This window comes from Lipophrys pholis, assembly GCF_963383615.2.
Source record: "Lipophrys pholis genome assembly, chromosome: 19".
Taxonomy (NCBI): Eukaryota; Metazoa; Chordata; class Actinopteri; order Blenniiformes; family Blenniidae; genus Lipophrys; species Lipophrys pholis.
In genome coordinates this window covers 26,123,362-26,194,401 of record NC_137647.1, presented here as the reverse complement: position 1 = coordinate 26,194,401, position 71,040 = coordinate 26,123,362, and the positions used below count along the sequence as shown (strand labels likewise).

General features: G+C 44.3%; 2 protein-coding genes across 2 annotated transcripts in view; one reads left to right on the top strand and one right to left on the bottom strand.

Annotated features, from left to right (window-relative positions):
* Positions 1–6,714, bottom strand: part of smim22 (small integral membrane protein 22) — a 6,996-nt gene extending 282 nt beyond the window's left edge. The window contains exons 1-4 of the mRNA XM_080486977.1: positions 6,462–6,714; positions 3,387–3,518; positions 401–462; positions 1–18 (exon numbers count right to left, since the gene is read on the bottom strand). The exon at positions 1–18 is cut by the window's left edge and continues 282 nt beyond it. Coding sequence (XP_080343103.1) covers positions 1–18; positions 401–462; positions 3,387–3,516 — 210 coding nt within the window. The 5' untranslated portion in view covers positions 3,517–3,518; positions 6,462–6,714. The remainder of the gene's footprint in view (positions 19–400; positions 463–3,386; positions 3,519–6,461) is intronic.
* A 5,297-nt stretch (positions 6,715–12,011) lies between these two features.
* On the top strand, positions 12,012–54,074 carry scaf1 (SR-related CTD-associated factor 1). Its single transcript, XM_080488422.1, has 6 exons — positions 12,012–12,194; positions 23,694–27,269; positions 36,874–36,956; positions 41,436–41,714; positions 41,818–41,946; positions 53,519–54,074. The coding sequence occupies exons 2-6, from the start codon at positions 23,762–23,764 to the stop codon at positions 53,672–53,674; spliced, it is 4,155 nt and encodes a 1,384-aa protein (XP_080344548.1). The 5' UTR covers positions 12,012–12,194; positions 23,694–23,761; the 3' UTR covers positions 53,675–54,074.
* The last annotated feature ends 16,966 nt before the right edge of the window (positions 54,075–71,040 follow it).

Below are 71,040 nucleotides of genomic sequence, written 5' to 3'. Positions count from 1 at the left end.
GACCTTCCTCCTGCGAGGCTGCGGAGGAAACGTCCCACCATCAGCAACTTTCACTCTATTTTCAATTATATAACAACAAGAACCAGAGTTCAAATGAAAAACGTGTCACTTTTAGTACATTTTGATCCCAACAAGTCTCAACCAGTCGGATAGGAAATAAGAATGTTTGAATTCTAACACATTTTGGAAACATTTGGCCTCCAATAATCCTTCACTCTGTGTGTGTGTGTGTGTGTGTGTGTGTGTGTGTGTGTGTGTGTGTGTGTGTGTGTGTGTGTGTGTGTGTGTGTGTGTGTGTGTGTGTGTGTGTGTGTGTGTGTGTGTGTGTGTGTGTGTGTGTGTGTGTGTGTCTGTGTGTGTCTGTGTGTCTGTGTGTGTGTGCTTCATGGAGACTCCTCACCTTGTCATCGCAGCAGCAGCAGCAGCGGATGAGGACGAGGATGCTCAGCATCAGGACCATTCCTGCACACACACACACACACACACACACACACACACACACACACACACACACACACACACACACACACACACACACACACACACACACACACACACACACACACACACACACACACACACACACACACACACACACATTCATTACAGGAGAGAAACATGATCACAACCAGGTTCTGAGGAACAGTGTCTTCTCACCTAAAGCAGACCAGAGTGACGGAGCTGTGAGCTCACTAACGCCATCACTACAATAACGCAGAGTTACATTCGTAAATTACCATTTAGTAAAGTTGCATTAGTAAATTACCATTTATTAAAGTTACATTAGTAAAGTTACATTAGTAAAGTTACATTAGTAAATTACCATTTATTAGTTACATTAGTAAATTACCATTTATTAAAGTTACATTAGTAAAGTTACATTAGTAACGTTTCATTTATTAAAGTTACATTAGTAAAGTTACATTAGTAAATTACCATTTATTAAAGTTACATTAGTAAATTACCATTTATTAAAGTTACATTAGTAAAGTTACATTAGTAACGTTTCATTTAGTAAAGTTACATTAGTAAATTACCATTTATTAAAGTTACATTAGTAAAGTTACATTAGTAACGTTTCATTTAGTAAAGTTACATTAGTAAAGTTACATTAGTAACGTTTCATTTAGTAAAGTTACATTAGCAAAGTTACATTAGTAAAGTTACATTAGTAACGTTACATTATTAAAGTTTCATTTAGTAAAGTTACATTAGTAAAGTTACATTAGTCACGTTTCATTCAGTAAAGTTACATTAGTAACGTTTCATTTAGTAAAGTTACATTAGTAAAGTTACATTGGTAAAGTTACATTAGTAACGTTTCATTTAGTAAAGTTACATGAGTAAAGTTACATGAGTAAAGTTACATTAGTAACGTTTCATTTAGTAAAGTTACATTAGTAACGTTACATTTCGTAAAGTTACATTAGTAAAGTTACATTAGTAACGTTTCATTTAGTAAAGTTACATTAGTAAAGTTACATGAGTAAAGTTACATTAGTAACGTTTCATTTAGTAAAGTTACATTAGTAACGTTACATTTCGTAAAGTTACATGAGTCACGTTTCATTTAGTAAAGTTACATTAGTAACGTTTCATTTAGTAAAGTTACATTAGTAAAGTTACATTGGTAAAGTTACATTAGTAACGTTTCATTTAGTAAAGTTACATTAGTAACGTTTCATTTCGTAAAATTACATTAGCAAAGTTACATTAGTAAAGTTACATTAGTAACGTTTCATTTAGTAAAGTTACATTAGTAAAGTTACATGAGTAAAGTTACATTAGTAACGTTTCATTTAGTAAAGTTACATTAGTAAAGTTACATGAGTAAAGTTACATTAGTAACGTTTCATTTAGTAAAGTTACATTAGTAACGTTACATTTCGTAAAGTTACATGAGTAAAGTTACATTAGTAACGTTTCATTTAGTAAAGTTACATTAGTAAATTTACATGAGTAAAGTTACATGAGTAAAGTTACATTAGTAAAGTTACATTAGTAACGTTTCATTTAGCAAAGTTACATTAGTAAAGTTACATTAGTAACGTTTCATTTAGTAAAGTTACATTAGTAAAGTTACATGAGTAAAGTTACATTAGTAACGTTTCATTTAGTAAAGTTACATTAGTAAAGTTACATGAGTAAAGTTACATGAGTAAAGTTACATTAGTAAAGTTACATGAGTAAAGTTACATTAGTAACGTTTCATTAGTAAAGTTACACTAGTAACGTTACATTAGTAAAGTTACATTAGTAACGTTTCATTTAGTAAAGTTACATTAGTAAAGTTACATTGGTAAAGTTACATTAGTAAAGTTACATTTAGTAAAGTTACATTAGTAAAGTTACATGAGTAAAGTTACATGAGTAAAGTTACATTAGTAACGTTTCATTAGTAAAGTTACATTAGTAACGTTACATTAGTAAAGTTACATTAGTAACGTTTCATTTAGTAAAGTTACATTAGTAAAGTTACATTGGTAAAGTTACATTAGTAACGTTTCATTTAGTAAAGTTACATTAGTAAAGTTACATTAGTAACGTTTCATTTAGTAAAGTTACATTAGTAAAGTTACATTAGTAAAGTTACATTAGTAACGTTTCATTTCGTAAAGTTACATTAGCAAAGTTACATTAGTAAAGTTACATTAGTAACGTTTCATTTAGTAAAGTTACATTAGTAAAGTTACATTAGTAACGTTTCATTTCGTAAAGTTACATTAGCAAAGTTACATTAGTAAAGTTACATTAGTAACGTTTCATTTAGTAAAGTTACATTAGTAAAGTTACATTAGTAACGTTTCATTTAGTAAAGTTACATTAGTAAAGTTACATTAGTAAAGTTACATGAGTAAAGTTACATTAGTAACTCTGCTGATGAGTGTCATTAGTTTCTTCCCATCTGATTGAACTTCAGTAATACTGTGCATTAGCGCTGACATGTGACTTTCATTGAGCTCATGTATGAAGGACTAAAGGTCTAAAGAACCTTCCAGCAGCCGGTTCTACTCCTGACCCCCCTGAAGGGAAACTTTAGATTTAGTTCACAGAAGCTCCACAGTTAAGATAAGCTGGGGAATTAAGACTTCAGAAGAAAAGCTACGAAACCTTTTTATTGTGTTTCTATAAAGGAAACATGAGCATGAAGGCTGAAGCGGCTGGACAGAGTAAAGGACCTGGTTCTGGTTCTGTTGAATCAGAAGCTGCAGATAGAAGACTTGTTTTCTGGGTATTGGACAGAGTTTTGGACGCAGCTGGAAAATATTTAAATGTTATTTTTCTCTGATATACGAGCAGCAGAACGCTGAAGAAGAAAGACAAGCAGGAAAACGTCCTCCCTCTGCGTCTCTGAGGTCAAACCTGCAGTGGACCTGAGCGCTCACCCACAAAGATGAAGAAGACGGCGCAGGACGCAATGTCCCAGTCGGACTGGAAGAACTGTTTGGACTGCAGTCTGGAGACAACGTCATTGAACTGCTCCTCCAAATCCTGCTGGATGTCTCTGGGAGCCATGACTGGAGGACACAGGGCAGGACACACTCAAACACACAAATATACACTGAAACACAACAAATACACACTGAAACACAACAAACACACACTCAAACACACAAATACACACTCAAACACACAAATACACACTGAAACACAACAAATACACACTGAAACACACAAATACACACTGAAACACAACAAATACACACTGAAACACAACAAATACACACTCAAACACACAAATACACACTGAAACACAACAAATACACACTGAAACACAACAAATACACACTCAAACACACAAATACACACTGAAACACAACAAATACACACTCAAACACAACAAATACACACTGAAACACAACAAATACACACTGAAACACAACAAATACACACTCAAACACACAAATACACACTGAAACACAACAAATACACACTGAAACACACAAATACACACTCAAACACAACAAATACACACTGAAACACACAAATACACACTGAAACACAACAAATACACACTCAAACACAACAAATACACACTGAAACACACAAATACACACTCAAACACACAAATAGACACTGAAACACAACAAATACACACTCAGACACACAAATAGACACTGAAACACACAAATACACACTGAAACACAACAAATACACACTCAAACACAACAAATACACACTCAAACACACAAATACACACTGAAACACAACAAATACACACTCAAACACAACAAATACACACTGAAACGCACGAATACACACTCAAACACACAAATACACACTCAAACACAACAAAAACACACAAATACACACTCAAACACACAAATACACTCTGAAACACACTGAAACACACTGAAATACACTGAAATACACAAATACACTCTGAAACACACTGAAACACACAAATACACTCTGAAACACACAAATACACACTCAAACACAACAAATACACTCTGAAACACACAAATACACACTGAAAAACACAAATACACTCTGAAACACACAAATACACGCTGAAACACACAAATACACACTGAAACACACAAATACACGCTGAAACACACAAATACACTCTGAAATACACTGAAACACTCTGAAACACTCTGAAATACACTGAAATACACTGAAACACTCTGAAACACACTGAAACACACAATGAAACTGTAGAATGTGGGAAGTGAACTCCAGACCAGGAAGTGTTCCGACTAGTTGTATGAAAATAAACTTGTATGTTTGTTAGTTCGGATCTGATCTGATCGACTTGATCTGAACAGAACCAGATTCATTTACACGTTCAGACTCTGAAAGAAACTTGTTTTCTAGTCCTTTATACTGGGTACGAGGACAGACTCCTTGTTTTCTAGTCCTTTATACTGGGTACGAGGACAGACTCCTCGTTTTCTAGTCCTTTATACTGGGTACGAGGACAGACTCCTTGTTTTCTAGTCCTTTATACTGGGTACGAGGACAGACTCCTTGTTTTCTAGTCCTTTATACTGGGTACGAGGACAGACTCCTTGTTTTCTAGTCCTTTATACTGGGTACGAGGACAGACGCCTTGTTTTCCAGTCCTTTATACTGGGTACGAGGACAGACGCCTTGTTTTCCAGTCCTTTATACTGGGTACGAGGACAGACGCCTTGTTTTCCAGTCCTTTATACTGGGTACGAGGACAGACGCCTTGTTTTCCAGTCCTTTATACTGGGTACGAGGACAGACGCCTCGTTTTCCAGTCCTTTATACTGGGTACGAGGACAGACGCCTCGTTTTCTAGTCCTTTATACTGGGTACGAGGACAGACGCCTCGTTTTCTAGTCCTTTATACTGGGTACGAGGACAGACTCCTCGTTTTCTAGTCCTTTATACTGAGTACGAGGACAGACTCCTCGTTTTCTAGTCCTTTATACTGGGTACGAGGACAGACTCCTCGTTTTCTAGTCCTTTATACTGGGTACGAGGACAGACTCCTCGTTTTCTAGTCTTTTATACTGGGTACGAGGACAGACTCCTCGTTTTCTAGTCCTTTATACTGGGTACGAGGACAGACTCCTCGTTTTCTAGTCCTTTATCCTGGGTACGAGGACAGACTCCTCGTTTTCTAGTCCTTTATACTGGGTACGAGGACAGACTCCTCGTTTTCCAGTCCTTTATACTGGGTACGAGGACAGACTCCTCGTTTTCCAGTCCTTTATACTGGGTACGAGGACAGACTCCTCGTTTTCTAGTCCTTTATACTGGGTACGAGGACAGACTCCTCGTTTTCTAGTCCTTTATACTGGGTACGAGGACAGACTCCTCGTTTTCTAGTCCTTTATACTGGGTACGAGGACAGACTCCTCGTTTTCTAGTCCTTTATACTGGGTACGAGGACAGACTCCTCGTTTTCTAGTCCTTTATACTGGGTACGAGGACAGACTCCTCGTTTTCTAGTCCTTTATACTGGGTACGAGGACAGACTCCAGCTGTATGAGGTAAACAGGAAAATCTGTAAACTTCATATTCAAGCTGAATTTTTAAAGCAGAAAATGAAAAAATGAATTCCTGGAATGTTTCAGTTCAGTTGACAGTGACGTCACAACATCTCCGCTCTCTGCGGGGGAATCTGTATTTAACTACAGTTACTGTAGTTTACTGTCATGAATTGGTTTCATTTATAAGTAACAGGACATTTGTTGGGAAATACTCTAGTTGAGGTACTAGAGGAACTTTGTCTGTTGAGAGAATATACTTATACTAATACCAATCCTAAACAAATACTGTCATGTTCACTGTGGTCAGTAAGTAAAGAAGATACGGAGTCGATGAGATGGAAAATTACAGATTTGAAAACAAGTACTCATAAGACAACATCAACATCAGGGGATTTTTCAAGGAGGACAAATAAACACAACTGGTCATTTTTCAGAGTAAAATAATAAAAGTAGGAAGTTTTGGATCTCAGTCGGTCAACAGCTTCTTACCTGGAAACGGAGCCGCTTGATTTGCTCCTTTGTTCCGGGAACAAAGTCTCACCTGAGCGCGCGCCTGAACGCACCTGTGACGCGCCTGAACGCACGCGCCTGAACACACCTGTGACGCGCCTGAACGCACCTCTGACGCGCCTGAACGCACCTGAGCGCGCGCCTGAGAGCACCTGTTACGCGCCTGAACGCACCTGTTACGCGCCTGACGCACGGGAATATGCGTGCTGCGCTGCTCGGGAGTAGTGGTACCCACCCTACGCAAAACGAGGAGGAGGAGGAGGGGTGGAAGGGGGAGGAGGAGGAAGAGGAGGAGGAGGAGGGGGAAGCGGGAGGAGAGGAGGAGGAGGAGGAGGGGGAAGGGGGAGGAGAGGAGGAGGAGGAGGGGGGGAGGGGTTTATTTAATTACCTTCAGCAGAACCTACAACAGTAAAAACACAAGTTAGAAACATTATGTACATAGAAATATTACATTGTTTTAAAAAGTTCTAAAGTTCTTTCTTAAATTTCCCAGGAACCCCTGCAGTGATACACAGGTCAGTAATGTTCCTACCCTGGAACCTTTCTCTCCTGGAGGTGTCGTGACTCCAGCTTCAGGGTTTCCAGGAGCATCGTTATGTTGATACTGATGCTCCTGCTGGTCATCAGGTATTCTGCTGTACTGCTGGTTGATGGTGTCACCTTCTAATTCTTCCTCCTGCTGGTCATCAGGTATTCTGCTGTACTGCTGGTTGATGGTGTCACCTTCTAATTCTTCCTCCTGCTGGTCATCAGGTATTCTGCTGTACTGCTGGTTGATGGTGTCACCTTCTAATTCTTCCTCCTGCTGGTCATCAGGTATTCTGCTGTACTGCTGGTTGATGGTGTCACCTTCTAATTCTTCCTCCTGCTGGTCATCAGGTATTCTGCTGTACTGCTGGTTGATGGTGTCACCTTCTAATTCTTCCTCCTGCTGGTCATCAGGTATTCTGCTGTACTGCTGGTTGATGGTGTCACCTTCTAATTCTTCCTCCTGCTGTACTGCTGGTTGATGGTGTCACCTTCTAATTCTTCCTCCTGCTGTACTGCTGGTTGATGGTGTCACCTTCTAATTCTTCCTCCTGCTGGTCATCAGGCATTCTGCTGTATTGCTGGTTGATGGTGTCACCTTATAATTCTTCCTCCTGCTGTACTGCTGATTGATGGTGTCACCTTATAATTCTTCCTCCTGCTGTACTGCTGATTGATGGTGTCACCTTCTAATTCTTCCTCCTGCTGTATTGCTGGTTGATGGTGTCACCTTCTAATTCTTCCTCCTGCAGAGCCCAACACATGTTACCTAAACAGAAACCTTTCCCCTCTATCATAGAGGAGTTATTTGTGATGCCAAAGGAGGTTTATTGAGAGTTGAATTGTTCATTTTGTCCTTCTAAACATGGATATTACAGACTGGTTTTTAACCACAGGTAGATGCAGGGAAGATTCTACCTTGCTGACATGTTTCAGCTTCATCTGTAGTCTTCCTCAGAGGGTCATCTGGCCGGTCACCTGATAAAGACCAACTCTTCATCACAACCAGAGGCAAAAGAGGTTGCGGTGGATGTGAGTTGAGTGAGGGGGGTTGCGACCTTGCTGTAGTTTCTGATGAACCTCCAGTAAAAGTTGGCGAACCCAAGGAACCGCTGCAACTACTTACGGGTCATCGGTCTGGGCCAGTCCACCACCGCATGAACCTTGTCCGGATCCGCCTTCACCTGCCCCCGTTCAATGATGTACCCCAAAAAACTCACAGAGGTCGCATGGAAGACACACCTCTCTGCTTTGACGAACAACCGGTTCTCCAGAAGACGCTGTAGAACTGCTCGAACGTGTAGAACATGCTCCTCCTGGTTGCGAGAGAAGATCAAGATGTCATCTAAATACACAAATATGAATCTGTTCAGAATGTCCCGCAACACGTCATTGACCAAGTGCTGGAACACTGCAGGTGCGTTGGTGAGTCCAAATGGCATTACTAAGTACTCGAAGTGCCCGAGGGGAGTCTTAAATGCCGTCTTCCACTCATCACCTTCACGGACACGAATGAGGTGATAAGCATTCCGGAGGTCCAGTTTGGAAAACATTGTAGCTCCATGGAGCGGCTGAAAGGCGGAGTCCATCAGAGGCAGGGGGTACTTGTTCTTCACCGTAATATTGTTGAGACCTCGGAAGTCAATGCATGGCCGTAAGGTACCGTCCTTTTTAGCCACAAAAAAGAACCCGGCTCCCAAGGGTGAAGATGACGGACGGATCAGACCCGCGGCGAGGGACTCGTGAATGTACTTCTCCATGGCTTCTCTCTCTGGACAGGACACATTATACAAACGGCTAGAGGGAAGAGGCGCCCCTGGAAGAAGCTCAATGGCACAGTCATATGGTCTGTGGGGGGGAAGGGAGGTAGCCTGCTGCTTACTGAACACCTCTCTCAGATGGTGATATTCAGTAGGGACGGAACCCAGGTCGATCTCCTCCTGGTCTGTGGAGGGGGGTGTCAGGGAGCGCCACGGAGCTGATTGGAGACAGTGAGTGTGACAAAAGGTACCCCAACTGGAAATGGTGCTCAAGTTCAAGTTAATGTGGGGGTTATGTCTCTTTAGCCAGGGAAGACCCAGGATCAGTGGGACGTGGGGTGATGACAGAACCAGGAACCTAATCTCCTCACTGTGGTTCCCAGAGACCAGAAGACGGAGAGGAGCGGTGCGATGGGTGAGGTTAGCCAACCTCCTGCCGTCCAGGGCACTCACGGTCCAGTGGTTCGGAAGAGCTCCAAGGTGAGAACCAGCCTTAACAGCAAACTCCCGGTCCAAAAAGTTGAATCCCCTGAATCTACCAAGGCCTGCAGGGGGAAACTGCCCTTGTCACCAACAAGGGAGGCTTGGAGTTGGAGGCGTGAGGGAGCCGAAGGCTGAGGGCTGGGGCTATGGCTCATCAGGACCACCTCCAATCCTGATGAGCCTAGGCTTTTGGCTGATGGGGACAGGTGTCTCATTGGTGTCCCACCTCCCCACAGTACAGGCAGAGACGGGCATTGAACCTGCGCTTCCTCTCTGCGGGAGACAGGCGGGCTCTCCCGAGCTGCATGGGTTCCCCAGGACCCTCCGGAGCCGGAAGAGCTGGATGGGAGAGAATGGAGTTACCAGGGGTGGCCATAATGGTTCCAGGACGATGAGGGAGCTGACGGCTCCTCTGGTTCTTGCGACGGTACCGGAGTTGATTATCTATCCGGACCGCCAAGGAGATGAGCTCCTCCAAATTGGTCGTGTCGTCCCGGGCTGCCACTTCATCATGGACCTCGTCGGCAAGCCCCCGTAGGAACACTCCTTGGAGCGATAGATCATTCCAGCCACTCTCCGCTGCGTAGATCCAAAAATCTACAGCATATTCAGCAACCGACCGCGATTTCTGGGAGAGAGACATCAGACGTCGAGCTGCCTCCTTGCCCTGGAGAGGATGATCGAAGACCTGCCTCATCTCCTCCATCAACCGAGTGCATGATCTACATATGGGTGATCCCCGTTCCCACAATGCAGTCACCCATTTGGCCGCTTTACCAGACAGTAATCCAATTACATAAGCAACCCGGGTGGGAGTCATCGGTGGAGTAAGTGGCCGGCTGCTGCTTGAACACCAGCTCACACTGAAGGAGGAAACGGCCACAACCTCCCAGTTCCCCAGAATATCGTTCCGGGGTGGGCATATGCGGCTCCCTGGTGGCGGTCGGTGGTATTGTCCTGGGAGGAGGAGCCGCGGCCGCGTCACCGGGATGTTGCTGACCGGCGGCGAGTCCGTCCAGGCGGCTGGTGAGGTGTGACATCTTGGCGGTCAGTTCATTTAACGTTGTCCCAATCTCTGGTGTTGGGACAAGAGATTACCGTGCGAGGATATTGCGCGCGGGAGGGCTTCCGGGTCGGCTGAATCCATCGTGGCCAGATCGTTCTGTCATGTAAGGTGTGTGGAGGATTCAGGCGCCGACAGGACGAGGAAGTTAAGTTTTAGAAAAACGAGTTTATTTAGGTAATCTCTCCAGCGGGCGGGCAATCCTCGGAGAGTGACGTGGAGGCGGATGTTGACGTCACCGGGCAGCGATCTCCCGAGCAGGACAGAGCGGAGCACACCAGGACTGCACAGGAGAGTAGAAAACAGATAACTCCAAGTACCGTAGTACACGAAAAACAAACGGTCATACAAAAAGGCTTGAGGGGCCGAGTCAAAGTACCGCGGGGGTAAACGTGACGATCTGGCGATGAGAGCCTGGAAACCTGGTTCCTAAATACTGGCCTCAATCATCTGTTTCAGGTGAGCATCCTCCTCCATCCGCTCCACCTACACACACACGCCCACACACACACAAACAAAAACAAACCCAGCAGTATACACCTGCGAAATGTGACACCATACACATAGACAAATAGTTTTGCTACAATAATACCCCCACAACAACACGCAGGCGCAGCTTCAGAAATAAAAGCAGCTGTGGCCAGACGAACATTTGGACTCTGTTTGGCTTCATACCCGTGGAGAGACGGAGGAGACATGCTGGCCTGGCCAGAGCTGTTTTTTATACGTTTATATTTCATACATACATGAAATATAATACACGTATCCCCCCAAAAATTTAACTAAACTCATATTACCTTGATGACTTATTTAATACTGAAAAAATCCTACTCATATTATCAAATGAACCCATAACTTTTTCATAACCAATAAAACTCTTATGGATTTCCATGTGGAAATTTGAGGTCCGAACAAGTAATACTTTTTCAGCATCACTCTGAGTCAACATTTCCGTAGTTTTAGAAATATTACGCAGGTGAAAAAAGGCAGTCTTGCATACCTGTTTAATTTGGGAGTAGAAGGCTGAGTCCTGGTCAAAAACAATTCCTAGGTTCCTCAGAGTGGCACTGGAGGCCAAAGTAAAACCATCCAGTGTGAATAGTTTAGATAATTTCTCTCTCAGGTGTTTTGGCCCAAATATAATAACTTCTGTTTTATCTTGAGTTCAGAAGCAGAAAATTACAGCTCATTTAGGCTTTTATGCCTTTAAGCCACAATATCCTATGAACACATAAAAACAATACTGTGGAGGAAAATTTTACTCCAATTTTTCAGACATTTACATACATTATTGTTAATGAGGCAAAGACAACAGCTATGCATTTACCTGTTGGTTAACAGATAAATATGTTGGTTTTTGAAAGGTTTCAATGAATAATGACACTCAAGCACAGAATCTGAAATAAAACAACTGGTTAAAACCTTCTTTTGTCAAGCGTTGCAATGCAACTCTGGGTTTTTCTGCTGTGGATTGATTTTGAGTTTAAAAATAGTCCTTATATAACAATTGTTTTTATTTTTTATAAAAATCAGTAATAAGATTACACATTTTTCACTGTGCTGTAACAGATTATATTTATATTTCTTTTGTATTCAAATTACGTAACGCTGTTACAAGTCCTCTGTTACTCCCTAAACCTGAAACCTGTTTGAAGTGAAGGGACCAGGATTGAACTCAGCTTCCCAGAAGGCTTTGCGGTCCGGCTTCAGGAAAAGGAAGATGGCGGCCACTGATGGAGCTCGGCACGAGCAGCGCTTTTAAAACGTGCAAAATAATCTGATGCCTCGTGTAATCTACGGTCGGACGCGTGAAAAAGGAGTCTTCAGTTCATGCGTGCTTCCGGCTTTGATTTCACACGGAAGATTCCCTGAGCGAAGGTACATCGTCAGTACACTGCTCTTCTCACTGGAAGCTATTAGCAGGCTAGCTAGCTGCTCTCCTGCTCCCGGTTGTATTTTTGCAGTTAAAACGTCGGTCGGATTATCAGAGATCACCGCCAGCGGTGCTGAAAGCGGAGTGACTGCAGCCCGGTTGACGAACACCGTGATAGCAGCGCGGGGGAGGCCGAGGCGTCCGCGGGATGCCAGCGCAGACCCGGGGAGCCTGGTTCAGTCTGGAGCTGGTGACACGGCTCCGGAGCAGGAGACAGGCTCAGATAGAAACAGGGTCACAACGTCAGATAAACCTTCTCCCCCACGGAGCTAATCACAGACCTGCACTGATTTCTACCTTCCGACATGATGATGATGATGATTATTATGAGGAGGAGCTCCATAGGGTCACACTGAGGGTGGGGGGGGGGGGGGGGGGGTACTATGGACACTTTCACACCAGCACTGTTTGAGCCAGACCAGAGGTGGTTTCAGGGAAAGTTCACTTCGTTAAGGTCAGTCTGAAAACTCCACGGACTCTGATCCGGATTAAACAAGGGAATTCTGGTCCCCTTGAAAACTGAGGGTCTCGGCTCGCTTGCAAGTGAACTGAGGTCTGGTCCGCGGCTACGTTAAAGCAGTAACATTAGTGGTGTACCTTATAGTAAACATGTCCTGTCGGTTTGCTCATGGGTCACAATGACATTTAAAATGTGACAGACCCCTGGTCAGCTCCAGATGCATACAAATCAAATGTAAACATAAAAAGGCATTATGTTGTTAATACTTGCATTCACTATTAGTGGGAACAGTGTTGTTGATCACCCTTTTCACCAGTGCATTGAAGTCTGATGTTTTGTCGTGGCAATTTTCCAAACAGATCGGAGGTGTTCATCACTCGTCCTCATTTAATTTATTTTGCGTGAATACAGTTGTGAGAAAAAGTATGTGAACCCTTTGGGATTACTTGGAGTACAATTTATTGAAATCCACCCCCTGTCCATAAATATATGTATGTGCATGTATACATACAGTGTATTATCGGTGGCGGCTGGTGAGAAATTTCTTAGGTTGGCTCTTTATTATTATTAAATTTCAGCCTATGTTAACTTCATTGCAATACAGTTGTTGGGATTTATGGTTGGGTTATTAGCATTAAATTACTGTAAGTAATAGATTACTGAAATAAATCACTGGAAGTAATTTTTGTGAAAATCGAAATTATTAATGGAGCATTTACTCATTAGCAACTGAATTGATTAATTCCTTAAAGTTACTAAATTATCAAAAGTTATTTATTAATGAAAAATTTGTAACTTGAATACATTTGTTATTTATCTATTAATAATAAATTGGGGCACCACCAGATAATCTGGAAATAGTTAATTACCAAAATATCAGTCTCGTTTGGAAAAAGGTTTATTTAAGTTAGTTAATATTTCTGTGTAAAATATAACAATCTTTTTTTTTTTTTAAATGTTTATTGATTTTTAATAATACAATACAATCAACAATCTGGTTACATCAACCTGTACCAGAGGACATGAGCAAAACAACACGAGACGCACATTCATACATCCATCCACACACACACACTTAAACAATTTTAAATAGACCGTTGTACAGTACAACATAATGGTTTGGATACAGAAATATTAATGAGGAAGAACAAGAAACATCAACAAAAACAACAACAACAAAAAATCAAAAATAACTAATTTGTTATGATGGTCATGTAAGGTTCCCATAACCTCTCAAAGTCTCTTTGTTTTCCTTTTGCAATATAAGTTAGTCTTTCTAGTCCAATGCATTCTGACAGTTCTTTGATCCATTGTTGTGTTGAAGGAGCCTCCATCCTCTTCCAGTTTAACGCTCTAGCTCTCCTGGCATGTAGCAGCCCAAAATCCAGTAGTTTCTTTTGCTTCCTTGTTCTTGAAAAGTTTTCTGAGTATATACCCAATATACAAAGTTTGGCAGAAAGGGGAATCTTCACTTCAAAAATTTCTGATAAGCATTTAAGCACATCCTTCCAAAATTGTAATATATCTGTACACTCCCACATACAATGTATTAGTGTCCCTTTGTGATCACGACATTTGGTGCATGTGTCTGGATTATTGCTGGATATATGATGAAGTATTTCAGGTGTTATATATGTCCTTGTCAGCCACTTGTATTGAAGTAACTTCAGTCGTGTATTAATTGTTTCTTTTTGAGCTCGCAAACAAGCGTCATTCCAATCTGCTTCATCTATATGTTCATGTATGTCATTTCTCCAAGCATTTAATTTATCTATCGTAGAATCCGGTGAATTCGACCTGAATAGATTATAATATTTTGACATCAAACCTTTTTGGTCCCGCTTTTTGAGAGAGATTTCTTCTACTAGTGATAAACTAGGAATGTGTATCATGTCTTCATACTTTGATGAAAGAAAACTTTTTAGTTGTAGGTATTTGAAGAAATGCTTTGTAGGGATTTGGAATTTATGGCACAGTTCACTAAATGTAAGTAATATCCCATCTTCATATAAATCTTTGACTGTTTGGACCCCCCTTTCTTTCCATAGTTTAAATCCTCCATCCTGTTTTCCAGGTGTGAAGTGTTCATTATTACACAGGGGAGTGAATTGGGATAAAGATAAAGGATTACCAATTTGTTAATGTGCACTGTGCCACACGATGATAGTGTTTTTTAGAAAGGGGTTCTTAGTCTGTTTTTTAAGAGTTTTTAAATTGGCTGAGTAGATATAACTATTAAGGGGCAAATTTGGACTAGATTGTTGTTCAATAGTCACCCAAGTAGGGGGTGGGTTTGTGCAAAAATAGTGTGAAGCTGATGTTAATTGGGCAGCCATGTAATACCATCTAAGGTTTGGGAGTTGGAGGCCCCCTCTTTCATAGGGCAAGTGTAGTAATTTAAAACGAAGCCTTGCTTTCCTATTGTTCCATACAAAATGACTGAATGTTTTATTGAGTTTATTAAAGAAGGATTGTGTTAAGGGCATGGGAAGTGTCTGGAAGTAGTACAAGAATGTGGGTAAGATTGACATCTTCAGGATATTTATTCGTCCTATCATGGAGATGGGTAAGTTTGTCCAACGATTTAAAGATTCTGTAACCTGATCCACTAGGGGGTCGTAATTAGTACCAACTATTTTGTTCAAATCTGGAGTGATTTTGATGCCCAAGTAGTTAAATCCGTCTGTGGCAATTGTAAAGTTTGTTTGTATGGTTGGATTTTTTCTGTCCTCTTCATTAAGAAACATAAGTATTGATTTACTGTTGTTAATTTTATATCCAGAGAACAGTCCAAATTTTTCAATAAGGTTCACCAGGTTGGGAATGGTATTTTTTAAATCTGTCAGAAAAAATATTATATCATCAGCAAATAATGATATAAGATGATTTATCCCCCCAATGCATACCCCTGACAGTCCTGCCTGAGTTAAGGTTCCAAAGCAAGAGTGAATAGAATTGGAGACAGCGGGCATCCTTGTCGTGTGGAACGTTGTAAATTGAAAGGTTCTGAAATGTTGTTGTTAGTTAAAACTTGGGCAGTAGGGTTTGTATATAGCAATTCAATCCATTTGATAAATTCCTCTCCTAGTCCGTATCTTGGAAGCAGTTTCAGAATGTCGGCCCACTCAATTCTATCAAATGCTTGGCATGCGTCTACAGCCAGCATTGCTGTATCCTTTGCATTTTTTTTTTCATACAGTATATTTAGAACACGTCTAATATTATGATAACCTTGTCTTTTTTGAACGAAACCTTGTTGATCATCTATTATTAGTTTTGGTACGAGTCTTTCTAAGCGTTTTGCCAGGATTTTACATAATATTTTCATATCACATCCCATAAGACTGATCCCCCGATATGATGAGCACTCGGTTTGAGGTTTATTAGGTTTTAATATTAGAGTGATTGTAGCTAATCTTAAGGATTCTGGGAGACTTCTGGTTTCACATGATTCTTTAAACATGTTAAGCAGTGGTTGGGCTAACTTGTTTTTAAACACCTTGTAAAATTCAATAGGTAGCCCATCAGGGCCTGGGGCTTTGCCGCTATTTATATTTCCTATAGCTTCCAATATATCCTTTGTTGTTAGTGGGTTATCCAGAGCTTCTTTATCCTCATCAGATAATGTTTGGAACGGTAATTTATCCAGAAATGCATTTTGAACTGCTTCGTCCACATAACACTCTGATTCACATAGTTTTTTATAGAATTCTCTAAAACCTTTATTTATCTCTAATGGGTCGGAAGTCAGTTTATCAACATCTGATTTTATGCTGGGGATTGTTCTATCTGCCTGCATTTTTTTAATTCTCCAGGCTAATAATTTTCCTGCCTTCTCTCCTTGATCATAAAATGTTTGTTTTGTCCACAACAAACTTTTTGCCACTTTGTCATATTTATCATATTTAGCTCTCAAAATAGTTCGATTTTTAATTTTTCCTAAGTTGTTATTACTATAAATTTCATTTTCCAGTGTCTTAATTTGTTGTTCCATTAATATAATTTCTTGGTTATATTTTTTATTTTTAGCACTCGTGTAACTGATAATTTCTCCTCTTATATAAGCTTTAAAAGCTTCCCATCTGACACTGGCTGACGTTTCATCTTTATTAAATTCAAAATAATTGTCTATGCATTTTTCCATAACTTTAATGAAGACATTATCTTTTAATAAAAAGGCCTGTAATCTCCATCGTTTTTGGCCCTGTTCAACTTTATCCAAATGAACTTTAATTGAGACTGGAGCATGGTCGCTCATAACATTGCTACTGTACAAACATTCTTCCACTCTTAATTCTATGGATGTTAGAAAATAGTCTATTCGTGAGTGGCTTTTGTGACTACTTGAAAAACATGAATACTGTTTGTTAGTTGGATTTTTAACCCTCCATATGTCATGTAACCTAAGGTCTTTTATATAGTTATGTATTATTTTCCTGGTTTTTGTATGTGTATTGTCAGTTTGAGAGGACCTATCGAGGGTTGGATCAAGGGTGCAATTAAAGTCACCTCCCATGGTATATATGCCATCTAGGGCAGATAGTGTCAGAAAGAGTTTGTCAAAGAAGGATGGGGAATCATCATTGGGGCCATATACATTAACCAAATTAAATTTCTGTGACATAATAATACCTTGTACAATAATGTATCTCCCACCTGGGTCTAAAATAAGTTTAGTTTTTTGAAATGGTACAGATTTGTGGATCAAAGTTACAACCCCTCTGGCATGACCAGTGAAAGGGGCATGAAATATCTGACCTGGCCATCTTTTAACTAGGATTTGACTATCTGGTGTTGTCATGTGTGATTCTTGTATAAAAACAATCTTTGAATTTAGGAGTTTTATTCTACTCAATACTTTTTTAACTTTTACCAATTTTCTCATTCCCCTGACATTCCAACTAGTAATAGTAATGTTAAAGTTACTTCCCTGCTGTGTCCTTTCCATATATTTTTATAATGAACTTAAGGAGCATTAGAGCCAATAAGGTAAATAATAAAATAGTTAAATAGTAATAGATAAAGTGCAAACTTACACAGGCACACACACACATTCATACCTACACATATAAACAGTACTGAACTTTTGAACCTTCCCTTGAACCCGTGCACTTCATCCTGTGAAATGCACACCCACCCCCCCAGGACGTAGTTATTAGGGATGCTGATCCACAAATCTGAGGAGCAGCTGGTCAACATGACCCCAACTCTTCTAAAACCCCTAACCATACACCATGCTACTTCACAGTTGTATTTACTTACCCTTATGAAATAGAACTAGAACACATTTACACAAATGTGAATTTAAATTTAACTGCCAACATTAACATTTAGAACAAATGATTATCAAGTGTCTTTTACCACCAGCCTCATATTACAGCACGTGATGGAGCTTGTTCATGAGGAGCGAGTGTCCCCCGCTGTAGATGGGAGCTGTTTGTAGAAGTCCTCAGCTTCTTGTGGTGTGGAAAACAGGTGCATCTTGTCTCCATGTAGGATCCTGAGTTTACAGGGATTGTACTGAAATCCACGGAAAGCATTGATGTCGATGAAGCCTTTTATGACGGGGTGAAATCCTCTCCTCACGCGAACTGTTTCAGCTGAAAGGTCCTGTGCGAAAGTGATTTTTTGCCCATCGTGAAGTATTTGCTGTTTTTTAGCTTCACAGAAAAGGAGTTCCTTTTCTTGGAATCTCAGGAACCGGACCAGAACCGCTCTATTTTGTCCGGGCCTTCCTGTGGCCAGTGTACGATGGGCACGCTGGAGAGTGAACACTTTTTGTGGTGGGAGACCGAGCCATGATGGTAGCATCTCAGTTTCAATGAGCGGCCGTCTCCCCTCTACCCCTTCACGTAGACCAAAGATGCGCAGATTCTTCCTCCTGCCCCGGTTTTCAAGATCTTCTGTTTTCCCCTCCAGGAAAGCAATTCTCTTTAAGGCGGATTGTAGGGCTGTATCGGCAGTCTGCTGTGACTCCTCAGTCATAACAATGCGGGTCTCCGCTAGCTCAATCCGGCTAGTATTAGCCGTAACTTCCTGGTTAGTGGCAGTTAGCTTACCCTCTAAAGTTGTTAGAGTGGTTGACATGCACGTTAGTCTCTGGTCGATACCATCGAGTCTTCCTCCAAAGTCCGACCGCATTGCCCGGAGCTCTGATAGCACTTCTCCAATGCCCTCCGTGTTAGCAATGTCCATGCTGTTAGCAGTCTGAGTGCTAGCTTTGACATGGCCTTTTTTAACTCGACTGTTGGCAGTTGGATAGGGTATTTCTAAGAAAAGTGTAGCATGGTGTCGGAGCTTCTCGGCTAGACCTCCATCTTGGTCACGCTTCTCCCCGGAAAACCCAAATATAACAATCTTAAATAAAAGGGAAGGTGTGAGATCCGAGCACAGACTGTTACAAACCAGTGAATTGTCAACAATAAATACACAATAATCACCAAGAATCATTCGATTCAGCTAACAGGCGATTATTAACAAAAATACTTTAATAATTCATAAATAATTCTGGAATCATCTCATGAATCAACACATCTAAGTATCAAACATCCTCTAACACGGAGATCTAATCTACTGAGCTGTAGTTTACTTACCTTAGTACTTGAAGCATTTGGGCAGCAACCAGTGCTTGTCAAATATGTTTTTTTTTTTTATTTCTATACAATCATAAAATCAAGTAAATATAAAATAAAAACAAATTAATGGAGCAAAAAAGAAAAAGGGTTTAGCCCTACCACAAACACCCCAAAATAATATTTTTTTTAAAGAAAACCTTAAATGGAGCATTCGCATGCATTGTGGACGACTAAATACTACATTGTGACATGTCAAATTGTAGGACGAGTTGATATTCAGCGAACCAAATAATATGTTATGGAAGAAACATACTTATTTAAAAGCACATAACTGAACCAATATAAAGATGTATACACTATATATACATGTGTATAATATATACAAAGAGGTATACAAAATAAATACTACATGAAATTTGACTTCAGGAGCCACATACAGTCCAGTTTCATCTTGTGTAAAATATTTCTGTAATAACCTTTAAATTTACACTTTAAAGTTTTGCTTTGTGGCGCACAGTATACGTGATGAAATTGTCTATAATTTTGCAAGATCACACAATTACTACTGAAAATGACTATAATGTAAATAATGTAAATTTTAATGAAACATGCTGCTGCAAAATACAGTGAAATGTAAAAAAACCTCCTATAAATCCTGTATAACCGCCTTGCTTGGTGGTTCGTGGGGCTGGATTGGAGCCTTTTGCGGCTGGTTTGGGCCCACGGGCCTGATGTTTGACACCTGGTGTGAAGTGAAAGTGAAACTTAAGAGGAGTCACAGCAGCACCGAGCTGCTGGAGGCTGTCTGCTCATTAGTGCGTTACCAGTTAAAACCTTTGTGCCCGGCAACATTTCCGCTCTTATCGGGTCCCCTAGTCCAAGGTTCCACTGTACACATATTTTAGACGGCCTTAGCGAGCTGTGCACTCCTCACTGCCTGCCTGCGCCTTGCAGTGGACTGCCGTAAACCGCGTGCTGCCGTAAAGTGTTATTGCTGGCATGAGTACGAGTACTCATGCCTGGTATCGAACCGATACTGGTATTATCGGAGCATCCCTAGTTTTAATTCAAATACATGCATGAATATCTAATATAAAAAAAATAAGTACAATTTCAACATCATGCCAATTTTAAACGATATATATATATATATATATATATATATATATATATACTAGGGACGTCCCGATCACACATTTTTGCCCCCGATACCGATCCAATTTTTCAGAATTGAGTATCGGCCGATACCGATACTTTCCCGATCCGATACTCACATTGTTATTGCAAATATACTCAATAGTGTATTTTTGGATCAACTAAGATGTCTGAAGCTAAAAGCACTATTGGCAGAAGCTTCGTTTACCTAGAACTTATTGTAAAACTCACTTATTGAATCAAAATTCTTCTCTTTTTCTTTAGTTGTTGTTGTAAACTGAGGAACATCCACATGACGAAAAAACAAACTTTGTCCTCCCTGGCCTTCTCCCAAAAAACCGTCCACACCTCACTATGAACACGACTCAACACCAGGCTTCAGGACATGTAGTACACATGCCAGGCCTTTAGGGGCGCTGTGACTCACCAAACACAACAAAAACGTAGAAGAAGACAGACCACATAGAAATTTTGCACATAAACACATAACCCACTATATATCACTCTAGTTTTATAGGTCTATGGGGGCCATGCTTCTAGCTTCTGCAGCTCCACCCGAGCTTCTAGTCCCTGATTGTTCTGGTTATTAGGTGACGTTGCGGACCGCCTTCTTTTTTTTTTTTTTTTAGATCGGCGGGGTGATCGGCTGGATTTGCCGATTCCCGATCACTCACAAATTACTAATATCGGCCCCGATCCGATATCTACCGATCGGATCGGTAGATATTATCCCTAATATATATATATATATATATAGTACTTAATACAGTGAAATATCTCTTTTGAAACTGCTGAAACTGGGGAAACTAAAAATGCAGCAATTACTCAATTATCTTCAGGCCGGTCCGGACCATCCTGCGTTTGGCCCATGGACCATGCATATGACCAAACTTTACACGAGGGCTGAACGATTAATTGCATTTGCGATAATATCGCGATAAAATAAAACGGGATTTTCTAATTGCAAGGGCTGCGATTTGACTGCTCACGTGATCTGGTCACGTGACAACTTGCGCGTGTCATGCGCCCACATATACGTGGTGAGCGAGCGGAGCAGAGCAGCAGTATTACTCCTTATGAACATAATTCGAAACAGCAGGAGGAAATAACTCCGACCATAACGGAGTTCATAGCGAAAGATATGATGCCCATTTAATGGGCTGGACATTAAGGACTGTCCCTCCGTCCAGGGCTGGTAAAAGTTTTGCTCAGGCAAGTGAATCATCTGCCCACCTTGCCTGAACGGGCTCGTGGTTTTTAGGGACGGAGCCGATCCGATCCGGGATCGGGTTCCGATATCAACGGAATTCATGGATCAGAGGTTCCTGATCCATGATCCTGGTCTGCTTCATGGTACTGAAATGATCCCCAGTGTTTCCCTGCTGCTGCTCTGCTCGCTGGCTGCAAACTGTGGACTGGATTTCCTGAAGGGAGGCGGGTCTCAATGAGACCAGGAGGAATGAGTCAGCAAATCCAGTCCACAGTTTGCAGCCAGCGAGCAGGCTAGGGAAGTAGCACTGTGCTATCCAACTTTTCATGCCAACATGTTGCTGTTTGGACGGATTTTAATCTCACAACACCACAAAGCAACACAGCAACGTGGATGTTAGCGGAGCAACACAGCAATGTGGATGTGAGCAAAGCAACACAGCAACATGGATGTTAGCAAAGCAACACAGCAACATGGATGTTAGCGGAGCAACACAGCAACGTGGATGTTAGCAAAGCAACACAGCAACGTGGATGTTAGCAAAGCAACAAAGCAATGTGGATGTTAGCAAAGCAGTTGTCCAGCGAGGCGGTCGCTTTGTAAACAGACATCACCGTTTTAAAACTCCAGCTCTCCGAGGAGAACGGCGCTGACCGCGGCATCAAAACAATGACCAGCAGCTCCTCCAGGCTGTCAGCAGGCGATTCACACCTCCGTGAAGCTGCGTCCTACTCCACGCTAAACTCCCTGAAAATAGTCCCAATCATTTGTGTTGTTCGAGCTGGAAGCACTGCTGTTGCTGCTGCCTTGCTAAATAATTTCCCCAACGATTAATAAAGTGATTCTGAGGTTCTGAAGATAGAACTAGTTTATTTTGAGATGATGACGTCACGCAGACCCCCACATTGTCCAAATGGAACAAAAATACTTTGATCCTTAATGTCCAGCGCAGCATTAGTATAGTGACCCAGCCTGGTTTAGGGCTTTGATCCTTAATGTCCAGGGCAGCATTAGTATAGTGACCCAGCCTGGTTTAGGGCTTTGATCCTTAATGTCCAGGGCAGCATTAGTATAGTGACCCAGCCTGGTTTAGGGCTTTGATCCTTAATGTCCAGCGCAGCATTAGTATAGTGACCCAGCCTGGTTTAGGGCTTTGATCCTTAATGTCCAGCGCAGCATTAGTATAGTGACCCAGCCTGGTTTAGGGCTTTGATCAGCACAATGGACAAGCGGTTGGCTTGTTGTGGTGAACGCTTACAAAACTGCTAGTAACAGTACTTAGTAAGTTTACTACTGTAATTGTCTTTCATATTAATACATGCTCCATTTGACTTTATCTTTACATAAGCCTCGCCTATAAGAAAGAACAATTTATGTAGAATAAATCTGATAGTTTATTATAATACACATTGATTTATTACTTGTGTTTGTTGAAAACTACATGAGAAGAGGACCTTGAAAAAATAATCACATATTAAATCACAATCGCATTATTGAGGGGAAAAAATCACAATTAGATTATTTTCCAAAATCGTTCAGCCCTACTTTACGCTCATTTGACATGACCGGAAAGGATCAACATATCTAAAAAAAAATTCAGGGATCTCACTGAGCCAGATTAAACTTTATGGCACTGTGTGTCATGAAAATCAATGGAAAGCTATTATGAGATTCTGCATTAATGTGTAGGAATTTACTCCTATTATAAATACCTATATCATTAAAGCACGGCCTGTGTTTAATATTCACCCGTGTGTCTCACTGCTTATTCAAAATGTTTGCAACTAGGTCATCAAATACACGTACCATATAACTATTTATAAAAGAGAACATAAATATTGAGCAGAATCTACAGCATTCTCAGCACCTTATTATGTAGTCCCTATGAGAAATATTATTCCCCGCTACTGGGCTAGCCAATGTGGTTCGCTAGCTATAAAAACCAGCAGTATTTTGCTTGTTTTCAATGTGATGTAATCCAAACTGAGATGATCACTGGGACCAAAATACTCATATTCATTCATGTACATTTTCTTTCTCCCAGGTCTTCTCCTGGACCCCCTGTTTTCTGGTGAACCACTCTCCACCTCCAGCCGTCAGCTTTCCTGGCCAATGGACTTGACCCAGGCACCAGGCTTCAAACGGAGGCCTGCTGCCTCCTGCTCTCCGAGAAGACCTGGAGAAGCTGCCAGGAGCACCCCTCCTCGCTCACCCTCCTCGTCCGTGTCGTCGCCATCATCCGGACTGTCGTCACCGCTGTCCACTTCGTCCTCGGTCTGTGCCAACGCAGCCGGCTATCAGAAACATGTGAACAGTAAGAACAAACGTGTTGAGGTGTCGTCCACTTCTGCCACTCTTAACACACAGCCCAATACTACACGCACATCAAACACCCCCCCCTCAGACTGCTACCCTCACACCTCCATGCAGCCAAGCACAGACTATGAAGAGGATGACAGGAAAAGAGACATGTATGATCCTTTTAATCCCACAGATGGAGATAGGGATGGTCGGGGGAAGGAGGAGGAGGTTGAAGGGGAAAAGTATGACCCCTTTGACCCCACTGGTTCGCCTGCATCAGATGTAGATGATGAGTGTAACACAGTGGAAGTGTCAATGAAAAATGCTTCAAGAGAAGATGATGATGATGATGATGATAATGATGATAATGAAAAAGCAGAGGAACCTCCTGACTCCACTGATACCTTGACTGAAGCCCTAGCCCCATGTCTGCCCACCCAGCTGCCTCTGAGGAGGAGAATGGACTGTAGCTCAACCAAAGCTGGAGGGAAGAGGGAGAATGATTCCGATCACTCGGAGATAGAGGAGGGAGAGATAGTCGGGGCTGCTGACAGAGACTTAAACAAAAAGAGATCTGGTGAGGAGGTTCTCTCCTTGAATTCTCCTAGTGTCACCTTCTTTGGTTCAAAACCCGAGCGCATCCTTCGTGTGCTGGACGGAGATGGTTTTGTGTCCGTGTGCACTGAGGGTAACTGGGAGGTGGACCGGGAGCTGGAGGATGAGCCTGTGGTCGGAGTGAAGGATCTGAGGAGAAAGCTGGTCAGCAGGAGGAAGGAAAGATACCTCTCCTTCCCTGCTTCATCTCCACTCTCTCCTCAGCAACCACCACCACCACCACCACCACCACCTCCCCCTCATCCTCCAGTTTCCACTTCCTCCCCCCCCCCCACAGCTACTGTAGTGCAAGGCAGCAAGAGCCACAAGTCATCCAAGAGCTCCAAAGACCGGGACCAGCAGAAGAGCAAAGAAAGGAAAGCTGGAGACAAGGAGACCCGAAGGAAAAAGAGGAGGAAGGGCAAAGAGGGGCTTCAGGAGAAGAGCAAAGAGAAAGAGCGAGGCCACAAAGCTGCAAAGGACACTAAAGAAAGGAGGAGCAGTAGGAGCAGCAGCCGAAAGAGGAAGAAAAGACGGCACAGCAGCCCCGAAGCCTCCCGTTCCTGCAACTCGTCGGGAAGAGGAGCCCAAACAAGAAGGTCTTTTTCAAGCTTATCGGAAGAAAGACACAGAGAAAGGGATAGAGAGACAGACAGAGAGAGGGACAGAGATAAGGACAGAGATAAACACAGAGACAGACGCAGAGACAGAGAGAGAGACAGAGATAGAGAGAAGGAGCAAAGTCTCCCAAGCAGCCATCGAACGGATGACAGAGATCGAGATTCCAGCTCCAGAAAGAGGGAGAGGGAAACGAGGGGGAGACTGTGCTCCAGCAGCAGAGAGCAAGGACCTCCAAAGAGGTCCAAAAGGAGCCAAGAGAAGAGGGACAGCAACAGGGAGAGGCCCCATGAGAGGGACCGAAGGAGGGACGGTCGTCCTGTCGTCCCTCCATCTATTCAAGACCTCAACGGCTCCGACCTCTTTGCTATCAAGCGAACCATCACAGTCACAACCACCACAACCACCACCACGATGCCTGGCTCCCCAAGACTCACCCCGTCGTCACCGTGCCGGCCCACACAGGACTCTGACAAGCCCCACAAGAGAAAGAAGAAGCGAAAATGGCACTCAGCTGGAGAGGAAGAGGAGGAGGAGCGGAGAAGTTGTCACAGCAGATCACAGTCCCTCTCACCTTCAAGGTATCACAACTACGAGTCCGACCGCTACTCTGACAAACTGGAAATTGACGTGTTGTCTTTGGATGGAGAGGCTTTGGACTCAGACTACCCGTCCCTAGAGGACACGCCTCCTGCTGTTCTGCCCCCTGTACCAGCCGTCCCCAGCCCCAAAAATAAAGCTTCCTCAAAGACTGGACAGCATCATCCAAAAAAGAAGTCCCGCATGGTAAAGAAAATTGGACCATCTGAATCATCCTCTTCTTCAAATCGGACTAAAGGCAAATGCCTCTCCTCACTGACAGTAACTTCAGGCTCTTCCACAGTCTCACCTGGCCACCAGTCCACAAAAAGAACTAGGAAAATGGGTAAAGAGAAGGAGCGTAACAAAGGTAGTAGAAAGGAGATGAACCGGACTGGCAAGTCCAAGAAGGAGAGTGGAGGAGGTAGGAAAGGTAAGCTACAGTCCAAAGTGTCAGTGCTGGTACGTGAGGGTGTGAGCAGTACTACAGGAGCTTCAGTCGGGTCTGGAAAGCTGGGGATGGACCTGCTAGGACCAGGAGGCACAGGAGCTGGTGCTGGGAGCTCAGTGGTTGGCGGGTCGATTGCAGTAGTGTTCTGCAGAGACAACGAAAGCAGGTCTCCTTTCCTCAAGCCATGTTCAGAGCCGCTGTCTCTCGGCGGCCGCAGTAAAGATGTCGCCGTGATGGGAAAACGAAGCAGCCTGGCCGCACCGCCTTCGTCCTTAGCCAGTCCAGGACTGAAGTCCAAGAAAGCCAAACCCAGCTCCATCACATCCACTTCCTCCTCTGCCTCCTCCCCCTCCTCATCCCTCCCCACCAAGCATCGTCGTCGCATGGTGAAAAAGACGAGGGAAAAGGGCGCAACCACGGGGATGACTGCAGGAGACAACAGCCAATTAAAGACTACGTCTGAAGGCTGGACCGGGCCCTCCATAGATGTTCAGTTAGGAGTCGGAGATGGTGGAAAGTCCGTTAGTCCTCATACTGACCAAGTTGGACCTGCCTTCCAGGTCCAACCCTGTCCTTCCTCTTCCTCCTCTACATCGTCCTCCACCAGTGTGCTTCCCCCTTCCTCGTCACCACCGCACACTCCTCCACCATCCACCACTCCTCTTCGGGACACCAGAGAGTCCTCACCAGACTCTCAGACTGTAGACAGCAGCTGTAAGACCCCGGACCCCTCTTTCCTAGCGGAAGACTGTCCCACTCAGACCAGTCCCACCCTCCCTACATCCAGTCCATCCAGCCTGTCTACTCCACAGGGAGCAGGACTCAGCAATGCCTTGTCCACACCCACTGCTAAGCCCCTACCTCCAGACGATGCCCCCAAATCTCTGGCGTCACCCCCCTGCTCGTCCTCGTCAGCCCTTTCTTTGCCTTTGTCTTCATCGGACCCCTCTTCATCATCTTCTGTCTCCTCCTCATCTGCTGCAAAGCCCCTGCCTCCTCCACCCCCCCCAACAGCTACCGCCCTCCCCTGGAGTCTGCAGACAGGAGTGGATTGCACGACTGGAGGCGTCCTGGCATGTGAGTACCTGTGGAAAACCGACCTTTCCAAGGCATTGAAATCTCTCCAGTAGTTCAGGGGCTATGTTTATGGAAGACAGCAATATGTAAATATAAATGGGGTACATTCTACAATGGAAAACATAGAATTTAGTTTAACCCAGGGATCTATTTTGGGCTTCTTTTGTTTCTAGTTTATGTTAATGACTTTGTGCATTGTCCTCGCGATATTCATATAATACCCTTCGCAGATGACACAAATTTGTTTGTGTCACATAGGCACATGGATCAGCTTGAAAAGCTCCTGAATGAGCAATTAGATAAGGTAAATACTTGGTTTAAATGTAATAAATTAATAGCTCATTAAATATTACTAAGACCTTTTTATATTGTTTTCTGCTCAAATAATCAAAAGTACAGTGTTCAGATCATGAATATATAAATGTATTAAAAAAGTTGAATCCATCTAGATGAATGCATACAATTTAAAAAGTGTGTTGAAGAGCCAATTAAAAAACAGTCAAAATTTGTATGCCGTTTTTTTTTTTAAAATGCGACAGTTGGTCCCAATAGATGCACTGTTATCACTGTACAGATTTCTGTTTGAGCCTCACTTGAATTATTGGAACTTTATCTGGAACAATACATACTCTACATACACTGAAAAACTTCTGACACTACAAAAGAAAGCTATAAGAGTCACTTCATGGTCGATGCCAAACTCTCCAGCGAATGCTCTCTTTCATAAATATGGTCTCCTAAAGCTTCCTGAAGTGAATCTTTATCACAATGCATGTACTATGTATAATATTCTTAAATATTGGTCAAATATTGATTGTGCCAACTCATTTCATTATACTCACCTTCTCACGAACATAATACTAGGAATAAGCTGCTTCTAAAAGGGAAATATAGAAAACTAAAGTGTACTACTTTCAGTATATGTCATACAGGTCCAAACTTATGGAATGAGCCGGAAAGCAACTTAAAACAATCGGCCACATTATCCATATTTAAAAGAAAACTACAGAATCAACTACTGGATGTAATGTAACTTGGTTTACATGCAGATTAGTACTCCCAGGGACCTAAGTGAAGCTCAGTGAAACTAGTCCCAATCGTTTGTGCCGAAAAAAATTGTTTGTGCATCTTTTGTTTTTCTGATATTGAACAATATTGTAAAGGTCAAGCTAAGTTCATGTAGCCCCCCACAATGTCCAAATTGAACAGAAATGATCTCCATCGTTAGTGCTGGTCTGTGCTGAAAAATGTATAGTTTGTGCTCCTTTGGTTTTTAAGGTATTAAATAAATAATATTTGAAAGGGCCGGCGTGCATGCGCATGCCTGAGCATGAGGCGCCGGTGCAGCAGCAACAGTGCAAATTCTAAGTTCACGCAGCTCCCCCACTACATCCAAATGGAACAAACATGGTCTCAATCATTAATGCTGCGTTAGTCCTGGTTTGTGCTGAAAGAATTATTGTTTGTGCTGCTTTGGTTGAGATATAACAAGTTTATTGATGATGACGATGATAATGATGTCACTCATCCCCCCACATTCTTCAAATTAAACAAAAATGGTCTCAATGGTTTGTGCTGCTTTGGTTTTTAAGAAGACCACAAACAAGTACAAACTAAAACAGAAACTACAAAAACACACAGACAAGACTAGAGGCGTGTTTCCACCGCACAAAAAGTGCAGGAATGGACTGGTATGGTCCGGTACGGTTCAGGTTTCCACCTCCAAAATTTAGGATTTTCCATGAAAAATCCCGCTCCAAAGGTGGAGGCTTTTCTGCTACTCCTCCGTCGAGGTACTCAGGACCAGGGAACGGTCCGGTTTTGAGGAGCCGTTTGCTGATTGGTCAGTGAGTTACTACACGCCCTCAATATTTTAATATGTGGCTGTATGAATCCTCTGTTCACATATTCAGCTTTGTACTTTTTTTTTATTTAGTTTTTTGCTGCTCAACTTTCATGTTGGTCCCTAAAGAGCAAACGTGAGGCAGCTGCAGCTCCGTGGCTGCAAAAAATAAAAATATAATAACTAAACAACTCGTGCAAAGTGGAGGATGTAAACAACAACAGAGGATTCATAAGGTCCAGGTCTGTCGCCCAGCTGAGGTCACTGTTGTGACATCACAGATCTGCGGAGCTCTACACCCCGCCCTCATTTTAACCCTCTCCTCTGCGGTGGAAACACCACCCAAATTTCGGTCGGGGCCTGCTTTGCTGTACCGCTCTGAACCGCTCCGTTCCTTCCCTGCACTTTCTGTGCGGTGGAAACGTGGCTTAAGACACACCAGGAGTCCTGACAGTTATAACTTAAAACCAAAGCAGCACAAACGCTTGGGACTATTTTTGTTCAATTTGGAGAATGTGGGGCGCTGAGTGACGCCATTGTCTTATAATAAACTAGAAAAAGCTCCACAAACACAAATGTTTTCGGCACAAACCGGCTAAACTGCTTTCTCTGTGTATGGAGATCAATTCAAGATAGAAGATATTAATACAGTAGAATCTCTGACAAGCGGACCCAGTAAGAGCGACACCCTGTACTGGGTGGACGCGTCACTGTGCATGTCACACATATTTACCTGTTAACTCACTTTAATGAGGACAACCTGCCTGACGAGGACAACGGACTGGTTTTCCTGGCAAATTTCAAGCTCAGCAACACTAAAACAGCCAAAATACTTGGGCTGGACCCGATTATTAGAATATTCAGACGTTGTGTCAGGAGATTAATTTTGAGATCTGAATCATGCTGCTTCCCTGCAGCACAGAGCTGCAGTGAAGCTCCTCTCCTTTAGTTTCACTTTCCCTTTACAGCAGAGAACATAAACCCACCAAGAGGCTCCAGTCTGGTCGGACAAACCCACCAAGCAAGGAGCTTATATTGGATTTATACAAGGGTTTTTTTGACATTTCATTGTATTTTGCACAAGAATATTTTATTGAAATTGACTTTATGTTGAGATTAGAATCATTTTCAGTAATAACTGTTTGATCTTGCAAAAATATAGACAATTTCATTCCATCCACACTGTGACCATGACAAAGAAAAACTTTGAAGCGTATATTTAAAGGTTATTATAGTAATAATTTACCTGGAGGATTGGAGTGGACTGTATGTGGTCCCTGAAGTTAATTAAATCTTATTTAATGATTATGTTGCATACATCTTATATACATGTGTATATATTGTATACATCTTTTTCTTTTCTTTTTTTTTTTCAATCATTGTATTAATTAGGGATGTCCCGATCAGATCGGTGGATGTCGGTGATTTGTGAGTGATCGGGAATCGGCAAATCCAGTCGATCACCCTGCCGATCTTTTAAAAAAAGAAAAGAAAAGAAAAACTTTTCCCCGTCAGCTGCCGTAAAGCGAGCCCCGTGTACGACCTGCCGTAAAGCGAGCCCCGTGTGCGACCTGCCGTAAAGCGAGCCCCGTGTGCCACCTGCCGTAAAGCGAGCCCCGTGTGCGACCTGCCGTAAAGCGAGCCCCGTGTGCGACCTGCCGTAAAGCGAGCCCCGTGTGCCACCTGCCGTAAAGTGAGCCCCGTGTGCGACCTGCCGTAAAGCGAGGTGAGCAGCCTGAAGCCACTGAGAGGATCAACCAGCAGTCTGGAGGGAGTTTAAGGTGGATAACCAAACCAGTCCTGAGAGGTGGAGCACCAGAGCTTCACCACAGTCCTGAGAGGTGGAGCACCAGAGCTTCACCACAGTCCTGAGAGGTGGAGCACCAGAGCTTCGTTTAACACAACTAATCTGATAAGACATCTAAAAAGTAAACATGCGGTGGAGTACGCTCAGCAAAGTTGGCAAAGACCATCATCCGTGGAAAAAATATGACGTAATGGCCCCCCTCCTCCCTCCACCACGGTCCACTACGTCCCCTAATAACCAGAACAATCAGGGACTAGAAGCTCCGGTGGAGCTGCAGAAGCTAGAAGCAGGCGGAGCGGGGCCATAGACCTATAAAACTAGAGTTATATATAGTGGTTTAGGTGCAGAAGTCTACTACTACATTTCTATGTGGTCTGTCTCCTTCTGCGTTTTTGTTGTGTTTGGTGAGTCACAGCGCCCCTAAAGGCCTGGCATGTGTACTACATGTCCTGAAGCCTCGTGTAGAGTCGTGTTCATAGTGAGGTGTGGACGGTTTGTTGGGAGAAGGACAGGGAGGACAAAGATCATATTCTGAATAAGTTTTTGAGAGTACTATGTTCAGAGTACTTTTGTCAAACAGGTTGAAGTGTTTATAATTCACATTGAAATGTAAATGTTTAGTGACATTCAGGTCAAACCTCTCATACTGCTTTAAGGTAAACTGGAATTTAATACACAAAGAAGTTAGATTGGAGCCTCAGAGTATTTATGTTTAAGATTTATTTATTTATTTGTATTATTATATTTGCACTTTTTTAGGACTTATTTTCACCCCAACCAGCCAAAGACACTTTGAAGTGGAACTGGGTTCTTCTGATTGGTTTTACTGAATACTGTTTATGTTGTAGTTTTTTATACTTTATATGTTAGTCAAACTGATTCACTGGGTTTCATTTAAAAAAAGTTTTATTTGCCACAAAATGCAGGTGAAGTAGTTTAAGTTAAGATAAATAAGAGAAACAAGACTGCAGAGTGTAACTGGGTTTTTGTTCTTCTGACTGAATAAAGTTTAAATAAGTTCTTAAGTCGTTCTGAGAAGTATTTTGATTCAATAAGTGAGTTTTACAATAAGTTCTAGGTAAACAAAGCTTCTGCCAATAGTGCTTTTAACTCCAGACGTCTTAGTTGCTCCAAAAATACACTATTGAGTATCTTTGCAATAGTAATGTGAGTATCGGATCGGGAAAGTATCGGTATAAAAATCAGAAGCAGAGCAGCGCTCAGGAGGGACACCCAGCGCTCGGTCCTGGGCTCAGGGACACCCAGTGCATGTTTTTTGGGAATGTGGGAGGAAACTGGAGAACCCGGAGGAAACCCACGCACACACAGCGAGAACATGCAAACTCCACACAGAAAGGCCCCGGGCATATTTGAACCCACGACCTTCTTGCTGTGAGGCAAGAGCACGAACCACTGCGCCACCATGCGACTGTATTGGTTCAGTTATTTGCTTTTAAATAACGATAACATATTTGACGTTTGGTTCGTTCAATATCGCCTGGTCCTACAATTTGTCCTTGTGATCAGTCCCTCCGAAGAGAGGACACCTGTCTGCCCTTAGTTTTTAGGGCGTCCCTACATCAGAGGTTACATACATGTAAGTGTTGTGTCATTTATTGTGTTGTATTGTGTTAAGGACTACACTTGTAGGCAATTGTTTGTTTAATAATTTTTTATTGTCTTATTGTAGATGCAGGCACTGTAAAGGCCCCTGCATCCTCCCTTTTGAACCCATAAGAACAAGGAGAACATTCAGCAGTGACGTCAGCCAGCAGCAGAAAAAAAAAGCTTTTTCAGCAGGACAGTTCATACTCCGATAAGAAGCTGCAGAACTCGCAGGCCACGGCCCCTCGCAGCAGGCCACGCCCCCTCGCAGCAGGCACAAGTCTGTGAAGCGGCGTTTAAACTTTTCAACGGCACAGTTTATTTCTGGCCTCCAGTGCTTTCAGAAACACATTCCTCTGAACTTTTTCATTTATAAAAAAGTTTTTGTCCGAGCGCGATGTTAGTCCAGTTTTAACTCCAGGAGCTGACAGCTGTTCGTGATGCGTTCAGGTGCATCACGTCAGCCTACACTCCGACATTTTAACGAGCTGCGGCGCTCGTACAGTAGCGCTGTTACAAGCTAAATATGATTAAAATATTATCGATAGTCATGAGCGAACTAGAACACGCATGAGCAGCACACGGCAGAGCAGAAGTTTCAGCAGTGCGGCTCCTACATAGTTCATCCAGGGCGGTTGGCACAGCCAAACAAATTTGTTCGGCCAGAGGGAGCTGGCCGAAGGAAATGACCTCATTTTGTTCGACAGGACCTGCACTGCTGAACTTTCGTCTTTTTCTTATGGAGGATGAAGAAGCCTTTAGTTAGTCCACTAAGATCACTCTCCTCACTAATGATGTAGAGGGACCTCGTTGTGGTTGAGCCATTCTTGGTTAAAGTTACTCTACCAGAAAAAAAACTTAAAAATATACTTCCTATTAAAGGAGACATATCATGCTTTTAAATCCTTCCTTTTTACATATAAATCACACAGTTGTGGTCTATATAAAGCGGAACTGCAATGCTTGGGTCTGAATTCCTCATTATTAGAGCTCCACAGGCCCCTTTTCTACCCCTTTTCTGATGTGCTTCTGAGAGCAACTCGTTTTGGGGCGGTCTCTTCATACCCCGCCTCCTCTCCAGTTTGCAGAGGTGATACTCGGTTCAACTCCACCCTGTTCGGCCATCTTTGTAGTTTGATAGAACAGATACAATTATCTAGCGGCGCAGAAACTTTATATTCACACATTATTTACAAAATGTCAACAAGGGAAGATTTGTCCATCCAGCCATACATGTTGGAGCCAGAGTCGGACCCGGCGGAGCGAGATGAAAATGACCATGATGCACCTGAAGAACAACGTCTTCATATGGATGTAACGCAATGGTGTGTTACTATATTTACACTAACTTCTCCATCCATGCCCACTACTACAATACTGCCTGTATTACAACGACTATTTAACACAGAAGTTACATTATAATCTAAAACGAGCACACAGCGCTAACATATGAAGACGGTGCAACTGCTAATGCTAACAAAACAATGACAGGGACGTCTTATCATCACACTTTTTAGCGTTATATACAGCTTACCGAAGTGCTCTGTTCGTCGTCTCCATAGATAGAAGGAACTGACCGCTCAATCAGACCAAGTCTTTCGGCAAATCCTTCTTTATACTGGCGGAGGTTGCTGAAGCAGTCGTCCTTAAAGTGCTTCGCGCACACAAAAATGACCTTACCCACAGATGTGGGTACATTTCTGTGAAAAATAAAACTCAACCAGGCACTTGGAAAAGGTTCTGATGCTGGGAGACGGTGTAACGAAGCTTGTGGGTTACTACATCCAACAACCGAACATTTCGACTTATCCTCTCGTAACTTCGGTTGGACTACAAAATCGCAGCGAGAAACAAAAATGGCGGATTGCTCGAAATGTCGATGTCCTAATTTGGCAGTTCCGCTGAGAATACTGTGACGTCATTGTTCAAAAAACGTAATAGAGAATAGAAAAATCGAAACCGATCGCAAAATATGAGCAAAACAGAATATAAAGATATCAACGGAGCACCTGAAGAGAGTACTTTGAACTTTTCTGTACTTCTAAACACTCTAAATATACAACAACATGCATTTAAGGGCTAAAAAAGTGGATTTTGCATGATATGTCCCCTTTAAAAGTATCACTTCTGCACAGAGAATAAACCAATACATGAAAACAAGACCATTAACTCTCATTTCCACAAATTTCCAAACCCACAGGTGCCCAAATCGAAACAAAGTCGCTGTTTCCAAACAAACTGGAATTTCTTGCCATCAAACTGTGTTTATGTTTCGCCTCCTGGTAAACCTGTGCTCATAGGTTTCTGGGATATCAAAGATTAAGTCACGGCAGCAAAAGTGAAAATATCAACATGTGACCGATTCAGCTGTAGGAAAAAAACTGACTTTCTCAAAGAAAGAGTATTGAAACTACAATAATAGTCTTAAAGGGGCCATAATATGCAGCGCTACAGCGCGTTCACATGGTCTTGTTGGTCACAAATGTTATATTTAAAGTTTATTGTCCCAAATCCAGCTTTTCCCAGATTTTCAGCCATTTGAATATTGGATCATATGAGCTGCATTCAGAATCTGTTGTTTCTGTGTCTCCATCTTGGGAAGAGGAGGAAGTACTTCCTCTGGTGGTGCCATGTGCCAGAGCAGAGCTGCCTAATTGTGGGAGAGTCAAAGGGAGGGCCTATCTTGATTGGGATTGGCTGAACCCCCGAAGACACTATATAGCAGGGCTATTCAATTAATGTGGAATCGGGGCCAGTTCATGAAACTGGTAAAGTAAGGGGCCAGACAATATGTTCACAAGTAACAATATAATCACAGTAACAAATAAAGAAAAAACTACAACAACATATTGAACAAATCAACATATTGTGTTTTGCAAATACTTAACAATGCACATTGTGCTACACTGACACACGGGCCTAAGCAGTTGTTATCACTTTATTAAACATAACTGTACCAACACAACTTTACAGGTCGCTATCCTCAATATTTAAGATTGCAGTCATTTGAGTAACAGGCAACATCAAATTTATCTTCACCAAAATCAACAACAAATATAGCAAAGTGCAAAATATGATCAAGAAGAGAATTGCAACAACATAGCAGTGCATGGTATTTAATCCCGTCAATGTATTTCAAACTGAAGCACTCAGTTCAGGTGAGTCGTTTAGAATGTAATTAATACAACACCTCCCTTGTGCACCAACAAATACAAAAGTGCATAGTATGTCTCAGAATATAATTATAACAAAAATAAAAATGCAAGGTACTTTATCAAGACTAAATGCTTCCAAGCACATATAACTATCATCACGTCATCTGTTTTAAGAGCGAATAATCACTGTGACCATCCTTTACTTGGCTTATCTACAGTGCCAGTGTTCAGCTCTTCCTCAGTCCTTGGTGCTTAGAGAGGGACATTTTGCTGGTTACCGGCGCACAGCTTCATAGAAACGAGTCGGAAGGTCAGTGCACAGCACCGGGGCACAGATGGGCAACGCTGATTGGTGTTGTCCCTCATCATATAAGTCTGGCTAAAACAGGTCGTCATTATACTTGTTTTGCAGTTTGATTAAAAGACACAAATGCTTTGGCCAGTCTGGCTCTTGAAAGGACACACCACAATATCAACGTTACATTCTGAGGGCCGGTAGAAATGATCTCGGGGGCCGGATCTGACCGGGGGGCCACCAATTAAAGAGGCCTGCTTTATAGGGTTTGATTTCTGATTGGCTGCTTGGAGCAACACACTTTTTAAAAACTGAAACAAGCCAGGGACAGAGAGGACAGACTGTCTTCACTTCTGGGCCATGCCCAGGTATGGTGACACATATTAAGAAAATACGAAAACCGTTAGAAAGTGAATTTTGAATAATAGGACCACTTTAAATGTTGTGAGACGGATCGTTGATGGTGGTGGTGGTGTCTTGGACCCCTGCATGATGAGCTCGAAACTTTTTGGGTGTTCATTTTTTCACAGTATTCACATATTCATGTACAAGTCACAATCCCTGATTGACTGTGTGAAAATATGGAGGAATATCAGCTGCTTGAAACAGTAGAGAACAGTCGTGAGCAGGAAGTTGTTTTAAAAAATTGTGATGAACTCCATATCAATGTCAAATATTCCTCCAATATTATAAAAATAAGAACGATCAAATCCTTTCATTTCTTTGGGGTAAATTAGTTGCTACCATTCTGATACAGAGTTAGATATCAACAACAATTTCATCTGGGTCAAGAAACTGGACCACAGGTCCCGTCCAAGAGGTCTACAACCTGCAGACAGACGTCTCAAACGCTGGTATGTGTCTTTTTAAATCTAACGTTTTTGAATTGTTTCTCTCAGTGACCGCTCTGCTCTTCAAAATGGAAGAAGCCAACATTGCCAGTAGAGCCAAAGCACAAGAGTTCATCCAAGCTACGAGCCAGGTGAGCGAATGATGGAGAGCTGCTGGCTTTCAGGAGGTTTCACCCTCCAGGCGCCAACACTGGCTACACCTCACAGGAATTCATGTTTCATGAGCTCAACACTGCTGTCACTCACTCCCTGACCGTGGTGCACAGACCTGAACAAGTCACATGTACAAAGAAAAATAAGAACCTTTTTATTAGGGCTGGGGTAATCCATTACGAGAATACATTGATGCGAAAAATGTGCGTTGATGCGTCGGAAAGAAACAAAAGATTTCGGCGGCGTGTGGCGGCGGCGTGTGGCGGCTGCGTTAGTTTGAACAGCTAAAGAAACCTTCACCAAATTGTCTGTTTCACAGCCGCGGTCAAGCCATGCACTGATACTTTCGGACGGCACGTTACTACAGTCCTAACTTGATCTGCGCCCTGCATCATGTGATAACAGGTGTGGTTCAGGTGCGCCCGGACGCGGTCCCAGATTTTCTCCTGGAGGTGTTGGAGAGCAGAGCTGCCCGATCGTTTCTGCACCACAGACGGGTTTAAAAAACATGTTTCCGCGAACCATCAGGACGGTATATGTAACGGCCTGAACGAAGCTTAACGATGTATGAATAAAAACAAAAAACTGATGGAGTTAAATGTGGGAACGAAGCGCTGACGGAACACATTTTCATCTAATTCAAAGTTTACAAGGAAAAACACCCTGAGGTTGAACATGCTGTACATGTGGTAATTGATAATGTCACAACACATAAGTTTAGACTTACTACACACTGTGTTGTCATCATTCTTATTATCTAGACAATTTGGGTTCTCCAGACACATGAGAAAGGGCGTCTGTCCAACACTGTCTGGATTATCCAGGTAGGACTGAATATTAAATACTTACTAGGTGTTTTAAAGTGGCATGTAGTTGTTTATGATAATTATTATTATTATTATTTAGCACAGCTTATTTCTTACTTGAATTTTATTTTGGAATTTGGAGAGAATTTAGGGGCAATACAATATTGCAAATGTATTTTTTATATATATATATATATATATATATTTATGAATGAAATGTTACAAGAGTAGTATTTTATATTCACAATCTGTAAATTGCTATATTAATCAAATACTAGGATAATATATTAGGTTAATAATAATTAGATTAATCATTTGAAAAGAAATGGTTCTGCCCTGCCCTAGTTGTTATTGACACCTCCGGGTGCAAAATACTTTGAAATGTCTAAAACCTAGTTCTGTTTTTTCTCTTTGAATTTTGTCGCAACTGAAAATGCACCGAAGTTTTCCTTAATCTGCAGAAAGATGTGAAATCCTTCCTGAGTATTTAATATTGACATGACTTCTGCAGCCTTCAGCGTGTTCACAGATTCACAGTGCTACAATGCTACGCTGTTAGCATTAGTGAAATTGTTAAATGTCAAAGACTCACAGACTCTCATTCTGTAAAAAAGAGACAAAAAGGTTTTTCATTTCAGTTTGAGCATGAAGTCTGTAAACTTTGTGTTAGTGGCAAACTGTTCAGGCTAATTCATACTTCAGAAGAAGGACAAAGACTCGGGAGTCTGAGCAAACAAATGAAGTCCTTTCTTCACTCAGCTCCGTCTGCCAGAAGAAACTCCACCCAGCTGTGCCCCTCGTCCAGGGTGGAGTTTGTTCTGCAAACTCTTGTGTGATTGGTCCGATTAGTCTTGTTTACTTCCAGCTCGCAAACCAAAATGGAGGCCATCTCTGTCGCCTTTTCTTCTTCAATTGCTTGGCTATTGCATGTGTCAATGCCAAATCTTCCTCCTCCCCAGCTTCAAACATCTGTTTTTCTACCTCCTCATCCTCTTCCATCCATTCATATACACTGCTCAAATAAATACAGGGAACACTCAAATATCTCAGTTGAAAGTCTTTATTCAATATATAGTAGAGTGCGTTGAGAACAAAATAACATAAGAATGATCATTGTAAATCAAACTATTATCCCCTGGAGGTCTGGATTTGGAATCCTATCAAAATAAAAGTGGAGAATCACGTTGCAGGCTGATCCAACGTCAGGTAGAACTCCTCCAGACAAGATGAGGCTCAGTAGAGTGTGTGAGGTTCCACCTGCCTGGAGGACCTCCCTACAATGCCTGGGCATGCTTCTGATGAGGTGGTGGATGTCCTCCTGAGGGACGTTCTCCTGAGAGATGTTCTCCAGAGGGACGTTCTCCTGAGGGACGTTCTCCTGAGAGATGTTCTCCTGAGGGATGTTCTCCTCAGGGACGTTCTCCTGAGAGATGTTCTCCAGAGGGACGTTCTCCTGAGGGATGTTCTCCTCAGGGATGTTCTCAGGGACGTTCTCCTGAGGGATGTTCTCTTGAGGGATGTTCTCTTGAGGGATGTTCTCCTGAGAGATGTTCTCCTGAGGGACACTCTCCTGAGAGATGTTCTCCAGAGGGATGTTCTCCAGAGGGATGTTCTCTTGAGGGATGTTCTCCTGAGGGACGTTCTCCTGAGGGACGGCCTCCCAGACTTGGATCAAAGCATCAGTCACCTCCTGGACCGTATGTGGTCAAGGTGTGGTTGGTGGATGGAACCAGACATGATGTCCAGATGAGCTCAGTTGGATTGAGGTCTGGGGAACCGGCAGGCCAGTCCAGAGCATCAAGACCTTCATCATGGAAGAACTGTTGACACACTTCAGCCACATGAGGCCTGGCATTGTCCTGCATCAGAAGGAACCCAGGAACCACTGCACCAGCATCTGGGCTCACAATGGGTCTGAGGATCTCATCCTGGTACCTGATGGCAGTCGGGGTACCTCTGGCTGGAACATGGAGGGCTGTGGGCCATCCAAAGAAATGCCTCCCCACACCTTTACTGACCCTCCACCAAACCGCTCATGCTGGAGGATGTTGCTGCAGCAGAACGTTCTCCACGTTCTCCAGACTGTCAGGTCTGTCACATGTGCTCAGTGTGAAGCTGCTCTCATCGGTGAAGAGCACAGGGCGCCACTGGCCAATCTGCCAGTGTTGCTGTTCTCTGGCTAATGCCAATGGCCCTGCAGGGTGTTGGGCTGTAAGAATAGCCCCCCCTGGTGGACGTGGGCCTTCATAGCACCCTGGTGAAATCTGTTTCTGACCGTTTGAGCAGAAAGATCACATTAGTGGCCTGATGGAGGTCATGTTGCAGAGCTCCTGCAGGGCTCCTCCTGTTCTTTCTTGCTCAAAGGAGGAGGTAGAGGTCCTGCTGCTGGCTTGTTGCCCTCCTACACCCCCTCCACGTCTCCTGGTGTCCTGGCCTGTCTCCTGGTGTCTCCTCCATGCTCTGGACACTGAGCTGGGAGACACAGCAGACCTTATCACAGCTCACATTGATGTCCCACCTTGGATGAGTTGCTCAACCTGAGCAACTTGTGTTGGTTGTAGACTCACCTCCTGCTGCCTCCAGGACGGAGAACACTAACAACATTCACAAGAGAGCAGAGCATCAGCCAGGAACCAGGAGAACAGCGTCATGGTTTGTGCAGAACCTCCTTTATAGGAGTTGTCTTGATAATCACCTCAAATTTCCTCATGTTGTCTGTTTCATTTGCACAACAGGTGGAATTTGTTCACAGTTAGTGTTGCTTCCCACCTAGAGAGGTTGATAAGATAAGATATCCCTTTATTTATCTCGCATGTGGAGAAATTTGATGTGGTACAACAGGATAGTACAGAGAAAGAAGTACACATAGCAGGAACTAATAAAAAAAGCAGATAAAAATACAATATAATAGAAACAATATGCACACGGTGCCTATAAGTGTGGACATGTACAGAGTATAGGGGTGGATGTATTTTACATAGTAAATACGTTCTTATAGATATTAAACACATGTGATATACTTGGAGTTACATCGTGTTGTTTTGATTTTTGAGCAGTGTACTTCTTTCCCCGCCACTCTCAAGGCAGCTTTCCACTTGAGTGTTTTTTCCTGCATGCTTGGTGGAAATGTCACTTGTGGGCCCCTGTAGTCCATGACAGGGCTGTGAGTGGTGTCCGCGCACACTCGCTCCACCTTGGTGAGGAGTGTATCAGTCAGCTGTTAGCAGTCAGCTATTAGCGACTGGCTGTTAGCCTTCAGCTATTAGCGACTGGCTGTTAGCAGTCAGCTATTAGCGAATGGCTGTTAGCCACCAGCTATTAGCGACTGGCTGTTAGCAGTCGGCTCTTAGCGACTGGCTGTTAGCCGCCAGCTATTAGCGACTGGCTGTTAGCCGCCAGCTATTAGCGACTGGCTGTTAGCGACTACTTTTCAGTTAATTTGGACTAAAACACTGAGCATGACTTTTCAAATTGATTAATCTCCAAGTTAAAAAAAAAGTTGTAATTGACTAATGTGGTGATGTTTATGTGTTGACGGGCTGGTTATACGATTTATCTACATGCTGTTGAACCTCTGCGTTCTGGTGGTGTTCATTGAGCTGCAGATTAAGCAGTAATGTATTGCTCAACTCTTTGTTTCTTCTTGTGCAGATCTTGTCACAGGCCAATCAGAGCCAGTCCCAGCAGCTGGCACCTCCATCCTCCTCCTCCTCCTCTCAGATTCCTCTCCCTTCCTCCCTGCCACCCCCTCCCAGGATGAGTCCGGCTCAGTTCATCCTCCACAGCTCGCTGCCGCCCTCTCACTTGCACGCCTCCATAGGTGGAGGGTGTGCACAGACCCCGCCCCCCATCGTGCCGGTGGGGCTGTCGGGACTGAGTGGCAGCTCAGGTGACTCCGGCTGGGACAATGAGAGCAAAGACCCCGATAAGGTGAAGACTCCTGGACAGATTGAGCAGAACATGCACTGATCACATGGTTGAAGGTGTTCTCAGTCCCCCCCTATTTCTTCTTATTTGTTTTTGACTGGTTCAGTATCTGAAGAAGCTGCACACACAAGAGCGAGCTGTGGAGGAGGTGAAACTTGCCATCAAGCCGTACTATCAGCGCAAAGACATCAACAAGGATGAATACAAGGACATCCTGAGGAAAGCGGTGCACAAGGTGAGGACAGACTTCTGTCAGCACACACATGTGGGGGATTCTCCCTGGATTAGTATTTGTTTCATCACTAAATACAGTGGAAACCGGACATCAACAAATAATTGTTTTGTATTTTAAATTGAAATACTGTGAGTGTATTTTGGTGTATGGATGTGATGAGGGTCGGCTGATCATACATGTAAAGTTTCAGGCTGAGTGGAGCATGTCCAGGCGGGTTGTGCAGCATTTCCCCTCTATCCACCAGGTGGCGCACTCACTGTTACTGCATCTTGGTTTATGGAATTTATCAGGGTCGGACTGTGATAACACGTAAAGTTTCAGGCAGATTGCAGCATGTGGAGCAGAGTTACACATCACTTCCTGTTTGATAGCAAACCATCAGTTTTTCAGGGGCCATGGCCACACCCTTTGAGTTTTGAGTAACGTGTTGATCCTGTTTTCATCAGGATGGCCTGTTTATATTCAGGTCAAATTTGAGGTCTCTTGGATTGACCCTGTAAGGAGTTCAACACGAGAATTTCACAGGTGACGCAAAATGGTGGACTTCCTGTTGAGTGTAGAGTGTGAGTGCCAGTGACATTTCTGTGTGTCCTGATTTGCTTCCTATCCCTACCAATCACAAGGATGATATCGCAAAGTTTAAGGCCAAAGGTGTGTGAAAATATAATGCCTTAAACTTCCTGTTGACAACAGGTGCCACTATGTCTGTGAATGGATTAAGTCTCTGATCAGCATTTGATGTTTTAGGCACATTCCTGCAACATGTAGAGCAGTGACACATCACTTCCTGTTTGATGGCGACACATCATTCTTCAGCGGGCTGCTATGGCCACGCCCTTCGACTATTCCAGAAATTTTTGATGTTTTTCATCAGGAATGCTTGTATATACTGGGCAATTTCAGCAGACATGTCTTATGATGACAAATCACCCTTTTCTCCTTGTTTTGTCATGGGCTTGTCTTAGTCACCACATCGGTGCTTAACATGGGCAACGGGCTAACAATAGCACTGAAGTGTCAAAATAACAGTATTTCAGTGAATTATTTCTCCCCTTTAACAACACTAATTGGTTTTGTATTATTTATTGTTGGAAAGCAGGATCACATCATCAGCAGGTAAAACTCACCTGTCTCACAACGGTCTAATCCAGCTCACGTTCCATCATAGTGGTGAACAATCCAACGCTTGGTGAGTTCTGCTTCACAATGATGGGAAGAGCCGACAGGATCAGAAAGTGACGTCGCTATGAACGCTTGGCCGCCACAAGCCAGTTCTCCATGTGGGAACTTTTCTAACAGCTCCTGCTTAAAAGCCAAAAAGTCAGAAGGATCGTGAGGCCCCGCTTTCAGTCTGTATTCATACTGAAGATCAAGATCAAGCAAACTTTTGCCCTTCTTCTCTAAATATCCTTACCTGGCCTGAGTAGCGTGTAGAAGATCCATACAGAACCACAACAGCTTGGCACCTCCTCCTCATGCTGCTCACCAACCTCACCTGGGCACTCTGGCACCTGCAGCATGCCCAAGCTGAGCCCAGCTTAGATTCCAGCCCTGAGGTCTGGAATCAAGGCCGGCCATCCCATCCTCTACACGCCCACATTGTGGAGGTAGTCTGTGATGATCCTGGCCCTGTCATCCTGGAGGAAGGAGTTAGGTCCCACTGCCTCCAGAATCTCATTCCAATATCTCACTGCACTGAGATTGCCTTCAATGATGATAAGTTGTGTTTTGCCTGTGAGAGCGATGAAGGCCCGTCATTACAGGCTTCCTGGCGGCCTTATAAGGACAAAGACTGGCCATGTGCAGTCGGTTCCTCGCTGTCTGATCAGAGATCAGTCTGTGTTACCGGTGTGCAAATCGTGTTTGTAAATCTCTAGAAGAAAACCTCCGGTTCCTCAGTGAAGCTAGGGTGAGGACCTGGTCTTCTTAGGGGGTTGTCTTCCTGGGACACCCACTTCTTGGTCTGTCTTTGACTTCAGCAGTCTCAAACAACGTGGTTTGGACATGATACCTGGGCTGACATCAAATAATTCTGTCACTCTATGACAACCAGATTTTCCAAAAACTCTGCTGATCACTACCTGCTTCCTGCGCCATGTTTATACATATTCTAACCTTTGACCTTCATTCTTTGTTGTATTTATATCTAGTCACAGTTTTATTATCAGATTTTTACTATTACTGATATTTATATTACTTATAACTGTAAATCCTAATAAAAGCAGCTGGACCAGAACAGACGTCCCCAGAGACTGGAGACAGACGGTGAGCGCTCCAGACAGCTTTACTCACTGTGGCTGTCACCTCACTATTTATGTGTTTACTCTGGAGTTACACTGATTGTTACTCACTTTGTCACAATTAATAATCAATCAGTTCTATCCTCCGCTCTGTATCATTGTTGGGGTTTATGGTTGGTTATTAGCATATAATTACTGTAAGTAATAGATTACTAAAAGTAATAAGTCACTGGAAGTAATTTATGAAAAATTGAAATTATTAATGGAAGTAAACAGTCATTTACTCATTAACAACTCCTAAAGTAATTGAATAATTACTTTAAAAACAAAAAAAGTGAAAAATTATCAAAAATAATTTTTAATAAAAAAAATTATTAATTTGCATAAATTTGTTATTTATGTATTAATAATAAATTGGGGCACCACCAGATAAACTGGAAATAGCTAATACCAAAATATCAGTCTCGTTTGTAAAAAGTTTATTTAAGTTAGTTAATATTTCTGCATAAAATATAACAATCTTAAATAAAAGGGAAGGTGTGAGATCCGAGCTCAGACTGTTACAAACCAGTGAATTGTCAACTATAAATACACAATAATCACCAAGAAGCGTACAATTCAGCTAACAGACGTTTATTAATAAAAATGTATTAATTCATAAATCATTCTGAAATCATCTCATAAATCAACACATTCAAATGGCAAACGACATCGAACACTGAGATCTAATCTATTAAACAGCAACACTATGTACAAAGAGTGTGTGTGTGTGTGTGTGTGTGTGTGTGTGTGTGTGTGTGTGTGTGTGTGTGTGTGTGTGTGTGTGTGTGTGTGTGTGTGTGTGTGTGTGTGTGTGTGTGTGTGTGTGTGTGTGTGTGTGTGTGTGTGTGTGTGTGTGTGTGTGTGTGTGTGTGTGTGTGCGCATGGGGTGTGATGACCTCGAACGTCCACCAGGTGGAGGCAGACGTCGGCGGGTCAATGCGGTGACTGTGACGACCACTAGGGGCGTGCGGCGGCGCGCAGAGGGAGAGCGCAATAACCTGATGTGTCCACCAGGTGGATGTCAAGAGGGATTGCGATGACCCACGCGACCACTAGGGGCGTTTGACTCGCTCTTTCTGGGGACGCGGCGGTTGCTTAGCGGCCAGATAAACAAGACGTCCGTCGAGCGCGCGTGCGCGAGGGCGGTCTCGGAGCGAGTTAGTCTACCGAGGGTGTAACGAACGGGCGGTTCCGTTGGCCCGGTTCTGATCACCTAAGTCACACGTGTCGAACTCCAGGCCTCGAGGGCCGCAGCCCTGCACGTTCTCCATGTCTCCCAGCTTCAACACAGCTGATTGCAATGAGCAGCTCGTTATCTGGCTTTGTGCTGAATGTGGTGATGAACCATCAGGACATTCAGGGGAGGGAGACATTGAAAACGTGCAGGGCTGCGGCCCACGAGGATCTGAGTTTGACACCCCTGATCTAAGTGGAGGTCGGGTCCTGCAGTTAGAACTCCTGTGATCAAAACAGATCTGCTCTGCAGCAGCTGACATGCAGTAGTGTGTGACCTTATCTCGATCTGATAAGGGGGGGGCTGCGGGTTAGTGAAAGAGGGGGAGAGATGAGAGAGGATGAAGACAAGAGAAAGACAGAGAATTCTGTGAGGCTCGGTTCTGAACCCTGGTTCCTCCACACAGAGCTCCCAGTGGGCATGGAGCTCACTCGGACCTCTGGTTCTGAGGTGGAAAACCAGAGTTCTGGACTTGGTTGGTGCGCGTGAACGCGCCTACACAAACATATGAGATACTGCGGCCTTCTGAGCGGCACAGGGAAACACATTGCATGTTAACAGAACATCATTCTAACTATTCTCTGCCCAGACAAAAGCTCTCACCCTGATAGTTCTTTGGTTCTGGACAGCACCGTCCGTGGTGCTGTTGGTTCTGGGAGGCGGTGGTAACTGGTTGTTACCGGGTCTTAATTTCAGCGTCCTGAAATTCAGAGGCCTGGCTCCAGCTGCAGGAGTGCAACTGAGAGGATGATCTTGGGAGGAGACGATGGCTCTGGTCTCCAGAATCTCCCAACAACAGGAAAAATAGAGGAAAACAGAAGATGTAGTCCAAACTGGGTTCTGCTCGTCCAGCGGGCTGGCGTTGGTGGTTCTTCTGTTCTTTTGCCCTCTTTACCATCCTGAGGCAAGCAGAGACATGTGTCTCCGCGGATGGTCAGTTGAGAATAGCGGTTAGTGTTGTAGAATGTGAGTCTCAGTAACTTGGGTCTGGACCCCTGCTGTGTTCGGGTCGGATTCAAGCATCCTCATTGGCCACTTCCGGGGTCTGGCTCGCTCCCCTGCTGTTTTATGGCCTCTCCATTGTTGTGGTGTTTTCTTTCAGGGGAGCAACCTGGAGAAACAGCTCACTGAAGCTCTGGAGGAGTTCATGGAATCCTCAGGCCCCAACAATCATCAATAATCAATCAGTTCTATCCACCGCTCTGTATCAACAATCAATCAGTTCTATCCACCGCTCTGTATCAACAATCAATCAGTTCTATCCACCGCTCTGTATCATTAATAATCAATCAGTTCTATCCACCGCTCTGTATCATTAATAATCAATCAGTTCTATCCACCGCTCTGTATCATTAATCTCTGTACCCCCTGGGGGGGTAGCTGGTAAAGAGTTCACCTTCCTGACAGCCTGATGATGAAGCTTCAGTCTGCTGGTCCTGGTCCTCAGACTCTGCAGTCTGTTCCTGATGGCAGCAGACTGAAGGTGTGTGGCGGTAGGGTGGTGTGGCTTTCTGTGTGGGACGGGTGGAGTAGATGTCCCGGAGGGAGGGGAGAGAGACACCAACGATCTGGAGGCTCCTGCGGCAGGAGGCGGTCAGGGGCCACACAGTGATGCAGCTGGACAGGACGCTCTCCATGGTGCCTCTGTAAAAGGTGGACATGATGGCTCCTCTCAGCTGCACAGGAAGTAGAGACGTGGTGGTGCTTTCTTACCAGTGATGTGGTGTTGATGGTCCAGGAGAGGTCCTCTGTGACGTGCACACCCAGGTTCTTGGTGCTGCTCACCCTCCCCACAGCTGCACCGCTGATGTTAAGAGGAGCGTGCTGGGTGTGTCGTCTCCTGAAGTCTCCAACAATCCCCTTTGTCCTCTCCATGTTCAGAGAGACATCGTTGTGCCTGCACCAGGCTGCTCACCTCACTCCTGTAATTTCTCATCTCTGGTGCTGAGACCCGCCACTGTTGGGTCGTCTGCAGGTTTTAAGTCATAAAATATTAAGAATTGTCGTAAACAACTACATGCCACTTTAAAACACCTAGTAAGTATTTAATATTCAGTCCTACCTGGATAATCCAGACAGTGTTGGACAGACGCCCTTTCTCATGTGTCTGGAGAACCCAAATTGTCTAGATAATAAGAATGATGACAACACAGTGTGTAGTAAATCTAAACTTATGTGTTGTGACATTATCAATTACCACATGTACAGCATGTTCAACCTCAAGGTGTTTTTCCTTGTAAACTTTGAATTAGATGAAAATGAGTTTGTGCTTGCACCAGTCCATAGATCATTCGGTCCCAGGCTGCAACCAGAGAGTCAAGAATTTTATTTTGAAAATGCTCATTTAAGTTGTTGTTGGTCTTCATTGAGTTTTCTTTTGAAAATTGCTTCTCTTCCATCAACGCTTATTAACTCGGTCAGTCTTTTATTTCATACATCATTAAGCCTTGTTTCGGCCTGACTGTTGGCAGAAACCTTGTTTCCTATTACCGTCTGCGGTGGAGAAAAGATGGAGGAGCTCTGCTCCAACACCTCCAGGAGAAACTCTGGGACCGTGTCCGGGCGCACCTGACCACAAAGTGTGATCACTAATAGGGATCATGAGCTGGGCTTAGACCACTGTGAGACGGTTAGTGAGCTGGTTAGTGAGCTGGGCTTAGACCGCTGTGAGACGGTTAGTGAGCTGGTTAGTGAGCTGGGCTTAGACCGCTGTGAGACGGTTAGTGAGCTGGGCTTAGACCACTGTGAGCTGGTTAGTGAGCTGGTTAGTGAGCTGGTTAGTGAGCTGGTTAGTGAGCTGGGCTTAGACCACTGTGAGACGGTTAGTGAGCTGGTTAGTGAGCTGGGCTTAGACCACTGTGAGACGGGTTAGGGAGCTGGTTAGTGAGCTGGGTTTAGACCACTGTGAGACGGGTTAGTGAGCTGGTTAGTGAGCTGCGTTTAGACCACTGTGAGACGGGTTAGTGAGCTGGGCTTAGACCACTGTGAGACGGTTAGTGAGCTGGTTAGTGAGCTGGTTAGTGAGCTGGTTAGTGAGCTGGGCTTAGACCACTGTGAGACGGTTAGTGAGCTGGGCTTAGACCACTGTGAGCTGGTTAGTGAGCTGGGCTTAGACCACTGTGAGACGGTTAGTGAGCTGGTTAGTGAGCTGGGCTTAGACCGCTGTGAGACGGTTAGTGAGCTGGGCTTAGACCACTGTGAGACGGTTAGTGAGCTGGTTAGTGAGCTGGTTAGTGAGCTGGTTAGTGAGCTGGGCTTAGACCACTGTGAGCTGGTTAGTGAGCTGGTTAGTGAGCTGGGCTTAGACCACTGTGAGACGGTTAGTGAGCTGGTTAGTGAGCTGCGTTTAGACCACTGTGAGACGGGTTAGTGAGCTGGGCTTAGACCACTGTGAGACGGTTAGTGAGCTGGTTAGTGAGCTGGTTAGTGAGCTGGGCTTAGACCACTGTGAGACGGTTAGTGAGCTGGTTAGTGAGCTGGGCTTAGACCGCTGTGAGACGGTTAGTGAGCTGGGCTTAGACCACTGTGAGCTGGTTAGTGAGCTGGTTAGTGAGCTGGTTAGTGAGCTGGTTAGTGAGCTGGGCTTAGACCACTGTGAGACGGTTAGTGAGCTGGTTAGTGAGCTGGTTAGTGAGCTGGGCTTAGACCACTGTGAGACGGTTAGTGAGCTGGTTAGTGAGCTGGTTAGTGAGCTGGGCTTAGACCACTGTGAGATGGGTTAGTGAGCTGGTTAGTGAGCTGGGCTTAGACCACTGTGAGACGGTTAGTGAGCTGGTTAGTGAGCTGGTTAGTGAGCTGGGCTTAGACCACTGTAAGACGGGTTAGGGAGCTGGTTAGTGAGCTGGGCTTAGACCACTGTGAGACAGGTTAGTGAGCTGGGCTTAGACCACTGTGAGACGGGTTAGTGAGCTGGTTAGTGAGCTGGCCTTAGACCACTGTGAGACGGGTTAGTGAGCTGGGTTTAGACCACTGTGAGACGGGTTAGTGAGCTGGGTTTAGACCACTGTGAGACGGGTTAGTGAGCTGGTTAGTGAGCTGGGTTTAGACCACTGTGAGATGGGTTAGTGAGCTGGTTAGTGAGCTGGGTTTAGACCACTGTGAGACGGGTTAGTGAGCTGGTTAGTGAGCTGCGTTTAGACCACTGTGAGACGGGTTAGTGAGCTGGTTAGTGAGCTGGGTTTAGACCACTGTGAGACGGGTTAGTGAGCTGGTTAGTGAGCTGGGCTTAGACCACTGTGAGACGGGTTAGTGAGCTGGTTAGTGAGCTGCGTTTAGACCACTGTGAGACGGGTTAGTGAGCTGGTTAGTGAGCTGGGCTTAGACCACTGTGAGACGGGTTAGTGAGCTGGTTAGTGAGCTGGGTTTAGACCACTGTGAGACGGGTTAGTGAGCTGGTTAGTGAGCTGGGCTTAGACCACTGTGAGACGGGTTAGTGAGCTGGTTAGTGAGCTGGGCTTAGACCACTGTGAGACGGGTTAGTGAGCTGGTTAGTGAGCTGGGTTTAGACCACTGTGAGACGGGTTAGGGAGCTGGTTAGTGAGCTGGGTTTAGACCACTGTGAGACGGGTTAGTGAGCTGGTTAGTGAGCTGCGTTTAGACCACAGTGAGACGGGTTAGGGAGCTGGTTAGTGAGCTGGGTTTAGACCACTGTGAGACGGGTTAGGGAGCTGGTTAGTGAGCTGGGTTTAGACCACTGTGAGACGGGTTAGTGAGCTGGTTAGTGAGCTGCGTTTAGACCACTGTGAGATGGGTTAGTGAGCTGGGTTTAGACCACTGTGAGACGGGTTAGTGAGCTGGTTAGTGAGCTGCGTTTAGACCACTGTGAGACGGGTTAGGGAGCTGGTTAGTGAGCTGGGTTTAGACCACTGTGAGACAGGTTAGTGAGCTGGGCTTAGACCACTGTGAGACGGGTTAGTGAGCTGGTTAGTGAGCTGGGCTTAGACCACTGTGAGACGGGTTAGGGAGCTGGTTAGTGAGCTGGGCTTAGACCACTGTGAGACGGGTTAGTGAGCTGGTTAGTGAGCTGGGTTTAGACCACTGTGAGACGGGTTAGTGAGCTGGTTAGTGAGCTGGGCTTAGACCACTGTGAGACGGGTTAGTGAGCTGGTTAGTGAGCTGGGCTTAGACCACTGTGAGACGGGTTAGTGAGCTGGTTAGTGAGCTGGGTTTAGACCACTGTGAGACGGGTTAGGGAGCTGGTTAGTGAGCTGGGTTTAGACCACTGTGAGACGGGTTAGTGAGCTGGTTAGTGAGCTGCGTTTAGACCACTGTGAGATGGGTTAGGGAGCTGGTTAGTGAGCTGGGTTTAGACCACTGTGAGACGGGTTAGTGAGCTGGTTAGTGAGCTGGTTAGTGAGCTGGGCTTAGACCACTGTGAGACGGGTTAGGGAGCTGGTTAGTGAGCTGGGCTTAGACCACTGTGAGACGGTTAGTGAGCTGGTTAGTGAGCTGGGCTTAGACCACTGTAAGACGGGTTAGTGAGCTGGTTAGTGAGCTGCGTTTAGACCACTGTGAGACGGGTTAGTGAGCTGGTTAGTGAGCTGGGCTTAGACCACTGTGAGCTGGTTAGTGAGCTGGTTAGTGAGCTGGTTAGTGAGCTGGGCTTAGACCACTGTAAGACGGGTTAGGGAGCTGGTTAGTGAGCTGGGCTTAGACCACTGTGAGACGGGTTAGTGAGCTGGTTAGTGAGCTGGGCTTAGACCACTGTGAGACGGGTTAGTGAGCTGGGTTTAGACCACTGTGAGACGGGTTAGTGAGCTGGTTAGTGAGCTGGGTTTAGACCACTGTGAGACGGGTTAGTGAGCTGGTTAGTGAGCTGGGTTTAGACCACTGTGAGACGGGTTAGTGAGCTGGTTAGTGAGCTGCGTTTAGACCACTGTGAGACGGGTTAGTGAGCTGGTTAGTGAGCTGGGTTTAGACCACTGTGAGACGGGTTAGTGAGCTGGTTAGTGAGCTGGGCTTAGACCACTGTGAGACGGGTTAGTGAGCTGGTTAGTGAGCTGGGTTTAGACCACTGTGAGACGGGTTAGTGAGCTGGTTAGTGAGCTGCGTTTAGACCACTGTGAGACGGGTTAGTGAGCTGGTTAGTGAGCTGGGTTTAGACCACTGTGAGACGGGTTAGTGAGCTGGTTAGTGAGCTGCGTTTAGACCACTGTGAGACGGGTTAGTGAGCTGGTTAGTGAGCTGGGTTTAGACCACTGTGAGACGGGTTAGTGAGCTGGGTTTAGACCACTGTGAGACGGGTTAGTGAGCTGGTTAGTGAGCTGGGTTTAGACCACTGTGAGACGGGTTAGTGAGCTGGTTAGTGAGCTGGGTTTAGACCACTGTGAGACGGGTTAGTGAGCTGGTTAGTGAGCTGCGTTTAGACCACTGTGAGACGGGTTAGTGAGCTGGTTAGTGAGCTGGGTTTAGACCACTGTGAGACGGGTTAGTTTTGCCCTTCTGGTGATGTGTTGTTTTCTACAGCGCAGATCAAGGGAGGACTGTAGGAACGTGCTGTCTACAAATATCAGCGCATGGCTTGACTGCCACTGTGCAATAGACAACTTGAAGGTGAAGATGTCTTTAGTGGATGAAACTGGAGTCACTGACTCACTACTGACACATTCGCCCACTGCCAACCCAATCAGAGACCGGAGACAGAGTGGCAGAAAAGTAAAGACTTTGAACGGGCCTAGAACCGACAGGTTGAAGACCACTGCACGATGTGAATGGACATTAGCATATTGTTAACCCTTCCTGCTCCGGTCTCCAGACCGTGGTCGGTAGACGCAGAGGAGATCAACTCAGCTGTCCTGAGCTTCGGGGTTAACGCCCTCGCCTCACAGCCGGTGGACAGCGGGACACGGGACTTTTGTTTGCTCGTTACTATAATGTACAGCTTCCTGCTGGACCTGCTCTGGCTACACGCCTGCACCCTCAGGCACACTGGTCAAACAAGCAGCACACCCATCCACTTTAAAGGACACACACACACACACACACACACACACACACACACACACACACACACACACACACACACACACACACACACACACACACACACACACACACACACACACACACACACACACACACACACACACACACACACACACACACACTGATAACACTGTGGATGTTTTCAGGGCAGGACTGTGATGACAGATGTAAAGTTTCTGTCAGACAATGTAATCTGAAAAAGTTGTTTCTACATGGATCTCTGTTGATAGTGGGTCCATAGTGACCATGTTTACCACTAAACATGGTCACTTGTCTGGTTGGTTGTTTTGCTGTATGTGGTGGTTCCCTGGCTGAACTCATGAGAGGTGTGGTGTGGATGTTTGTTACAATGAAGGAAAAGTATTTTAAACAGATCCATTTGAAGACTATAATCTTAATCTCAATCTTGTACAGACTTTGAAATCTGCTGAAATTGGAGGCTCTTTGAATTCAGTTAAAGTTTTATTTCTAAAGAGAAGAATCAGAGAGCAGGCTCACCTGATGAAGCTTCATGAAGCTTTGCTCTCTGCACAGGCATTTCAGTAGCTTCATGTTCAGTCTCTGGACACTTCATTGTAGTTAAAGTCTCTCTGCTACCAACATGTAGATCTTAAAGTCAGGAGATCCAGAGTGGGCCGGACTGGTCAAATGGCAGCATATTAATCAATGAACAATCTATAAATCATGAAAAACCTGCCCTCAGTTTCAGAAAATTTAATGAAACATCATTTTTTTATAGCAGAAAAAGTAAAACATCAACTTTGTCATTTTTAACTATTCCTCTTGGTGTAAAATACAGTGGATATTACAGTAACAGGCTATAAATTCCAGAAATTACTCAGCTTTTAAAGGCTTATTTGCAAATTTTTACATGTTTATGGCAATCGCCGTAAGTTTGATCACTGCTCTGTATTTCTGTTGCAGAAAAGAATAATTGATCTCAGCTGCTTCCCTCTCTGCAGCTCAGCTCTCACCCTGTCTTTTATTTAGAACAATGAAGCAGTGCCATGTAACTGGGGGCTTCGTCCTCTCACTGCCCATGACCTGTTTCATCCCTGTGTCTCTGTTTCAGATCTGCCACAGTCGCACTGGAGAGATCAACCCAGTCAAAGTCAGTAACCTGGTTAAGCTGTACGTGCAGCGCTACAAATACTTCCGGAAACACGGCCGCAAGATGGATGAGGAAGAGCGAGAGGACAGGGAATCAGGAGCTCTGCACTCCTCCTGATAGGAGACTCTGCTTTTTTAATATATATACAAAAGAATATATTCACACCACCCTGTGCTCAAGACATGAGCTGATTTATTGTTTCCATCCTCTGGAAGTCTTTCTCCTCTCACTGTAAATGAGTCTCCGATGGGAAGAGGCGGCGTCCCGGAGCGCCAGTGTGAGGTCACACACTCCACCAGGCAACCCTGCAATCCATATAACCTCTGTGTTCACTCATGTCAAACAGCTGAACTGTGACTGAAGGACTCCACACAGCAAAAAACACTGGGCCGCGAGCTGATCGTCCACAGTTCTTCTCTCAGCCCCCCCACCCCTCCTTTGTGTATTGTGTGCATGTGTTACGCAGGTTGAAAAAGTTACTAAATCTCTTTATTAAAATGACCAACAATACAAAAGCTAATGTGATTTTTTTCAGTTTGCGTCTGTATGTGCTCACCTCATAAATCCATAATCAACATTGGTTTAGTTTCTGACACGAGGCATGCAGGATATAGGATTGCATCTATAAAGCCGTGGTGGTTCTAAGCCAGGCGTCGGCAACCCGTGGCTCCAGAGCCGCTGCTGCAGCTCCTTCAGCTCCTTCAGCCTCGGTTCCACTGTAGTGCATCCCTGAGCGGGACGGGAGGGAAAGGCAAAGCGCACCCATCCCTATCTGTCCCGCTACAGAGCGTGTGGTAACATGTAGGCGGGTTGTGGACGACGCAGCGATATAACGTCGTCATGCATCAATAGTGGCACAAAGAATCCGGAAGTTGCCTCCGACGCTCACGGCAGTAGTGATGAGAAACCCGACTCCTTAAACTGACTCAAGGGTTTTTGAGTCGTTCATCCAAGTGAACCGGGTGTCTGAATCCTGAGTCAGTTGCACATATGCACCATTTCCACCCTCGCCCGACCTGGACGCTCAGATGAATTGCATCACGAAGCACAGGGAGCGTCACATATCGATAAGATGCTGAAACACTTGTGAAGAAAATGAGTACGCACTAATTTTTAGTGGCCCTGGTATCTTTATTCTACATGTTTTGTGTTTTTGAGGTTTATTTGAACCGGGAACTAAGTTAAATAAATTAAAGTAAATACCAGGTATCCAGAATGGCAAATATACCTTATATATATATATATATATATATATATATATACATGATTTTAAAATAAAAAAATTTCCTCCGACATTCTGATTTTCCCTTATCTAGAAACAGAGTTAAACAGAGTTAAAAGCTTAGCTCCTCCATCCTGACGTAGCAGAGTGGGGACCAGGCAACAGAGTGGCAGTCCTACACGCCTCTCTGAGTTTCCCTCTGGGCAGTCACCAACCATAGCTAACTTAGTTAAACATCCCATAGAGACTGTGTCTATCCCTCGGACCACCACAAGTATAAAACTATCTAAACCTAGGAAAACTACTTCTAATGACTACAAAAACTTCATCCGTATCAAGTGTGAAACTAGACAAAATCAAGACAAACAAATGAGATGTGGTTTCCTAAACATGAGATCTTTATCATCCAAAGCTCTTCTAGTCAATGATCTGATAACCGAACACAACATTGATCTCTTTGGATGAACAGAAACCTGCTACGTAAAGATGAGTATGTTAGTCTAAATGAAGCCTCCCCTCCAAGTCATACTAACACTCAAATAGCTGGTGGAGGTGGTGGAGGAGGGTGGAGGCAGCCATCTAGAACTCTCACTTACTAATTAATATTAACCCAAAACCCAACTTTAGTTCTTTTGAGAGTCTGAGCATGACCATGCCACACCCGTCAAATAAAATAGTAAATTCTGTAGAATCTGTAATCATTTCTCGTCCTCCTGGACCTTCTTCAACTTTTCTAACTGAATTCTCTGAATTGTTGTCAGATGTAGCCCTGACTAAAGATAAGGTTATCATGGTAGGAGACTTCAATGTTCATGTTGACCTAGAAAATGATAGTTTCAGTGCAGCTTTAAATCTACACTTGACTCTCTAGGTTTCTCTCAGGTAGTAGACGGGCCTACCCAGAAACATCTCCACACCCTAGACCTTATTCTAACTTATGGTTTGAATATAGAGCATCTGACCATCTCTCCTCACTATGATTTCCTCTCAGATCACTTCTTAATAACCTTTGACTTTGTTCTAAATAGTTATAACCCTCCGGTTAAAGCCGTGTTAACCAGGTCTCTCTCTGATAACATAGTAACTAAATTCAAGGAAAGAATTCCCTCTGCTATAGAATCAGTAGTGGATCTTCCTGACCCGTATACTGTTGCTAGCTCAGACATTGAATACCTAACAAACAGTCTGACAGATATGCTAAAAACAACGCCAGGCACAGGAAGCGGATGAAGGAGACCCGCCGGTGGACGATGAGAAGCTTTGCTCCGGGCACAGACGGAACAAGCTAAAAAAAACTCCTATATGTCTTTGTTCATAGACGGCCACCAGAAGTGCCTCCTGATGAGGTCAGTAGTCCGAGAAACACCAGGATGACAGGCGATCTTTGATGAATGTCCCCACTGAAGAACCTGTGAACAGACTAGGTCAGGAACAAACAAGCAGTTATTCGGACCCCCTCCAGGATCGGGGTGAGACCTCTGAGCATTACGGACCACCGACTCGATTTCCCACGTCGCAGAGGCCACCAGGCATGATGAGGGTAAAATCATGTCAGGTGAGCTTGGAGTCTCTTTGTCCTCTGAAAACTGTCTAGAGAGAGCATCCGGTTGGATGTTTTTGCTCCCAGGTCTGTAAGTGACCGTGAAATGAAACCTCGTAAAGAACAGTGCCCAACGGGCTTGACGGGAGTCTCTTAGCAGTCTGAATGTAAGACAAGTTCTTATGGTCCGACCAGACAACAAACGGTGTCTCTGCCCCTTCCAGCCAATGCCGCCACTCTTCCAGTGCTAGCTTGACCGCTAACAGCTCCCGACGTCATAGTTCCTCTGGTGAAAGCTTGCGTGAAAAGATGGCACACGGGTGAAGTTTTTGGTCGCCAGAAGACCTTTGTGACAGCACGGCCACCACACCAATGTCTGAAGCGTCCACCTCCACGATGAACTGTCTTTTAATATCCGGGTGCACAAGAATAGGTGCGGACGAAAACCTTGTCTTGAGGTCCAAAAACGCCCTCTCCACTGCAGGAGACCAAAAAAAAGGCACAGTGAGAGAAGTGAGTTGGGTTAGGGGTGCTACAGCCTGACTGTAGTTGTGGATGAATCGTCGGTAGAAGTTGACGAAGCCCAGGAATCTCTGTAGTTGTTTGCGAGATGTAGGTGTGTCCCACTCCATCACCGCCTTGATTTTTGCAGGATCAGGTCTCACCTGCCCGCTCTCCAGAATATATCCAAGAAATGAGACCAAAGCTGTGTGAAATTCACATTTCTCAGCTTTCACAAAAAGTCTGTTCATCAGTAGTCTCTGAAGAACCTTCTGCACATGCACGACGTGTTCTTCTAGCGTGCGAGAAAAAATTTAAATGTCATCCAAGTAAACAAACACTGAGTGATTCAGGAAGTCCCTGAGAATGTCATTGATTAATGCCTGAAAAACGGCGGGGGCATTGGTCAATCCAAACGACATAACCCGGTACTCGAAGTGTCCCAAAGGAGAGTTAAACGCCGTCTTCCACTCATCCCCCTCCTTGATGCGGACGAGATGATGGGCGTTGCGAAGGTCGAGCTTTGTGAAGATGGTGGCGCCCTGCAGGGGTTCGAACGCGGAACTGATAAGAGGTAACGGGTACTTGTTCTTGACTGTGATGTTATTGAGGCCTCTGTAATCAATGCACGGCCGGAGGGTTTTGTCTTTCTTGTCGACGAAAAAGAAGCCAGCACCGAGTGGAGAGGACGAGGGGCAAATAAAACCTGAATTGAGGGACTCCGTGATGTAACCCTCCATAGCCTCTCTCTCGGGAGCTGACAGGTTGTAAAGACGGCTGGTAGGAAACGAGGCCCCCGGGATCAGATCGATGGCACAATCATAAGGTCTGAGGGGGGAGTGAGAGAGCCTTCTCTTTACTAAAAACCTCACCGAGATGGTGATAAACCGAGGGGACTGAGGACAAGTCAGGAGGCACCGAGGAATTAGAACCATTAAGAGACTTACACGAGGGAGATGCTGAAGTGAGGCACTTGGCGTGACAGAAGTCACTCCAGCTAGTAATCTTCCCTGCTGCCCAGTCAATTTGGGGATTATGAAGCTGAAGCCACGGGAGACCGAGAACGATGGGGGCATGAGCAGAGGGCATTATGTGAAACGCCAATTGTTCATGGTGATTACCGGCTAGTTGAAGTGATAATGGAGGGGTCTCGTTCTCAATCCGGGCCAATGGTTGGCCATTTAAAGTGTCGACCTTAAGAGCTTGGGAGATGGGAAGAACAGAAATACCGGATTGTCGAACCAATTCACAATCAATGAAATTCCAATTTGCACCAGAATCAACAAGAGCTAACATGGTTAAAGGTTTGCCATCTACCATAATGCTCGCCTCCAAATTGAGACGTTTACGGGGAGAATCGAGTACGGCGTCTCTACTCACCAGAACCCCGGTTGCCACTGGTGAGTGTGCTAGTTTAACCGACTCGGACAGTTAGTCAAGCGATGTCCCTCCTCGCCACAATAGAGACATAGTCTTAGCTGGAAACGTCTATTTCTCTCAGCAGGTGTTAGCCGACTACGTCCCGACTGCATGGGGACTTCCGGTTGGTCTTCGGAACGAGGAATGTCTTTCCGAACCAAACTAGAGGGAAAAGGACCAACCTGTTTTAATGGGGTTTCACGAGGTCCTTCACGTCCCCTCTCCCGGATGCGGTTGTCAATTTTAATAGCAAGCGTGATGAGCTCCTGTAAATTGACCGTCTCCGAATGACCCACCAGGCTATCCTTAACCGCCCTGTTTAACCCATTTAAGAAAATCTTTTGTAAGACCTGATCGCCCCAATCAAGCTCCGCTGCTAGTGTGTGAAAGTCAATGGAGTACTCGGCCACGCTACAGGAACCTTGACTAAGACTGAGTAGCTGATTGCCTGTATCTTTGCTGGCCACAATTCAATTCAGTTTTATTTGTAAAGCTCTAAATCACATCAACAAACATCTCAGAGCCTCTTACAATGATAGAGAACAACAGAACCCAACTAAACCTTCCAGAACCTCTTACAATGATAGAGAACAACAGAACCCAACTAAACCTTCCAGAACCTCTTACAATGATAGAGAACAACAGAACCCAACTAAACCTTCCAGAACCTCTTACAATGATAGAGAACAACAGAACCCAACTAAACCTTCCAGAACCTCTTACAATGATAGAGAACAACAGAACCCAACTAAACCTTCCAGAACCTCTTACAATGATAGAGAACAACAGAACCCAACTAAACCTTCCAGAACCTCTTACAATGATAGAGAACAACAGGACCCAACTAAACCTTCCAGAACCTCTTACAATGATAGAGAACAACAGAACCCAACTAAACCTTCCAGAACCTCTTACAATGATAGAGAACAACAGAACCCAACTAAACCTTCCAGAACCTCTTACAATGATGGAGAACAACAGAACCCAACTAAACCTTCCAGAACCTCTTACAATGATAGAGAACAACAGAACCCAACTAAACCTTCCAGAGCAGCAGATGGAACAAGCAACAGAGGAAACCAGGAAGAACTCCCTCTCAGGAAGAACAGATCATAAGAAGTCCCTCTTCAGGAAGAAAGGGGGCGGAGCCTAGACTCTGGAAGGGGGGGGGGGGGGGGGCATCCGCCTTGACCGGTTGGGGGGAGAAGTACATGGGATAGGACAGGGAGAGAGAGGAATAGAAGAGGGAGAGAGAGAGGAATAGAAGAGAGAGAGAGAGGGGAATAGAAGAGAGAGAGAGAGAGGAATAGAAGAGAGAGAGAGAGAGAGAGAGAGGAATAGAAGAGGGAGAGAGAGAGGAATAGAAGAGAGAGAGAGAGGGGAATAGAAGAGAGAGAGAGAGAGGAATAGAAGAGAGAGAGAGAGGGGAATAGAAGAGAGAGAGAGAGAGGAATAGAAGAGAGAGAGAGAGAGAGGCAGACAGACCAGATAAGTACAAATACTAAGAAAAGTCTATGATGAGCGTTGGTCTGATGATGAACCAATCTCAGTCTGGAGTTTAAGGGCCGTGCTGTTGCGGTGGGGTCCCGGTGCTGTGGTGGGGTCCCGGTGCTGTGGGGGGGTCCCGGTGCTGTGGGGGGGTCCCGGTGCTGTGGGGGGGTCGGGTAGTAGGACCGTGGTAACTCCACTCTGGGAGTCTTGGGTCTGATCCCCTGGATCCTGCTCCCCTCCTGTCAGGATCTGGTGGATCCAGTAATGTTGTTACACAGAGAGAAAGAAAGAAAGACAAGAAACAGAAGCTCCAAATGTAGAGTTCCTCCCTTTAACGGGAGAGAGGAAATCCCCTCAGCAGTCTAGGCCTAGAGCAGCTCAACTTAGTGCTCCTATTTTATTCCTAATGAGAAGCTCTATCAAAGAGGAAGCTTTTTAGTCTCCTCTTAAATAAACTAATGGTGTGGGCCCTTCGGACCGAGGCTGCTAGTTGATTCCAGAGTAAAGGAGCCATATGGCTGAAACTCCTGCCTCCTCTTTTACTTTGAAGGACTTTAGGGATTACCAACAGTCCTGCATCCTCAGAGCCAAGGGCTCGTGGAGGGTGAGACCCTTCTAGAAGTTTCTCCATATAGGACGGAGCCTGGTGATGAAGAGTTTTAGATGTGATCAGAAGGATGTTGAATTCTATTCTAGATTTGATGTGAAGCCAGTGTAAGGATGCTAAGACTGGGGAGATGTGCTCTCTTCTTCCAGTTCTGGTTAGTAAACCTGCAGCAGCGTTCTGCTCTAGCTGGAAGATCCTAACAGAGGAGTTTGGACATCCTGACATTAGGGAGTTACAATCATCTCATCTTCAAGTCACAAAGGCAGGAAGCATTTGTTCTGCATCTTTGAAGGACAAGAAGTTTCTCATTTCTGCAATATTCCTTTTTTAGCAGTGCAGTCTCTGTACTGTGGTTCATTCTGAAGCCGGACTGAAGGTCCTCTAACAGATTATTCTCCTGCAGATAATCCTGGAGTTGTTTAGCCACTACTTGCTCCAGAACCTTTGACAGGAAAGGAAGGTTGGAGATGGGCCTGTAGTTTGAGAGAAGGCTTGTGTCTAAGTTTGGCTTCTTAATGAGAGGTTTAATAACTGCTAGTTTAAAGGATTGGGGCACATAGCCTATTGTTAGAGACTGGTTAATAATTGCCAGTATAGAATTATTAATTAGTGGCAGTGCCTCTTTCAGAATTCTAGTAGGAATTGGGTCCAACAGGCTAGTAGTTGGTTTAGCAGAAGAAATAAGGGAGTTTAGTTGGACTAGTTGTATTTGCTGAAAGCATTCCAGATGACTGTTAGGTTTAACCAGTTCCTCTGTTATGGGGCTAACGGACGGTAGGGTTTGATGGATGTTATCCCGAAGCCTTGTCATTTTATTTTGAAAGAACTTCATGAAGTCCTCACTACATATATTGATAGGAATGGTGGGCTCAACACTATTTTGGTTCTTGGTCAGTTTGGCTACAGTACTGAAAAGAAACCGAGGCTTGTTTTTGTTTTCCTCTATTAAGGATGAGTAGTAATTAGTTCTACTTCTACTCAGAGCTTTCTTATAAGTTTTGAAGCTATCCTTCCAGGCTATATAATCTAGGTCTGTTTTTGTTGAACGCCAAGTTCTTTCTAATCTACGGGAGCGTTGTTTAAGCTGGCGGGTTGATGAGTTAAACCATGGGGAGGACTTTTCCTGTTTTTTCAGTTTCATTTTTTGAGGAGCTATGTCGTCTAGCGTTGTTTTTAGCATATCTGTCAGACTGTTTGTTAGGTATTCAATGTCTGAGCTAGCAACAGTATACGGGTCAGGAAGATCCACTACTGATTCTATAGCAGAGGGAATTCTTTCCTTGAATTTAGTTACTATGTTATCAGAGAGAGACCTGGTTAACACGGCTTTAACCGGAGGGTTATAACTATTTAGAACAAAGTCAAAGGTTATTAAGAAGTGATCTGAGAGGAAATCATAGTGAGGAGAGATGGTCAGATGCTCTATATTCAAACCATAAGTTAGAATAAGGTCTAGGGTGTGGAGATGTTTCTGGGTAGGCCCGTCTACTACCTGAGAGAAACCTAGAGAGTCAAGTGTAGATCTAAAGCTGCACTGAAACTATCATTTTCTAGGTCAACATGAACATTGAAGTCTCCTACCATGATAACCTTATCTTTAGTCAGGGCTACATCTGACAACAATTCAGAGAATTCAGTTAGAAAAGTTGAAGAAGGTCCAGGAGGACGAGAAATGATTACAGATTCTACAGAATTTACTATTTTATTTGACGGGTGTGGCATGGTCATGCTCAGACTCTCAAAAGAACTAAAGTTGGGTTTTGGGTTAATATTAATTAGTAAGTGAGAGTTCTAGATGGCTGCCTCCACCCTCCTCCACCACCTCCACCAGCTATTTGAGTGTTAGTATGACTTGGAGGGGAGGCTTCATTTAGACTAACATACTCATCTTTACGTAGCAGGTTTCTGTTCATCCAAAGAGATCAATGTTGTGTTCACTTATCAGATCATTGACTAGAAGAGCTTTGGATGATAAAGATCTCATGTTTAGGAAACCACATTTCATTTGTTTGTCTTGAGTTTGTCTAGTTTCACACTTGATACGGATGAAGTTTTTGTAGTCATTAGAAGTAGTTTTCCTAGGTTTAGATAGTTTTATACTTGTGGTGGTCCGAGGGATAGACACAGTCTCTATGGGATGTTTAACTAAGTTAGCTATGGTTGGTGACTGCCCAGAGGGAAACTCAGAGAGGCGTGTAGGACTGCCACTCTGTTGCCTGGTCCCCACTCTGCTACGTCAGGATGGAGGAGCTAAGCTTTTAACTCTGTTTCTAGATAAGAGGTACGCTCCATCCAACGTGGGATGGATGCCGTCCCTCCTGATGAGACCAGGCTTGTCCCAGAAGGACTTCCAGTTATTAATGAAGCCTACCGAGTTACTGGGACACCACCCTGACAGCCAGCGGTTAAAAGATGAGGCTAAACATCTGGTCACTGATGAGGTTTGGGAGGGGGCCAGAGAAAACTACTTCGTCTGAAATGGTCCGCGGTATGTGCACACTGACTCTCCGTTAGCTTTGAGGACCTCAGACTTCTTCAGGCGAACGTCGTTTCCACCGCAGTGGATTATAATCCCTTTAAATCTCCGTTTACTCTTGGTCATTAGCTTTAGCTGGGACTCTATGTCGCCTGCTCTGGCCCCAGGCAGGCAGCTAACTGTGGCCGCTGGTTGTCCTAGGTTAACGTGTCTCACTATAGAGGAGCCAATAACCAGCGTGTCCTTCTCAACCAGCGTGCTGCTGAGTGGGGCAAACATATTGGAGACACTGACGGAGGCCTGCGGGGTGTAGCGGGGGGGGGGGCCGGTAGACTTCTTGCTGCTACGTTTACCCCTGGCAGTCACCCAACCGCCCTGTTCCCCCGGCTGCTCGGGGGCCACTGAGGGGGGGCTAGAGTTAGCAGCTACCTGCGCTGCTAAGCTAGAACGCTCCGCTCCAGCTAAACCTGGCGGGGGGCTACTAGCTACAGGGCTAGCCCTAAGCTGGACAGAGAGGAGACGTTCCTCAAGCTGACTCAGCCTCGCCTCAAGTGCTACAATAAAGCTCCAGGTCACAGGTCCCTGAGTCAGTAACTGAGGTGGAGGTGGAGCTGAACATCTGACATTAGGAGGAGAGGAGGGGGAAGCCATGACGAGACAGGAGCTAATACAGAGAGAAACTGGAAGGCAGTCACCTTTTGGGTTTTGGGATCCGGTTCTTTCCGTCCAGTAGTTGGGTTTAGCCGCTCACCTGCTCTGAGCACCGCTCCTAGTAGATCACAGAGTGATCAAACACGGAGATCATGTCCTCAGAAAAACGTTTGTACTCTACGTGGTTGGTAAGAGGATTGTGCCAAAAGGCTGTCCCCCACGCTCTCGCTCTGCCCGACAGTAACCCCAAAACATAAGCAATTTTAGAGCGGTCACTAGCATACGTTAGCGGTTGTGTCTCGAACACGAGTGAGCATTGGAATAAAAAGGATCTACAATCACCTAGTTTGCCGTTGTATCTCTCCGGGGCCGGAACAAATGGTTCACGAGGTTGGACTGGACTAGAGGAGGGGACAACAGGGTTAGCCGGGAAGGTAGAGACAGACTGAACGGGTTGTAGCTGAGCCTCCACCCGATTGAGGCTTGCTGAAATCATTTGAAGTGAAGCGACTAGACGGCGGAGGGTCTGATCATGCTGCCCGAGCAGGATTCCCTGGGAGGAGATCGCATAACGCAGGGAGTTAACGTTAGCATCTGATTCCTGGTCGGCTGGGTCCATTGTGGCCAGATTATTCTGTTACGGTTTTCAGAACTGGACCCAAATGCACGACACGGAAACAGAGCAAGTAGTCTTAGTAATGATTTAATATAACAAGGGGGGGTGACACTAGTGTCAAAGATGAGCGAGAGTCCAAGCTCATAAGTGAGCGGTGAAACAACAATCCAGGTGACGATCCCAAAAACCCTTTTCCAGCACGCGTGAGGTGAATCCAGAGAGGAACCATGGACGAGTAGACGACAGGATACGGGAGCATAGGTAAGTCTTGACGAGGAGCCACGAGGTGAAGACAATAATCTGGCGCCGACTGCATGGAGAGAGCCGGTTTAAATAGTGGAGCTGATGATGATCATCCACACCTGTGAAGGAACCTGCAACCAATCTAGCTCAGGGGGGCAGGAAGAGCAGACAGACAGACAACAAAACACACGTGGAAAGCACAACAAACCCCAGATCATGACATTAATATACTTCTCTTGTTGGGAAAATATCATCTACACTGTAATAAATGGAGGAATAAAAAACCCTCCAACTGTTTTAAAAATGAGTTTATACTCTATTTTTGGACTCTTAAAAAAAATATCAAGTGCTGTTTCCCAAAAATACACAAAGAGACTGTATGTCTCCTTCTCTTTTGATTTAATTTCACTGTAAAACACCAGGGCCCAGTTCTTCTAAACTGGGTTACTTTAACCACTGGTTAAGCCCTAACCGCCGGTTAAATCCTTAACCCGCCGTTAGCTAACCGACCGTTAAATATGTGTTGTTTAAAACATGGTTAGTCATCCCGTTAGTTAACGGTGCTGTCAAAGTTAACTGTGAGGTTAACAACAGTGGTTAGCGTCCCTCACGCCGCTCCGCCCAAGGCTCCGCCCAAGGCTCCGCCCAAGGCTCCACCCAAGGCTCCGCCCACTTTCAAGGCTCCATGCTTCTGTGTTCAGTCTTAAACGTAGTGGTGGAGGTACTCAGTGTTTTTATCTGCTCTATTAAACTACCATAAAACATGACAAACTACGCTGCTACCAGGATGTTAAAGTAGAAGATGAGAACTGAGCTGGATGATCAGAGGCTTCATGGTGCCTCTTCTTTTTTAATTTGACCAGAGAGAACCATCTAGAGAGAACCATCTAGAGAGAACCACCTAGAGAGAACCATCTAGAGAGAACCATCTAGAGAGAACCACCTAGAGAGAACCATCTAGAGAGAGAACCATCCAGAGAGAACCATCCAGAGAGATCCATCTAGAGAGAACCATCTAGAGAGAGAACCATCTAGAGAGAGAACCATCCAGAGAGAACCATCTAGAGAACCATCTAGAGAGAACCACCTAGAGAGAACCATCTAGAGAGAACCATCTAGAGAGAGAACATCTAGAGAACCATCTAGAGAGAACCACCTAGAGAGAACCATCTAGAGAGAGAACCATCCAGAGAGAACCATCTAGAGAGAACCACCTAGAGAGAACCATCTAGAGAGAGAACCATTTGGAGGGAACCATCCAGAGAGAACCATCTAAAGAGAACCATTTAGAGAGAACCATCCAGAGAGAGAACCATCTAGAGAGAACCATCTAGAGAGAACCATCCAGAGAGAACCATCTAAAGAGAACCATTTAGAGAGAACCATCCAGAGAGAGAACCATCTAGAGAGAACCACCTAGAGAGACCCATCTAGAGAGAACCATCTAGAGAGAACCATCCAGAGAGAACCATCCAGAGAGAACCATCTAAAGAGAACCATTTAGAGAGAACCATCTAGAGAGAGAACCATCCAGAGAGAACCATCTAGAGAGAACCATCTAGAGAGAACCATCTAGAGAGTGGACTGAGTGGCCAGAGAGAAAATAATAATAAGAACACCAGGGAACCAGATAATAAGTCGTTACCTCAAATGAATAAAGCGAGGGAACCAGATCATTTAATCTCTGGATTGACGAAGGGAGAGGTCCTCATGAGGCAGCAGGGGGCGCTCCGCTATGAGACGCTCTACAGAACTTCTTTCTAATGAAGCCAGACTTCTGGTTCCTCAGGAACTACTAAACAAACTACAAACTACTGAAAATGAAACTTGGAGTTTTTAGAGCTAAAATGAGCTTTTTAATGTCTTCATGTGAAAGAGAACTTTTTTTTTTTTTTTTTTTATCTGTTTATTAGGTTTTTCGACAGACAAACAGGAGGCATCACAACAGCAATAAAAGAACATTTACAGTTGGTGCAGAACTAGTTCACAGGAACTGAGGTAGAAAGGGTACCTAGATATGAGCAGAACGTGGCAGCCTGACACAATGTCTATAAAATAAGGTAAAGTGTCTGTAGTTTAATCCCCCTAAGCCCCAGCCCTCCACCCCCCTCCCCACCCATTGTTAGCCACCAGAACACAGCACGTCACACATTCGCACGAACGCACACACATAAAAAAATAAAATAAAATAAAATGAAAAAAAAAAAAAATAATAATAATAATAATAGTAAAAGAAGACAAATAAAAGGAGAGAAAGACAGAAAAAATAATAACAATAATAGTAATGGTAAACAGAGCGGAGAGAGACACCTCAAGGGGTTACATCACTAACTTCAGGGGTTAGGTCAATATTTTTCACATGACTCAGCAGGGGATTCCAGATCTCCCGAAAGGTTCTGAGAGATCCTTTCAAAGAATACCACAGTTTCTCCAGACGGACACAGGCTAGGACCTCCTGGACCCATCTATTGTGTGATGGAGGGGCGGCTTGCTTCCACTTAAGAAGAATGGCACGTCTGTCCAGGAGAGTGGTAAAGGCTACAAGGCGTTTTGCTGCAGAGGACCAGCCATGACCCTGTGACAGGCCAAAAGGTGCAGTCAGTGGGTCCGGGGGGACAGGGGGGTGAGAATTTGGCTGAGGGTTTCAAATATGTCAGACCAGGACTTGGTGAGCCGGGGACAGGTCCAAAACATGTGTACGTGATTGGCTGGGGATTGGTTGCATCTATTGCATGCACCGCTTTTACCCGGGAATATCTTAGCCAGCTTCTCATTGGTGTAGTGTGCTTTGTGAAGGACCTTACATTGTAATAAGCCATGCCTGGCACAGATAGACGAGGAGTGTGTCAGTTGGAGAATCTTGTTCCACTGCTCAGCTAAAATGGAAATACCCAGGTCGTTCTCCCAGGACTCTTTAAGAGAGATTACAGGTGAAGGATTCAGCGAGTTAATTCTGCCTGAGATGACCGAGATGATTCGCTTGTGGTTTGGTGAAAGTAGAAGAAACTGGTCAATTTCAGATTCGGGGGGTCGATTGGGGAAATGGGGGAACAACCCCTGTACGAAATGTCTAATTTGGAAATAACGAAAAAGGTGGCTGTTGGGTAAGCTAAATTTAGCGGCGAGTGAAGAGAAGGAAAGGAAGATCCCATCTTCATACAAATCATCGAGGGTTACAAGGCCTTTAGTTGACCAAACACGGTAAACGAAGTCTGTAAGAGATGGGGGAAATGAAGAGTTATTCAGAATAGGTATATGCAACGAGGCTCTGTGTAGGCCATAGTGCTTACGAAATTGGAGCCAAATCTTAATGGTGTGTAAGGCCACTGGATTGTCAGCAGTGTTAGAGGTCAGGGTGGGTAATTGTGAGCAGACCACTGAGGCGGGAGAGCACCTGAATGAAGAAGCTTCCATTTGGGCCCATGCTGGGGAATCAGGAGTGGAGTGACAGCTTAACCAAATTGGCAGTTTCATAATATTGCAGGCCCAGTAAAATGTACGAAAATTTGGCAGGGCAAAGCCTCCTTCTAATTTAGCTAACTGAAGCGTCGATCGCTTAATACGAGCAGGCCCGCCACCCCAAACAAAGGCACCAAGTATTTTATCCAGTTTAGTAAAGAAGGCTTTGTTAATTAGGACAGGAACATGTTGAAAGAGATACAGAAAGTTGGGCAACACTACCATTTTAATTAGATTGATGCGACCAGCGACTGACAAAGGGAGTGAAGCCCACCGGGAGATATCTAGTTTGCACCTTTCTAGTTGTGGTTGGAAATTCTTAATAAAAAGGCTTTTAAAGGAAGTGGAAATAAATATCCCTAAGTATTTAAAGCCGTCCACGGCTATTTTAAAGGGGAAGGCTGTTCACAGGAAGTAGTTCACTCTTTTGAAAATTAAGTTTATAGCCAGATAACCGGCCAAAACTGTTTAAAATGTCAAGTATTGCGCGAAGGGAAGAGAGAGGGTTGGAGACATATAAAAGGAGGTCGTCTGCGTACAGTGACACTTTGTGTGTCAAGCCATGTCTGATAACACCTTCAAATTTGTCATTGCCACGAAGCCAAATGGCTAAAGGCTCTATGGCTAAGTTAAATAACAGGGGAGAGAGGGGGCACCCTTGGCGTGTCCCTCGTTGAAGCAGGAGAGGTTGAGATAGGGTGTTGTTAGTTCGAACAGATGCACAAGGGGAAGTGTAGAGAAGCCGAATCCAGGAAATAAAGTTTGGATGGAACCCAAATTTGTCCAAAATATAAAACAGATAATTCCACTCCACCCTATCGAAGGCTTTCTCCGCATCTAGTGATACAATTATCTCTGGAGAGTGTGATGGGGTTGCATACAAAACATTGAAGAGCCGCCTGGTGTTAGAGTAAGAGTGTCTGCCCTGAATGAAGCCTGTCTGATCTGCTGAAATGATAGATGACATCACCCGCTGGAGACGAGTAGCTAAAACTTTGGAAAGAATTTTAAGGTCGACATTCAACAAAGAAATTGGTCTGTAGCTGCTGCAGCAAATTGGGTCCTTATCCTTTTTAAGCAGTAGTGATATTGAAGCCTGTGAAAAGGTGTCGGGCAGTTTACCTGTGAGAAAAGAATTGTTATAAACTCTGGTTAGTATTGGGACCAGCAGGGAAGGAAAGGCCTTATAGAATTCAGTCCCAAAGCCATCTGGGCCTGGGGACTTTCCGCTCTGCATCGATTGGATGGCAGTTTGAATCTCCAAGGGGGAGATGGCACGACCCATCTCCTCTGCCACTGAGTCGTTGATTCTAGGGTAATTAAGCAATGAGAGAGGGCTAGAAGACAGATCAGAACTGCATTCAGAAGTATAGAGCTTGGAATAATATTCATGGAAAGCCAAGTTAATATCAATCGGGTCAGACACCACACTCCCTGAGGACGCTGTGATTTTAGTTATCAGCCTAGAGGCCTCCACGGCTCTAGCCTGATGGGCCAAAAGTTTCCCTGCCCTGTCGCCATGTTCAAAAAAGAGTTGTTTTGTTTGCCTTAGCTGTTTTTCTGCTCTATGTGAGGTCAATATATCATATTCTGCCTGCAGTAAAACCCGTTTATTGTACGTGTCTGGGGTGGGGGAAGATGCGTAGAGCGTATCGATATTCCCTAACTCGACCTCAATTGCCTGTAATCTTGCCCTCTCACCCCTTCTCACCTGAGAAACATACGAAATAGTCTGGCCTCGGATTACAGCCTTAGGGCCTCCCAGAGCGTTGCATCAGAGACATCAGTTGTGTCATTGAGTTCAAGGTAAAAGTTGATTTGCTCACTAATGAAATGTTTAAATTCTTTATCAGCCAAATTTTGGGAGGGAAATTTCCAGGGCCCCGGGGGGAGTCTGGGAGTGGGAAAATGAATGTCTAAAGAGGTAGGAGCATGGTCAGACACCGCTATAGGATGATATTCAGAGGCACTGATCTGGTGCAAAAGGTTATTATCAATTAGAAAAAAGTCTATCCTCGAGAAGGTGTGATGGACGTGTGAGAAAAAGGAGTACATTTTAACATCAGGATTTCTAAATCTCCAGGGGTCTGAGAGACCAAGCTGTGTCGCGTGAAATTGTAGCATGCTGGCTGCTTTAGAGAGTGAAGAGTTACCAGGGTGGGATTTGTCTAATTTGACATTCTGAACCAGATTGAAGTCGCCTCCAATCAATAGATGGTGGTTGTCTAAATTAGGAATTTTAGAAAAAAAAGTAGGAAAGAATTTATCATCATCCCATGTTGGCGCGTAAATACAAGCCAGAATAACTGGGAGGTTCTGCAGCGTGCCTGTCGCAATAACATAGCGTCCATTGGTGTCAGAGATAGTTGAAGAATGATTAAACATGACATTTTTAGAGATAATGATAGCCGCCCCCCTCAACCTATCTGAAAACCTTGAATGAAATATGTGACTCATCCATGACCTTTTTGCCCGGGATACCTCTGATGATCTGAGGTGGGTTTCCTGTAGAAAAATAATGTCTCCTTTAAGTTCTTTTATACGTGTCAATACCTTATATATTTTGGTGGGCCTGTTCATGCCTTTTGTGTTCCAGGAGATCAAGCGAAGTCCGTTACCTGGCTGAGTCATGGAGATAGACATCTAAGAGTAAAGATAATAGTGATGAGGTGCTTTCTGGTGCCCCGTTTCTGTAAAGAAAAGGAAAAAGAAAAAATGGAAAGAGGAAGAAAAGAAAAAGAAGAAGAAGAAAAAAAAAAAAAAAAAAACACAACACACAACACACACATTTCTGATTAAGGCCAAACCAACACCTGAATCTCGATACAAACCGTATCTGAGCACGTAGCTCAGGACTTCCAGGCATCAGACGAGTCTAAGATCTCGCTTGCCCGATTATGGATGAAAACAAAAGATAAACAACGCCCCTTTAAATTAAATAATAACAGTATGCAGGACGGTAACAACTGAAAAACTGTGACAAACAAACAAAGAAAAACACCAAATCACGATTAAAGACTAGTATTCAGTTTTAAACATTAACAGCCATCATAACGCAGATAAAAGGAGAGAAAAATAAAAGGGAAAAAAATAAAAAATAACGGATTTTCGCAACATTGTCATTTAACTGGTTAACATAAATAAATACAATATATGAAAAACAACAAGATGAGTTGGACAAAAGGCCAACGTGAACAGTATTTAAAGCTGTAAACAGGTTGTAAAGCCCCTCAGTGCAAATAATCTCCAATGTAAAAC

Excerpts from the sequence above, each read along its gene's own strand:
- scaf1 (XM_080488422.1), top strand. The coding sequence starts at position 23,762 with ATGGACTTGACCCAGGCACCAGGCTTCAAACGGAGGCCTGCTGCCTCC. Across the intron at positions 27,270-36,873 it reads GACTGGAGGCGTCCTGGCAT|TGACCGCTCTGCTCTTCAAA; the intron begins GTGAGTACCTGT and ends TGTTTCTCTCAG. Across the intron at positions 36,957-41,435 it reads TCATCCAAGCTACGAGCCAG|ATCTTGTCACAGGCCAATCA; the intron begins GTGAGCGAATGA and ends CTTCTTGTGCAG.